The following is a 68200-nucleotide window of genomic DNA, read 5'->3' as shown; positions in this document are numbered from 1 at the left end:
TTCTGAAAAATAAATATATAAATATATGATAGTTTCACCTAAAAAAAAAAAAGAAAAAAATATTCTCTGGTAAGAAAGAAAGCAAAAAGAAATATTGAAATGCTATCTTTAAGTTATCAAAAGCTTGGTATCGGACAAATGAAACTGTTATGTGAGATTATCATTTTTAATTTTGGATAAATTGCTATAACACTAGATGTCAACCACTAATCCAAGCATGGGAAGGAGGAATGGGGAGGGAATGGGGTGGGGATGGGGTGGGGGCTGACTGGGCAATGTGTGCATGTATGTCTACAAAAGTTTTTTTGTATCCCACTATGATGTATGAATACAGTGCACCAATAAAAAATAATAATAAAGAAATAAAGAAGAAAAACAGAACAAAACAAAAAAATTTTTTCCAAATATAGAGCAAGAGATTGATACACAGGTCCAGGAAACTTATAGAACTCTCTTTAGACAGAATCAGAGAAGAGGTTCCCCATGCCACATAATTGTCAAAATGACCAATGTGGAATCCAAGCAGAGAATCTTAAAGGCAACAAAAACAAAAGGCCAAGTGACATTCAGAGGCAAACCAATTAGAATCACTCCATTCCCAAACCAAGTCATGAAAGCCAGAAGGGCTTGGAGTAACATATTCCAAACTCTGAAAGAAAACAATTTCCAGCCAAAAATTTTCTACCCAGCAAAACTAACTATCAAATTAGATGGGGAAATAAGAAGTTTCCATGACAAACAGAAACTGAAGGAATTTATATCTTTAAAACCTGCGCTAGAGAAAATACTCAAGGAGATTAACTACAAAGAAGAAATAGGTAATACACGCCAGAACCAAAGAAACAAGATTCTCTACCCAGTAGAGAACTAAGCAAAGAAGAATAAACAGTATCTCAAACAGAAATAAAATCTTAACATGTTAGGAATTAAAAATTATCTCTCAATAATCACACTGAATGTAAATGGCCTCAACTCCCCAATAAAAAGACAAAAAGTAGCAAAATGGATTAAAAACCAGAATCCATCTATCTGCTGCTTATAAGAAACATACCTTACAAGTAAAGATAGGAACAAACTCAAGGTAAAGGGCTGGAGCAAGGTAATCCATGCTAATGGAACTCGAAGACAAGCAGGAGTAGCAACTATGATATCAGACAAGTTAGACTTCAAACCCAAACTTATTAGATGAGACAAAGAAGGTCATATTTTACTGGTAAAAGGAATAATCCAGCAATAGGAAATAACAATAATCATCATCTGTGCCCCAAACATAGGTGCAGCTACTTTCATAAGTCAAACACTTTGTGACATGAAGTCACACATAAATCCCAATACAATAATACTGGGAGACTTCAACACACCTCTTACAACACTAGACCGATCTTCCAGACAAAGGGTCAGTAAAGAGGCCTCAGAACTAAAGAACACCATTAACCAAATGGACCTGTTGGACACATATAGAATATTTCACCCAACTACAGTGGACCTTCTCCAAAATAGATCACATCCTGGGACACAAAATGAGCACTAGCAAATTCAAAAAATGTTACATACTTCCCTGTGTCATTTCAGACCATAATGGAATGAAACTAGAAATCAACTATAAGAAGACCCAGAGAAACAACATAAACATGTCCCTGGCAAGGGGAGGGCCAAGGCCCCTACTGTCAAGGGAGTTTCAGGACTAGTGACCTCTCTGGGGTTCATGCCACCTGCTCCAGCTCAGCCCTGGGGACAGCAGGAGGGGCTCGGGCAGACCTGCAGGCCACTGGCTTATGGACCCAGAATGCCCCCAGTATCACCGCCAGGGCCAGAGGCCAGCTGTGTAGTGGGGGAGGACTCAGTGACAGTTGTGACATTCTATGGAACCCTCTGTTGGTACCCGTGTGTCTCAATGCTCACAAATTTCTGATGGAGAAAAGAATTTAAATTGCTTATTTATAGCTGTACACTGACTTAGACATATGTGCGCACCATACCTGTGCGCCTGCGCACACCCCTCTGAGGCTGGCAGAGCTGAGTGTTTCCTACCGAGTCTGTGTATTACAGTCCACCTTTCTTCCTCCTGAACCTGCTCCTGATCTTAGCCATTTGCATGCAATGCTTCAAGAAGAAAGAAAATTAGGATCTAAAGTGTTGTCTATGGTAAGAGGCCCTGGAAGCACATAGGGTTTTCAGGAGGCAGAGCTGACTAAAGCTGACAGTTGAGCCTTCCTGTGGAGTGCCCAGGGTGTCCCCTAATAGAAGACCCTGCAAAATCACAGTCCTCCAGTGGGCTGCTGCTTAAGGACCTTTCACTCTTCAGAGACTCATGAAATCAACAGAGAACCTTGGCTTCACACACACACACACACACACACACACACACACACACACACACACACCAGTAAGATTTCTGACATCGGATACCAGGAAGAAAAAGTGACAACTTTTTTTAATCTTGAGGAGAAAGCCTTAACCAGCCGTGTTAGAGTAAATTTCCACTGAGTACCAAGATAGAGCTGGTGAGCTTTGGCATTAATACATCAAGACTCAGACAGATGGGGAAATCCAGAAAAAGACAGTTTGGGTCTGACTTTAACAAATGCAAAACATTTATGAGATGATGATCATTTCTATAGTGAGATATAGAAGAAAGATAAAATTATAGATAGCAATAAAATACCTGAGAAAATGCACACAGATGTATGAGATTTTTGTTTGTTTTTAATAATCAGAAGGGCTTTTAGATTTTTCTGTTTCTCCTCTGTCACCTCATATGTCTGTGTGCATTTTTAAGGTATTATATTCAAGCTGTTGAATTTATTGTCATCATTTTTCATGTTTCAATAATTTCTAAAATTGGCAATTAATGTCTACTCCTTTTTTCTTGATCAACTTAACTAGACATGTGTCATTTTCTTGACCTTTTCGGGAAACAAACTTATTTCCAATAATTTTCTGTTTATTAATTTTTTTACCTTCATTATATCTTCCTTGCTTTCAGTTCATTTGAGACTTTCTTCACTTGACTCTCCAGATGGAAGCTCTGGTCACTGATTTCAAACACTTTTGTTCTAAGCACTGCTATATTATCAACATGAATTTGATATGACATTCTTTCATTATCAGTTTAAAATATTTCCCAATCGCTGGGCGTGGTGGCGCACGCTTGTAATCCCCGCGCTTGGGAGGCAGAGACAGGAGGATCGCGCAGGTTCGAAGCCAGCCGTGCGCTGGCTTAGGAGACCCTGTTTCCAAATAAAAATGTAAAAAGAGGTCTGGGAGTGTAGCCCGGAGGTAGAAGGGCTTCCAGGAACCCCAGTACCACCAAAAAAAAACCATGTTAAAATATTTCCCAATCACCTTTATGATTATTTTTTTTTTTGGCGCGGGGATTACAATCGTGAGCCACCACGCCCAGCCACCTTTATGATTTCTTCACTGAAAAAATGATTAATTAGAAATGTAAGTAATAATTATTCAGATTTCAAATATTTGGAGATTTCACAGTGTCTACTTGATGCTAATGTCTAGCTTAATTCTTTTGTGGTCAGACATCACATACTGTGAGGAAGAAGGCTGAGGTCCTGAGAAAAGGCAGAGGTCCAGAGAGAAGGTAGAGGCCCAGGGAGAAGGCAGATGTCCAGAGAAAAAGGTAAAGGTCCAGAAAGAAGGTGGAGGTTTAGAAAGAAGGGGGAGGTCCGGAAAGAAGTTAGAGGTCCAGAGAGAAGATGGAGGTCAAGAGAGAAGGCAGAGATCAGTGGAGAAGGCAGAGGTTCACAGAAAAAATGGAGGTTCAGAGAGACAGTAGAGGTCCAGAGAGAAGTTAGAAGCTCAGAGAAAAGGCAGAGGTCCAGAGAGTAGGCAGAGGTTCAGTGAGAAGGCAGAGGTCCAGGGAGAAAACAGGTCCAGAGAGAAGGGGAAGGTCTAGAGAGAAGGGGGAGGTCCAGGGAGAAGGCAGAGATCCAGGGAGAAAATAGAGGTCCAGAGAGAAGTTGGAGGTCCAGACAGAAGGCAGAGGTTCAGAGAGAAGAAGGAGGTTGAGAGAAAAGGCAGAGGTCCAATGAGAAGGCAGAGATATAGAGAGAAGGCAGAGGTCCAATGAGAAGGCAGAGATCTAGAGAGAAGGCAGAGGTCCAATGAGAAGGCAGAGATATAGAGAGAAGGCAGAGGTCCAATGAGAAGGCAGAGATCTAGAGAGAAGGCAGAGGTCCAATGAGAAGGCAGAGATCTAGAGAGAAGGCAGAGGTCCAATGAGAAGGCAGAGATCTAGAGAGAAGGCAGAGGTCCAATGAGAAGGCAGAGATCTAGAGAGAAGGCAGAGGTCCAATGAGAAGGCAGAGATATAGAGAGAAGGCAGAGGTCCAATGAGAAGGCAGAGATATAGAGAGAAGGCAGAGGTCCAGAGAAAGGGTAGCAGCTCAGAAAGAAAGCGGAGGTCTAGAGAGAAGGCAGATTTCCGAAAAGAAGGTGAGGTGCTGAGAAAACTTGGAAGTCCAGAGAAAGGAAGAGGTCCAGGGAGAAGGTGGAGGTCAAGGGAGAAAATGGAGGTCCAGGGAGAAGGTGGAGGTCAAGGGAGAAAATGGAGGTCCAAGAGAAGGCAAAGTTCCAAAGAGAAGGAGGAGGACCAGAGAGAAGGTGGAAGTCCAGAGAGGAGTAGAGGTCCAGAGAAGGCAGAGGTCAGGGGGAGAAGGCAGAGGTTCACAGAAAATGTGGAGGCCCAGTGAGAAGGTAGAGGCCCAGAGAGAAGTTAGAGGCCCAGAGAAAAGGTGGAGGTCCAGAGAGTAGGCAGAGGTTCGGAGAGAAGGCAGAGGTCCAGGGAAAAAACAGAGGTCCAGAGAGAAGGGGGAGGTCCAGAGAGAAGGTAGAGGTCCAGACAGAAGGTGGAGGTCCAAAGAGAAGGCGGAGGTCCAGGGAGAAGGCAGGGTCCAGAGAGAAGCCTATGCCCAGAGAGAAGGTGGAGGTCTAGAAAGAAGGCCTAAATCCAGAAAAAAGGTAGAGGCCCAGAGAGAAGATGGTGGTCCAAAGAGAAGGCAGATGTCCAGACAGAAGCTGGAGGTCCAGAGAGAAGGTAGAAGTCAAGGGAGAATGTGAAGGTCCAAAGATAAGGTAAAAATCTAGAGAGAAGGGAGAGGTCCAGAGAGAAGGCGGAGGTCAAGAGACTAGGAGAAGGTCCTCAACCTGTAGGGTCTGATAAGACTTCTAGGCAGAAAGTGTCAGCCTGACAGCCGGGCGTGGTGGCACACACTTGTAATCATGGACGGCTTCAGCTACTACTTAGTGAGGCCCTTTGCAACTCTGTGAGATCCTGTTTCAAAATAAAGAATAAAAAATCGAACTGGGGGTGTAGCTGGGAGGTAGAATGCCCCTGGTTCCATCCCTAATACCGAAAAAAAAAAAAAAAAAAAAAAAAGAGCAGAGGAGACCCCCAAGTCTTTTCCTCTGTGCCATCAGGGTTATGATGGGCTAGGGGCTGTGACAATCAGGACATCTTAACAACCAGTCCTCATATCTTGCAAGGTCTGCTCTGCTGGGCTCGGTGGGCTATTGGGTAATCCAGCCCATTACATCATTCCATCTGGCTGGTGTGATGTCACCAGCGACAACTTCACATTGGGTTCCATAATGTCCTGACTGCCCTGGGGTGTCACCTGATGCCACTGCCGACCTCAGCCAGCGACCTCTGGCTCTTCATCCCTGCAAAGCTTGGTCCAGGTCCCCTGTTCGGTCGGCCCGCAGTACCTGCTGTGCGGCACACGCGCCCGAATGAACTTTGGTGAGGGCAAATTCCAAGACTTCGAGGAACCTTTTCCGGAGCCACAGCGAACTGTGCCCCACGCCCACCCCGCTTCCTCTCCGCCCGAGGTGCGTCCCAGCCCCCGCCCCGGCGTCTGCGCGCCGCCAGCCCCGCACCCTCCGGCACTGCAAGGGCCCGCGGTCACTTCCCCAGGCCCGGCGGGCGGGGCGGGGCGGGGCGGGGCGGCGCGTGACTGACAGCTGGCGGGTGGGGCGGGGCGGCGCGTGACTGACAGCTGGAGGGACGGGGCGGGGCGGGGCGGGAGTGTGGGAAAGGACGTAGGGCAGGTTCGCAAGCCCTGCGGCGGCGAGGCCTTAAATAGCCGGCAGCGGGCACCGGGCGCGGGCTTGCCGCGCTGACCCGCCAGGGGGCGCCATCGCTCCGCGCCCCAGGGCGCACCAGGCCTGCGGAGCCCCGGGAAGCCCCGCAGCGCGGACGAGCACCGGGCGCGGGGGCTCGGTGGTGGGGAGGGACAGCGCGACGCGGGACTCGGCTGCTGCCCGACGCTCAGTCCTCCAAGCTGGTCAAGGAGAAGCGTCGCCGAGCGAGCATCACCGGGAGCAGCGCTCAGCTCAAGACCCTCATCTTGGACGCACTCAAGACGGGAAGGGGATCCGGGGCCCGGCCCGGAGCTGGGCTAGCGCTGGGCTGCAGCCCACCGCCCCGCCCTGCCCCAGAGCGCCCGCCACTCGAAACTAGAGGAGGCCAGCACCTGGAGACACCTGCGGGAACTGCGTCGCCTGCAGATGGCAGGAGGGGCGGCCTGCGTCCCTACCGCCCGGCAGCCGCACTCGGCGCCGACCCGCCGCCATGGCCGAGTACAGCGCCGGCTTCGGCGAATGCCTGCCTGCGCCCGCTGGGGCCGTCGCGCCGCCCAGTGTCGCTGCCCGGAGCCTCCGGGACGCCCGCGCTCACTCCGCCCCGGCGGCCGTGGCTGCGGTGAGCTACCGCGGGTCCTGCGGCGCGGCCTTGGCCGAGACTCCTCCGGGTAATATTTATTTGCAGAGGTCTGCGTCAAGTTAGTTTATTGTCTTTGCGAACAGTCCGGTCTGGACCCGCAGCGCGCTCAGGTTGGATGCGCCGGTGGCCCCGGGGACTTCGGGCCTAACCAGGGCCCACCCTCCACGAGGCGCCGCCCCAGCCAGGGCCTGCAGGTGCACAGTCTAAGTGCCCCGAGCCTTGGGTCGGCCTTGGACCTTGCTGGAGGCCCCTGCCCGCGGTGAAGTCGGGATGTGGGGCGCCCTAGGAGGCACAGGCAGAGGGTGACAGTCACCAAGCTTTCCAGAATGTATATCAGGGTTGGAAGGTGATTGCATGACATCACCGGACATGTGTCTTTTAAAGGTACCTATCCCAAATTTTCCGCGGGATCCTGGGAGATGGAGACTTTCACCCAGTTTTCCAGGCATTGGCTGTTCTAGGGTTAGGGGTGACCACTTTCTGCCTCAGTGGTAACCAGCTGGGTCCACTTCCTGTCTTACTCTCAGGGCTTAGGACAAAACCACCTGCACCCACCCAGGCTGGGCCCCACCTCCATTTGCAGGGGAGGGCCCAGAAGGGGAGGGTGTCTGGAGAGGCAGGCAGGGCACCTGGTACCTGGACTCCCAAGGTACTGTCCTGAGGGTGCTGGGGTCCTGCTGCAAGCCCAGTGGGAGAGGCCTGGGGGTCCTCCTGCCCCATGGGTCCTGAGCACATGTTGGGATGCAGCTAAGGAGGCCAGGCAGAAGCACCAGGCCTTGCTGGACACATCCCACACCCCTGAAGCCTGCTGCATCAGGCTCCCAGAGCTGCTGCCAAGGTGGTGCTCCAGGGCCTAAGGGCTGGTCCTGGGTACATAGACTGCACAGGGCCTCCCCTGAGTCCCAGGCCCAGAGCAAGGCCACACCAAGCTCCATTTTCCACTGCTGCGGAGTTCAGACCTTCGCTTGGTGCCTGCCTGGCCAGGGCCATGGGGTAGGTGAGTCACTACCACAGGCTGCTCTGCCCCTCGTCCTATAGGCTCCCCTGAGCTCCCCTGACAGGACCCTGCACATCGGGCAGGAACCCCTAGGTCTCCACAGCCTGTCAGCCCTGCTCTCTGGCTGCCACCCACCTCCCTGGACTGCCAGAGAGAGGGCAATGACTCTGAACAGTGGGCAGCAATGGGGGCCAGGTGCTGCACCCTTGGATGTACACCTAGGCGAGCCTCAGAGCAGCCCTGCCCCTCCAGAGCTGGATGGAAAAGGTGGACCAGGCTGGAGGTCCTCCTCGCCAGCAGAATGGAGGGGGCTGCTCAGCGCAGGCCCTTAGTGCAGAAGGGGAGGCCATGCCTTGGGAAGTGAGACTGGATGTGGGTGAGGACCCCTTCTATATTTCCTGCCCCTACGCACCTCAGAAGGTGCCCTGGGGGGGTGGGTGCTAGGTCACCCCTTCCCTTGCCCTCTCCCAGCTATTTGTGTCTTGGGTCTTGTCTTGCAGAACTCTGGAGCCTCTGTGAAGTTGGGTCCTCCCTCAGCCCTGGGTCCAAGCACCAGCTTGGGGACTGAACAATGACAACCTATCAGAGGTATATGAACTTTGGAGAGGAGGCAGCGAGAAGTCAGTAGCCAAACCCATTAATCTCCATGAACTAGAGCTCTGGGGTGGGCAGGGCTGCCAGGAGCCCTGGTGTGTGAGAGGCCAGGCCAGAGCCCACCCGGCCCCCCTGCTCCAGGCTTCTCTCTGTTCCCAAGACCCCCACACCTCTGCCTGGCCACTTTCTGTGTGCTCCTGGGAGCACCAGGCTATACCAAGGAGAACTGGCCCCGGGTCAGTGTCTCAAGCCCCCATCACATCTCACTGTGCCAAAGTCGGCCTTGTGCCCGGCGGGGACTGCAGGGCAGCAGGCCGCTATTCAGCACGAGGCTGCGTGTGCCCTCCAGCTCTCGCTCTTTCTGCTGGTCCTTCCTTCTCTGGGCAGCCAGCAGTCCTTTCCTGCAGAGATCAACAGAGCAGACCAGAGGCCTCCATCAGCTGCAGTAGGGTTGAGGCTCCTCCACCGAGTCAGCCTTCAGGGGAGGCCGCAGCCTGAGTCCACAGGGCCCCAGGGCCTGGGCTCCTGCCTCAGGAGCTGCGAGATCACAAGTGTTTGCTCTTTTGAGCTGCTAAGTTTTTGTTTTATAGCCACAAATAACAACAACAATAAACCCCAAATTACATATGTATGTATTTTTTATTGTGGTGCTGGAGATTAAGTCCAGGGGTTATTCTACCTCTAAACTACCCGCCAGCCCTATTTTATTTTTTATTTGGAAACAGGATATCCCTAAGTTGCTGAGGCTGGTCTTGAACTTGTAATCTTCTTGCCTTAGCCTCCCAAGTACTAGCATTATAGGCATGGGCTACCAGGGCTCAGTGTGCAATTTATTCAATAAACATAAGTAACAATGGCAGTAAGCAACCAATTATCCAGTAGAGGTGAAAGAGGAGGAGGAGCAGGGTACTGATGAGAGGGGATGCAGAGACAGCCCCTGCCGTGTGGTGACAAGTGGAAAGCCAGTGGCCCAGGCCCACTTCCCCATGCAGCTGTCCCCACCTGCCCTGCCAGTCCATGGCCTGCTGGCTAGCCTCGGCGGGGAGGGGTGTTGGCTGGAACTAAAGAGTGTCCCAGATTGGAGCATGAGGCTGGGACTCATGGGCTCCAGGTCAGGGAGACTGCCCACTTCCCAGGTACCCCGTCGGCACAGACACTTGTGTGACACCTTTGGCCCATATTGTCCTGCCTGGGTGGGGTGTAGGGCTTTCTGCAGCTGGTCTCCATGGTTACCTCAGAGGTGTTTGGGGCACCCGCCTGCAGGGCCTCTGTGTAAATGGCCTGAGGTCTTTGCACATCAACCTGGCTCAGCACCTGAACCGCAGGAGCCTCCATTTACCTCCTGTTGCCACAAGGCAGGCCAGGGGCCGTACCCGCAGCTGGGGTCCTGGACAGAGGACGACAGGAAGGAAAGCTTCCCTGGCTTCCCTGCTCTCTTGTCCGGGTCATCCCCACTACCTGAAACCCACAGACCTGGTCAGGAGAAGCCACTGTCCTCCCTGACCCACCGCCACCACCCATATTACCCACAGGGCCTGTGGTTGGCCCAGCTCCGGCCAAGACCCCCCAACTCCCAACCCCTTTCCTGCTGTCTCTCAAGGCCCCAGACCCAGTGGGGCCATGGCCTTGTGGTCCTGTCCAGCTGGGGTCGGGATGTGTCTTAGCCTGGGTCAGGGGTGGCAGCTCCAGGCGGCCAAGCGTCCTTTCCTCATGGATGTGGCCCAGGAATGCAGTGAGGGCAGCTTCCCACACGCACCGCACCGACACAACTGCTTAGCCTTCCCGGGGAGTGTGACTCCATGTGACCAAGCAGCAGAGGCAGGAGGGTGTCTGTGATCTACAGAGCTCACTGGACACGTTTCTTCCCAGATGGGCATGCAAGGGCTCCAGATGGGACGCATAAGACCTTCCTCAGATGGGCAGACCAAGGGCCTCCCCAGATGGGACATGGGACCTTCCCCAGATGGACACATGGGGCCTTCCCCAGATGGGCACATGGGGCCTTCCTCAGATGGACACATGGGGCCTTCCCCAGATGGCCATATGGGACCTTCCTCTGATGGGCACACAGGACCTTCCTCAGATGGGCACACAGGACCTTTCTCAGATGGACACACGGGACCTTCCCCAGATGGACACAGGGGACCTTTCTCAGATGGCCACATGGGACCTTCCTCTGATGGGCACATGGGACCTTCCCCAGATGGGCACATGGGACCTTCCTCTGATGGGCACACGGGGCTTCCCCAGATGGGCACATGGGACCTTCCCCAGATGGGCACTTGGGGCCTTCCTCTGATGGGCACACGGGGCCTTTCTCAGCTGGACACAGGGGACCTTTCTCAGATGGCCACATGGGACCTTCCTCTGATGGACACACGGGACCTTCCTCAGATGGGCACACAGGACCTTTCTCAGATGGACACATGGGGCCTTCCCCAGATGGACACATGGGACCTTTCTCAGATGGCCACATGGGACCTTCCTCAGATGGGCACACGGACCTTCCTTAGATGGGCACATGGGACCTTCCCCAAATGGACACATGGGACCTTCCCCAGATGGACACATGGGACCTTCCCCAGATGGGCACACGGGACCTTCCCCAAATGGACACACGGGACCTTCCCCAAATGGACACATGGGACCTTCCCCAGATGGACACACGGGACCTTCCCCAGATGGGCACATGGGACCTTCCTCTGATGGGCATATGTGGCCTTTCCCAAATGGCCACATAGGACCTTCCTCTGATGGACACACGAGGCCTTCCCCAGATGGACACATGGGACCTTCCTCAGATGGGCACATGGGACCTTCCTCTGATGGGCATATGGGGCCTTTCCCAAATGACCACATAGGACCTTCCTCTGATGGACACACGGGGCCTTCCCCAGATGGACACACGGAACCTTCCTCTGATGGGCACATGGGACTTTCCTCAGATGGACACACGGGGCCTTCCCCAGATGAGTAAATGGGACCTTCCTCTGATGGGCACATGGGACCTTTCTTGGATGGGCTCACGGGACCTTACCTAGATGGACACTCAGTGGGCCTCCCACAGGGGACCTGGGGACCTCACCCGATGGGTCTATTGCTACATGCCTTGGGTGGGCGAGGATCTTGGGCTCCAAACACCCTCTTTTTCAAATTTATCACTTGATGAATGGGTAAATAAAATGTGGTCTCTCCATACCATGGAATATTACTGTCTACAAAAGGAAATGAAGTGCTGGTCCACGTTACAATGTGGCTGGGCCTTGCAAATATGCAAGTGAGAGAAGCCAGTCACACAGGGCTACAGGATGCACGATCCCATTAACAGTGCTGACCAATAGGACGGAGGCTGGGGGGAGCGCCCGCCTATGGCCGGGGTGACAAAGAGGCTCTCAAGGTACGGTGTTAGTTCACAATCCTGGCCACACCGAAGTTGAAGTTGAATGAATTCAAGTGGGTGAACTGCATTATGTATCAATACAGCTGTTCATCTCTCCACCCTAAAAAACAACAAAGAGAAACATTTAAGGGCAGCTAGTGATGAACAAGACACATCCCAGAACACAGACAAAATGACAGATTTCTCATGGGGACATTTGTAATGTATAATGTGACATTTCTCTAAATGTAAAAGAGAAGCTTTTGTGGGTTTTTTTTGTGCTGTTTTTTTTTTTAACCCAGGGGATTTTACCTCTGAGCTACACTACCCCAGACCTATTTTATTTTTTATTTGGAAACAGGGTCTTGCTAGATTGATGTGAGCCTCACTAAGTTGCTGAAACCATCTTCAAACCTGCGATCCAAGAAGGGCTTTTTTTTTTTTTTTCTTCTTCCATACTGGGGATTGAACCCTGGGGCAGCCTACCTCTGAACTACAACCTCAGCCCTATTTTTAATTTATTTTTTATTTTTTTATTTTTTTGAGGTACTGGGGATGGAACCCAGCGGCATTCTACCTCCAAACTACATCCCAGCCCTATTTTTTATTCTTTATTTTTAAAATGGGTCTCTAGCCAGGCGTGGTGGCACACGCTTGTAATCCCTGTGCTTGGGAGGCTGAGACAGGAGGATCCCACGGGTTCGAAGCCAGCCTCAGCTACTTAGTGAGGCTTTCAGCAACTTAGTGAGACCCTGTTTCCAAATAAAATATTTTTAAAAAAGGTCTGGGAGTATATCCCGGAGATAAAAAGCCTCTGGGTTCCACCCCCAGTACCACTAAAAAAAAAATAATAATAAAATAAAATAAAATAAAATAAAATAAAATGGGTCTCTAAGTTACAAAGGTCATTACTAAGTAGGCTGTACATGAATCGCGATCCTCCTGTCTCAGCCTCCCAAATGCTGGGATTACAAGCATGCGCCACCACGCCCAACTCTTATTCTTTTTTTTTTTTTTTTTTCTTCTTTTTTGGTGGTACTGGGGTTCCTGGAAACCCTTCTACCTCCGGGCTACATTCCCAGACCTATTTTATTTTTGGAAACAGAGTCTCTTAAGCCAGTGCAGCTGGCTTCAAACCTGCGTGATCCTCCTGTCTCCACCTCCCAAGTGCGGGGATTACAAGCGTGCACCACCACGCCCGGCTCTTATTCTTTATTTTAAAACAGAGTCTCACTAAGTTTTGGAAGGCCTCACTAAGTAACTGAGGCTGGCTGCGAACCTGCGATCCTCCTGTCTCAGCCTCCCAAGTACTGGGATTACAAGAGTGCGCCACCATAGCCAGCTAGAGAGGGCCCTTTCAACAAGAGCTTTAGCAACTGTTGGATGTCTTGAGCAAATGAATGAGCTTGGATCTTTAACTCACACCAAACATGCAATTTAACCCATAGTGGGGCATAGCCCTGAGTGTAAAATGCAACTATAGGACATTTTGGAGAAAACAAAAAATCTTTGTGACCTCTGGTTAGGTGAAGATATCCTAGATACGGCATCATAAAAAGGATGCTTGGAAGCGTAGTGTGCATGGGTGGGAATCTCCCCAAAGCCTTCCCCTCCCTTACACCTTTTTCTGTCCTGGGGATTGAACTCAGGGCGCTCTAACACTGAACTATACTCAGCCCTTTTTATTTTTTATTTTGAAACAAGGTCTTGCTACATTACTGAGGCTGGCCTTGAACTTGCAATCCTCCTGTCTCAGACTCCCAAATACTTGGGATTACAGGTGCTGCTGTGCCTGGCTTCCTTTAAACTTTCCTCCTTGTGTTTTCCAGCTTTGGGGTGGGGAAGTCATTATGCCTCTTGCTATCCAGCCTGCTGAGGGCTTTGTTTGCTGCCGTGGCATGTTGCTTTGTCTTTCCTACTTAATGCATCAACCTGATTACTAGACTCCATGAGGCCAAAATGCCAGAGGAAAATTGGCTTGGCAGGACATGTGACCACCAGCCAGGGCTGGCCACCTCGGGCCCACTGCCAAAGGCTTGCCTTGGTTCGTTCACAGGAAGTGCAGGCGGCCGTTCCCAGGGGAGGAGGAGAGTCGAGGTGCCTCTCTGCAGTCCCGCCCATGGGGTGGCCTCGCTGCCCAGGACTCCTGAGGGACTGCAGGGCCCCCAGGCGACTCTGGGGGTGGCGGTCCTCCTTGGTCTGGTGCTGTACACAGCTTTCCCTTGAGATGTGCATGCTTCTATGGCCTTGATTTCGTTCATATAGCGAAGTGAAGTTATCTTGTGTCTTCTTTTCTCTATTAGACTGTCTTATACTTTTGTTTGTATGGTAATGGTTTCATATTTGTCACTGACCCCAACAAACCATCACAAAAAAAAAACAGAAGTAAAACTGGACAAATTTGGCTTCATCAAAAGTAAGAACTTCTAGCCAGGTGTAATCCTAGTACTTGGTAGGCTGAGACAGGATTACAGGTTCTAAGATAGCCTCAGCTACTTAGGGAGAACTTTGTTTTGTTTTGTTTTGTTTTGTTTTGTTTGCGGGTCTGGGGATGGAACCGAGGGGCATTTGATCTCCGAGCTACATTCCCTGCCCTATTTTTTATTCTTTATTTTGAAACCGGGTCTCACTGAGTTGCAGAGGGCCTCACTAAGTAGCTGAGGCTGTCCTTGAACCACGATCATCTGGCCTCAGCCTCCCAAATGCTGAGATTACAAGCGTGTGCCACTGTACCCGGCTAGGGAGAACTATTTCAAAATTAAAAAGTGAGCCGGGAGTGGTGGTGCACGCTTGTAATCCCAGCATTCGGGAGGCTGAGACCTGGAGGATCACAGTTCGCGGACAGCCTCAGCTACTTAGTGAGGTCCTCTGCAACTCAATGAGACCCGGTTTCAAAATAAAGAATAAAAAATAGGGCAGGGGGTGTAGTTCAGAGGTTGAATGCCCCTGGGTTCCATCCCCAGACCCACAAAAAAAAAAAAAAAAAAAAAAAAGAAAGAAAGAAAGAAGCCTGTCTCTCTATAGAACACAACAGAGCTCCTGGGTGGAGGTGGGCCTCCCAGTGGAGTCCTGGTGCCCTCTAGTGGTACCGAGGAACATGGCAGGCTGAGCTTCACCCAGACATTCAGCTAGGTCCTGGGTCTGTCCTCTATGTCCATCCACCCACTCGTGCAATTCTGTGCCAGGAATTGGGGCTTCCACTGTAGATTTGGGTTATGAAGGTGGTATGTAGTCAGGTGTAGTGTTGCACACCTATAATACCAGTACTTGGGAGTCTGAGATAGGAGGCTCATAGGTTTATTAAGGCCAGCCTCAGCTACTTTGTGAGAGCTCACAGGTAGAACATCCTGGGTTCAGTCACCACCACCACCACCATCACTACTACTATTAATAATGATAAATTGGGCATGGTGGTGCACACTTGTAATCCCAGCATTTGGGAGGCTGAGACAGGAGAATCACAGGTTCACTTCCAGCCTCAGTTACTTAGTGAGGTCCTTTGCAACTCAATGAGACCCTGTTTAAAATAAAGAATAAAAAAATAGGGCCAGGCGTGGTGGTGCACACTTGTAATCCCAGCATTTGGGAGGTGGAGACCAGAGGATAACGGTTTGCGGACAGCCTCAGCTACTTAGTGAGGCCCTTCGCAACTCAGTGAGATCCTGTTTCAAAAAATACAAAAGACTAAAAAATAGGACTGAGAGAGGTAGAATGTCCCTGGGTTCCATCCCCAGTACTGAAAAAAAAAAAAAAGGCCAGGGGTGGAGCTCGGAAGTAGGAATGCCCCTGCGTTCCATCCCCAGTCTCTCTCTCTCTCTCTCTCTCTCTCTCTCTCTCTCTCTCTCTCTCTCTCCCCTCTCCCTCTCCCTCTCCCTCTCTCCTCTCTCCTCTCTCCTCTCTCCTCTCTCTCATCATCTATCTCTATCTATCTATCTATTTATATCTATATCTATATCTATCTATCAATCTATCTACCATCTATCTATATACTGGGGATTTAGCCCAGGGGCATTCTACCTCCGAGCTATACCCAAGCCGCTTTTATTTAGTTTTTGAAACAGGGTCTTGCCATGTTGCTGAGGCTGGTTTTCAATCTGGAATTCTCCTATCTCAGCTTCCCAAGTATTGAGATTACAGGTATGTGCCACTGCACCCAACAACCTCCTATTCCTCCCCCTTCTGCTCTTCCTCCTCCTGATCCTGCTCTTCCTGCTCCTCCTGCTCCTCCTCCTCCTGCTTCTCCTGCTCCCCCTCCTCCTGCTCCTGCTTTTCCTGCTCCTGCTCCTCCTCCTCCTCCTCCTCCTGCTACACCTCCCTCTCCTCCTGCTCCCCCTCCTCCTGCTCCTCCTCCTTCTACTGGGATTAAACCCAGGGGGCATTCTACCTCTGAGCTACACCGCAGCCCTTTTTATTTTGAAATAGTGTCTCACTAAGTTCCTGAGGGTCTTGCTAAATTGCTGAGACTGGCCTCAAATCAGCAATCCTCCTGTCTCAGCTCTTAAGCACTGGGATTCCAGATGTGTGCCACCACACCTGGCTCCAGTTTCCTTATCATTAAAGAATTTGACTTTTACTATAATGTGATGCCACCGTGGATCCAGGACACCCAAGGGCAAAGGTGATCCAAGGAGGCCCCGGGACTCCGCCTCCTGCAGTGGGATGTGTGTCGATACATTGCTTGGGAAACCACTTTGCAGAAACTTCTGGAGCTCCCCTGTGGCTCCTGGGAAAACTCCAGAATGTTCACAGCGTCCCTGTCTGCAGAGCAGCCAACTGGGACAACCTGGTCCCTCCCACAGCAGCCACAGAGGAAGCCCCACGAAGCTGAAGGCCCGTTAGGCGTGGCTCTGTTTACATAATCTCCAAGCTTGGCTTCACCTGCCTCCTTGGGACTGGTGCCTTGTGGTCCTGACACCCGTTCTAGACAGTGGGTAGGGTAGGAGCAGGGCTAGGGGACCCATCTTTGCCACGCACAGGCTGTGTGTAGATTGCCCACCTTCTGAGTCCTGTGTCTTTCAGAAAGAAGGGCTCTTCCTGTGCCCTGTCAGGAGGGTTGAGTTCACAGAAAGGCCTTCGGGGTCCTGGCGACAGCCCTGCCAGAGGCTGTGTTGCCCCACACCAAGTTGCTTTGTCTTGGGCTCGCCCACCTTGGGGGGGTTCGAGGTCAGGAGTAAACAGCTTTGTGCCCCTCCTGACCCTCTGTGAGGCCCACAATCATGCCCACTTTGGTTCTCTCCACAGAAAACAATGGATGCCCGCCTGTCCGCAATCCCCATGGGCAGGTTCAGCAATGTCCCGGGGAAGCTCATGACCTCTGGAGTTGGGCCAGGGAGGCACAGGCCCTATCCGGGTCTGCAGTGCCCATCTGCAAAGCCGGGCTGGGGACATTCCAGGTGGGGTGGCAGTGCTGAGGTCTCAGCACTGGGTAGAAGCACAGGTGGTTGTGCTTAGGAAACCAAGGCCTGTGTTGTACTAATCGCTGGTCAGCGTTCCCTGCCGGGAATTGCCTGTGACCTTGGCCAATGCCTGCCTTGGGCCTGGCCTCGCTTCAGGAAGGCGTCCCTCACATAGCTGGAGGCCCCTCAAATGCCATCTATTTGTGGCCCAGGCCCTGACTTTGGCATGGGTCACATGTGAGCACAGGGACAGAGTATTTTGGGCATTGGGGGGAGGAGCTTACAGGCAGAGGAGACCGGCACCATGCCGCCAGGGACAGCCAGCTCAGACGCCCAGCTCCACTCCCCCGGCTGGTGCCGAGATCCAGGTAGGACGCAGTCAGCCCCTCACTCCTGGGCAAGGGTCCCAGTGGCAGGTGGTGCCCACAGACCCTCTCCAGTGGCCAGGGAGGGGGCGCGACTCAGTGGGTAGGAAGCCACAGTGCCCTCCTCTGGGCATCCCAGCCAGTGGCCTCCCGTCCCTCTGGGTCTGGCCGTCAGCAGCTGGGTCACCTTGGTTCACTGAGATGTGGCAGGGCAGGGCAGTGAGCAGCTGGGTGGCATGGGCCAGGGGAGCAGACCCCGGGACCTCCCAAGAAGACTGCTGGGGCCAGGGGGCTCAGCTCTGCTCACGGCACCTGGCTTCGGCCCTTCCTGCTGACTCCTGACCTCCGGCCAGCACCAGCATGCCCTGGTGAGCTGAGAGCAAGCAAGGTCATCACCTCGATGGCTGGTCACCTGCTGAACACTGCGGCCTCTGTCCTGGGGCGTGCTGGGCAGGCCAGGGCTGGCCCTCTGCGGGGGCTGGAGAAACCGAGGAAGGGAGGCTGGCCCTGCCGCGGAAGTCTGCGGGCTGAGGAGCAGCACCGCCTGGGAACTTTAGTGTACTCGGTAGCGTGGTCATACGCGACCCTGGGGCCGTGACAACGTGCCGTGGTAAAGGTACCATTTGGGCTTTATTTTGAATTAGGGAAAGTGGGAGATGGGAGTTTTCTAACTCAGAAGAAACAACTCTACTTTCTTTCAGGGTGGAGATGGTGTGCCAGGGCAGTTGGGGGCGCCCTTGGGGCAGATGGGGCGGTGGTCACATGTGCGAGTCAGCACCCAGGGCCTGGATCCCTGAAGATGTCACCCAGGCCCGAGTACCACCACTCCTGCACCTCTGCTAGCCGTGATGGACAACTTCCAGTACAGCATCCAGCTCAGCGACCAGGACTGGGCCGAGTTCTCTGCCGCCGCTGAAGAGTGTGGTCTCCTGCAGGCTGGCCTGGCCTCTGGGGACGAGCTCTTGTCCAGTGACATTGACCAAGGGGACAGCAGTGGCAGCAGCCCCCCTGGGCCCCCGCCCCTTCTCACTGGGCAGCTGGCCCCCGGGGGGAGGGGCTGGCGAGCCTGTGCTGAGGGCACCGCAGCTGCCTGGGGGCAGGTCAGCAGGCCTCCTTGTGAGCCTGTCCTGGCTCTGGTCGCTGGTCAGCAGGCAGCCGGCACGTCCGCACAGTCAGAAGCTGTGCCGAACCCCTGCTCAAGCGCCGCCTCTCCCAGCCCAAGCTCATCTGTCTTGGGGCCGGCAGCTTCCAGAGAGGAGATGCAGAGGCTGCTGCAGGGCCCTGCCCCCAGCACCCCTGGGGAGCCCCCTCGGAGCCCCGAGTCTGCTGGCCGTGGTGCTACCCCACAAAAGCCCCCTGACAGCCCTGGAGTTCCACCACGGAGTCCCAGCCGCAAGAAGAGACGTGCTGTGGGCGCCAAGAAGGGCGGGCGCTCAGGAGCCCTAGGCCCTGACGCTCGGCCTGGCTCTCCTCTGCTCTCCGCGGACACAACTGAGGGAGGCCCAGGCCTAGCTGGGCCCACAAAGCTGGAGGCCGGATTCCAGCAGGACGAGTTGAAGCCGGACTCTGCAGGTGTCCCCAAGCAGGTTGCCAGAGGAGGGCTGGGCTTAGACTTGCCCACACTGGGACCCATAACTGAGCAAGGTGCAGACCAGATCAGAATGACCCCCAGAGCTGAGCCACACATGCTGTCTGTGTCTGCCCAGGATGCTCCTCCGGGTGTCTCCATGGCGGAGCCAGATATGGCTCTGTCTACATCTGCCTCCAAGCCTCCACCCAACATGGGTCTGTCCACACCTGCCTCTGAGCCTGACATAGCTTTGTCTACACCTGCCTCCAAGCCTCAACTCCACATGGATCTGTCCACACCTGCCTCCAAGCCCCAGCCTGACATGGCTTCGTCTACACCTGCTCTCAAGCCCCAGCCTGACATGGCTTCGTCTACACCTGCTCTCAAGCCCCAGCCTGACATGGCTTCGTCTACACCTGCTCTCAAGCCCCAGCCTGACATGGCTTCGTCTATACCTGCCTCCAAGCCCCAGCCTGACATGGCTTCGTCTACACCTGCTCTGAAGCCCCAGCCTGACATGGCTTCGTCTATACCTGCCTCCAAGCCTCAGCCTGACATGGCTTCGTCTATACCTGCTCTGAAGCCCCAGCCTGACATGGCTTTGTCTACACCTGCCTCCAAGCCCCAGTCTGACATGGCTTCATCTACATCTGCCTCCAAGCTCCAGCCTGACATAGGCCTATCTACACCTGTCTCTGAGCCTCCCGCGGCCTTGGCTGCACCTGCCCTCAGGCCCCTGCACAGGGCCGGGTTTGTCCCAGCCTCCCGGGCAGAGGTGGAGATGTGCGCCCCTGCTTTGGGGACGGAGCCAGGCCAGGCCCCACCCCTTCCCGGTGCTTCTGAGTCTGATGCAGGGGTGGCAACACCTGCCTGCCGGGATGAGGCTGCCGAGCCCTCCCGGTCTCCTGCTCCCCAGGCTGAGTGTGAGGTGGAGACAGAGGTGGTTGTCCCTTCAGGGGGACACCAGGAGAGGCCTAGAGACGCCTCTGCAGGGGCCCCAGGACTTCCCTCAGGGGGGCTCCCACTGGGTTCCATGCCAGCCCCCAAGAGGAAGAAAGTACGATTCTCCATGGTCATGGCCAGCCCTGAGGAGCCAGGGCCGGGAGAGGCCCAGGGCCCAACCTCGCCAGCCATAGCCCGTCCCTCAGCCCCGAGGACAACGACAGGGGGCCGTGGGGGCTCCGCAGCCTGGGATGCTGTGGCAGTTGGGCCCCGGTCCCCCCAGCCTCGGATCCTCAAGCGCCTGCAGCCCCCCGCCCCCTCTGCTTCCGCAGGGCCAGGGCCTGGGAGCTGCTTCGCAGTGACCCTCCCAGAGGCCTATGAGTTCTTTTTCTGCGACACCATCAAAGAGGAAGATGAAGATGCCGAGGAGGAGGAGGCAGCAGCCGGCCAGCTGGGTGAATTCCAGTGGCCGGACACGTGCGAGTTCTTCTTCCGGGACTTCAGGACCCAAAGGTTGAGGCACAGGGGTGGCTGCTCCCCGGCCCCACCCCTGAGAGCTGATCCTGGGCCGTGCGCACCCCCAGGGGACCCCGTGCCCATCTCCATCCCTGAGGCCTATGAACACTTCTTTGGGGAGGACAGGCTTGGTGACATGCTGGCACCAGATGCCCTCCTCCAGCTGCAGGCTTTGGAGCCCCTTCCAGAAGTGGGGCCTGGACCCCAGACCATGCCTGGCTCAGCCACGGCGGAGCAGCTCAGCCTGGCACTCACACAGGCAGGTGCGTGTCGCTCAGACCCACGGCAGGCCAGGCCCCGGGGAACACACTGTCCAGGGAGCCTGGCCAGGAGGGCAAGGGGGAGGGGGAGGATCCTGGTCAGTCCATGGGGGACCTTGGGGACCTGTCGGGAAGAAAGAGCAAGCTCCCAGGCATCCCAGGGCACAGTCCACATGGGGCAGCCCAGGCCAGAAACCACAGCCATTTAGGGGTTGGCTGGGCCCTGACCACCAGAGGCCAGCAGCACAGTTCCCAGCCTCTCATGGTGGGTGCTGGGGGCCACTCCTGCGTAGGCCTGGCAGCCTCTAGGGTCAGGCACTGTGAGCTGCTCACTCTCTCCGGAAGCTGCTTACAGACCAGGAAACAGAGGACCCCAGAGACAACTGATCAAGCTGTTCTGATTCAACCATGACACATGCCACTCGGGGTCTTGGGGCAGAGATGTCACAGGGAAGATGTGACTCACACAGCCATGTCCAGGAGGATGATCCCCAGGGTACATGTGTTCAGGGCAGACATGAGAGGACAGATGACTCTCAGGGCAGATTGTATGCAAGGATGTGTTTGTCTCAGGAGAGACGTGTCTCTTGGCAGATGTGGCCAGGACGGACATGTTCAGGCACTGTATGCAAGGACACCTTTGTCCAGGAGAGACACGGCCAGGGCACACTGGTCCTGGGGAGATGACTTGTAGGACAGACTGCATCCGGGCAGGTGTGTCCAAGGCAGAGTGGAGCTGAGGTGCCCTTCTCTTGCCCAGGGGAGCCCCGCAGTCTCTTCACCTCCTCTGCCTTGAGCCAAAAAGACATGTGCCTGGTGTTTGTGGCCTTTGCAACTTGGGCTGTGAGAACCTCAGATCTACATGCCCCGGATGCTTGGAAAACAGGTGCGGGGTCTTGGGCAGAGGGAGCTGGGGCCTGGAGGTCAGAGGGAGGGGCCTTGCCGGGTCGAAGGGAGGAGGGGCACACAGGAGGCCTGGCCTTCTGCCCTGACCTTGCTTCTCTCTGTGGCAGACCTGGCTTTCCCCTCCCCCTGCCTTAACCCCTCCCTCAGTACTATGCCATGTGGCCAAGGTGGTGACTGGCCAGAGCTGGCACCTAGGGACCTTGTGCTTTTCTTGCAGTCTTGCTTGCCAACTTAGGCACCATCTCAGCTATCCGCTACTTCCGCCGGCGGGTGGAGCGAGGGCAGAGCCCCAGGCGCAGCCGCAGCCCCAGCCCCAGCTCCTAGGAGCCAGGCCTGGCCCAGGAAGACACCAGACAAGGAGGAGCCAAGCACAGGTGCCAGGACGCCCTCTTCCCTGCCCTCTGACCCATCCTCCACGGCGTCCAGGAGGGAGCCTGCATCCTTGCTCCCTAGGCCTACATCTGAGGACCCCAGCAGGAGGGAGGGGATTTGCAAGTCTGGGTGGGTAGGGGCTGAGCAGGGAGCTGGTTAGTAAGTTATTAGTAAATAAAAAACACAGAGCACCCAGTTAAATTTGCATTTCAGGTATGCAATATTTGGGACATGCTTAAATATTAAGAAATTAGTGTTCTTTATCTAGAATTTAACTTAACCGAGCATTCTGATCATGCAAGTGAGATAAGTGGCTGGAGAGGACTGTGGAATGATGTGTGTCAGAGCACAGCAGGCCGGGGCCAGGGGGCCAGAGCCAGGACAGCCAGGGCCTGCAAAGCTGGGGTGCGTTCCAGGGGGCCAGAGCCAGGATGGCCAGGGCCTGCAAAGCTGGGGTGCGTTCCAGGGACACTGCCCTGCTCACAAGTAGGCTGGGCTGGGCTCCTCAGGTCCCTGAGTCTGAGGGACTATGGACAAGGTCTGCCTAGGATCTGGTCTGAGTCAGTGAGCAGGTACCAGAGGGCTGCCTCTGTGGGGTAGGAGTGTGTGTGGAGGAAATCAGCCCCTCTTTTAGGAAGCACCAGGTGAGGGTGCAAATGGAACTCGGTGCCCTTGTGTGGAAGGACTGGCTCCTGGGATGGTCCCAGGAGTTACCACGAGAGTTCACGTAGGGGCTGAGGCCGAGAGGTTGGAGATGGGATGGGAAGTTGAGCAAGGAGCAGAGCACTGGTGGGTGCAGGGACCCAGGAAGTGGGAGACCCTGGATGATCAGTGGAGGACATGGGTTTATAGCACCAATAAAATCTCCTTTCCCTCTCCCTCCTCTATGGTGTCCTGTCTCAGATGTGGCCCCTCCCTCCCTCCTGGCTAGGCACCTCACACCTTGCTGGGCCTCGAACCTCTGCCCCTGCCGGCTGGACTGGCTTCACTATACTTCACATCCGTGTTGTGTTGCCCATTGTGTTCCCTCCCAACTCCCTCCCTCAGGGTCGAGCTTCACAGTGGCGTGGTGGACACCCAGGACCTCCCTGAGGCTCCTCTCTGGACTGTGGCCAGCCACGCTGGCCAGGGTCCCTAGGAACCACGTGCTTTCTCTGGCCACTGCAGCTGCCTGCAGAGATGAAGAACCAGAGCTGGGGGTGCGCCTTCTGCCTCGGGTCCTAGAGCCACCCTTGACCTGCTGGGGTCAGCCCGATGTGGGCCTTGATGTGGGTCAAGGGGGCAGGGCACACTGACAGCCCGTGGTTCTGAGTAGCAACCCTGGCTGGGCGTCAGATCCACTGGATGAGCCCCCCTTCGGCCTCAGGCCTCCGGAGACGAGGCCACTTCTGGTGGGAGGGAGATGAAGTCTTGTCCCAGCTAGGGGGGTCGCCATCTGGTGGGGAGGGCAGAGACACACATTTGGCATGCGGGAGGCAAGACCCTGTTTCTTACCAGGGAAGGAGGCAGGACCCTCACGCACCTGGGGGAGGCGGCACGGGGCTGGGAGAAGCGTCCCTGGCAGGGGAGACCTGGGAAACAATCACAAGTCAGACGAGACAGGCACAGCGCCCGGGGGTGGGGGGTGGGGGGCTGGGAGTGTCCCCTGGAATCTGCCAGACCCCAGCTGCCTCCACCCCCTGTCCTGCCCGCCTCCTATCTCTGTCCCTGCTCTCTACCTCCTCTTCCTCTCTCTGTCCTCTTGCAGTCCTAGGAAGTCCCCAACAGCACCCCTGAGCCCAGAGACTGAAGCCTTGTCACACTGGTTGGGGCTGCTACTCACAAGTTGAGGGGAGTCTGGGGGCCGCGGTCCTCGGCCCTTGACGGAGCCTCGGTGCCTGTGAGAAGCTCGGTGCTGCAGGGCTCCTTTCTTGGAGAACAAGTGGGGACCTGGGGGGCCAGGGGGGCTGGAGCATCCAGAGCCAGGGTCCAAGACAGGCACAGACACGGGAACCAGAGGGAACGGGCTCAAGGGCTCAGATCCAGGTGCGTTCTGCGTTGCACTGAGGAACTGCCGGGAATGTGTGGGTGACCAGAGGCCCTGGGCTGGGGCCACTGTGGGGCCCAAGGACCTCTAGCCCAGAGCCCTCAGGCTCCATCACAGCAAGCCAACCTTGGGCTTGCATCCTACCCCCTGCCTTCCACCCCTGCCACCACCAGGGACTAACCTCATCCAGACCCCGCACATCTGTGATCTTGCGGTGGGAAGTGGCGGGGGGTGTGTAGGGATCGGCATAGAGTGGGGAGTGTGGTGCCTCCAAAGGGTGGTCTGGGGCCTCTGGGCTGCCCTCCAGGCCCGACCCGCTCACCTGCAGGGAAGACGTGGGAGAGACATGTTTCTCCAGCTAAGAGCAGCCAGAGCCTTTCATCCTCCTTGAAAGAGGTGTTGGGGTTAATGACAGAGGCAAGCCGTCCTGGAGCCGGAGCCGGCACAAACTGGGCACCTTGGTCAGATCCAGGCGCATGTGCACTGGTGCGGCCGAGCTGGGCAGCTCCCCTCCAGCCTGACCCCTGGGGGACCGGCTGCTGCGTCTCAGTTCTGCTCTCCGTCGACCAATGCTGGCGCAGTCAGGGTTGGACTGGGCCTGTGGGAGACCAAGAACCTTCTAGAAAGCTCCCTGGGCTCCTCGCTTATATAATCCTCTGAGGAGCACCCTCCAGTCTAAGACCCCTCCCTGAGGAACCAGGGTCCAGGCTGAGGTTAAGAGTAATGGGACCCAAGACTCCCCAGCATGCAAGTCTCCTGGCTTCTGCCACCCTTCCTCTGCCAACCTCAGGTACTCACAGGTGCAGGCTGGGCCAGGCAACCTGCAATGGATGGCCCTGAGGACTCAGGAAGGGAGTGGCTGGTGTGGGTGGAGCGGGCTGCTGGGCACCCCGAGTCCCAGCTGGTCCGTCCATCTGAAGAGAGTGAGCCTCGGATGCCCCCCATAACCTGGGCAGCCAGGGGGTGAGTGGACAGCTTATCCCTGCTCCTGTCCACCATGCCTGGACCACCTCTCCACCCAGGGTGTGAGCTGCGGGGTCCCAGCTGGCCCCTCACCTGTGCAGGCCCCTGTAGCCCTGGAACGCTCTCAGGGCTGGGCAGTAGGGGGATCCCGTCCCTGCGGGAGACGGTGCGGAGACAGAGCAGCCAATGGCTGTAGTCCTCGTAACTAGCACACACCACGCGGATGGTGTTGATGAGGCGGCCTGGCACACAGACACTGTGAGGCAGGGGCCCAGCAGGACGTGCTGTGCCACACACAACCCCCAGTAAGGATAAAGGGCATCCACAGGCCCACACCCGCTCCCAGTTGCCCTATCGGGCTGGGCAAAGGACCCACCTTCAATCAGGAAGGAGCGGATCTGCTTTTCCCGCTCTTCCAGGTTGATGTGGATAGCACTGAGCGGCAGCTCCCCCTGCGAGCGACGGAACAGTAAGGACTGGGCCTCCCTGGGCAGCCCCCAACCCTGCCTGGCCCCATTCCATGCTGGGCTGGGCACAGCACTCTGACAGCTTGGCACTGAGGCTGGCAGACGGAGGGAGACTGAGCAGTTTGCCCGCTGCCCCAGGGACATGCACACCCTGGCCTCCTGCCACTAGCCTCTGGCAAACACAGACAGGGACTCAGCAGGACTGACAGGGAAGCCCTCGTGTGTTTTTCTATGTGTGTTCCAGAGTGACATGCTCCAGCATGGAATGGAGACCATGCAGACTCATGTGCACAGGTGCAGGTGCCCGCCCGCCTGCCCAGCAAGGTGCTGGAAGATGCTGCACAGGGCATGACTGCCAGAGGGCAGCCCCACCCCACCCCACCTGCCCTGGGCGATGGCCTGGCAGGTGGCTGGGGACCTACCTCAGGAGGAGGTAGGTGTTCCAGGCAGGGATTCTTCTTCCATTCCATTATGGAGCTGAGACCAGACTGACCAGTCAGGGGGCCGGATGGGCAGGCCCTGCACTCTGTCCCAACAGGCCCTGACATACAGGTTCTTCCCGAGTCACAACCCCCACCCTGCACAGTGTGCCTCCTGGGCGGACCTACTGTGGGGAGGACCCACCTTGAAGCCAAGCCCATCTGGCTCCTCAGAGAAGATGGCCAGGGACGTTGGGTACAGGACCAGGAGCCGGTCCCACTGCTCCTGTTGGGGGAGGAGGATGGAGTTGGGGCTGGACACCCAGGGCACACCCCATCTGCCCCTGCACCCTCCCCATGCCCCTCACCCCCCACCTGTGCCGGCAGGTGCTGCAGCTTGACCCTCGAGGCACAGATGGCGGTGCCCACAGATTCGCGCCCCGATGCTCTCCGCAGCCGGGTGAGGCGGCGCTGCAGGGTCCAGAGGAGCTCATCCACGAGGGGACCCTAGGAAAGGACAGGAGGAGGTCAGGGTGGCTGGGGGTGGGTGGGGAGGGACGTGCAGGCGCGCTTGACACTGACCTGTGGGGGCACCGAGTGGCGGCGCCTGGGTTCCCCCAGGAGGGCCATCTGCTTCTCCAGGTGGTAGAGCCAGCAGCTGAGCTCAGCCTCGCTGGGGCAGAGGACGAGGAGGGGGGCGGGCAGTGGGCCTGGGGGAGGAGCAGAGTGGACTTGGCAGGTCCTGGATTAGGGTGCCCAGAGCCCAAGGAAAGGCCCTTGGGTCAACCCTGGAGCCCTAGCGAGAGGCACCCTCCTGGGGGCCCGAACAGCACCCCACACACACCTGTAATCCGGAAGCTGTGCTCTCTGGACCCTTCGAGCCGACAGATGCTCAACTCCGTCAGTGGCAAGAGCCCCTGCCAGGGCACAGGGTAGGAGGGGCTGTGGTAACTCCCAGGGGACTAGGCCTCCCTCCCCTCAGCCCACACCCCTCACCTGGAAAGTGAGTCCCTCAGAGCCGTGGGCCTGGAAGTAGAGATGGGAGGGGAACAGCTCCAGGTAGCAGTCACTGATGTCCTAGGGAAGAGCAGGCCCGTCTGAACCACTGGGCAGGCCCCAGTCAGCAGCACATTGGCCCCCCAGCCTGCTCCGACCTGGCCCCACCTGGCTGTGCTGGAACCGCAGCTGGACCTTGGCATAGTGCACAAGTTGGCCTAGGTTCCTCACGGGCACCTTCCGCCGCCCTTTCTTAAACACACTCAGGAACGGCTGCTCCAAGTTCTCTGACTGGCTTTCCAGGCCCGGGAAGTCCTGGGGGAGCAGGGCTTAGGGAGGGGCCAGATAAGACCATTGCCCAGCCTATCACGCAGCCACCATACCAGGTCACAGGATACATGTATCACAAGTATGTGCAGGCCTTCCACACACGCACAGCCTCCTCACATAGAAATGGTGTGGCAGAATACACACACACACACACACACACACACACACACACACAGCTGTCTCACAGTCAGAGTTGCCTGGTCCAAGGCAGGACAGTGAGGTTGGGACTTAGTGGCTTCAAGCCTTATCTTTATGTCTCCTATATCAGGCACACGTATTTTTTTTTTTCCAACTTTCCCCAGATTTGTCAAAGAAGCTTTGGCAGGCAGGCGTGCAGTACTCAGGAGGCTGAGACAGGAGGATCACAGGTTTGGGGCCTGTGATCAGCTACTTAGTGAGGCCTTCCACAACTCAGTGAGATCCTATTTCAAAATAAGGAATAAAATATTGGGCTAGGGGTATAGCTCAGAGGTAGAATGCCCCTGGGTTCAATCCCCAGTAACCCCCCCCACACACACACACAAAAGCTTTGGTGTATCTGGATAAGGTGATCCTTAAAACCCTCCTGGTGTCCCCAGTGTCAACTGGTAATTCTTTAATTCCTGGTTCTACAAAAAACAAAAACAAACAGAAACCCAGCCCCATTTTGCAACATCCAATTTCCTTGGTGTAAATACTCCTGCCACAACCCAGTTTGAGCAACCGTGATGTCAGGGCGAGCGGGTTGGTTGGTCTCCTGAGCTTGTGCTGCCTACAGTCACACCATGCATCGCACTTAGAGCCCGAGCCGAGGTCTGGCAGCAGCAGGGCCTCTGTGCCTGCCCAGCTCCTCTCCCTCACTCTCTGGGCATCGGGCACATCCCTGTCTCTCAACCTTCACTCTGGCTGTTCCCTCTGCTGGGACTGCTCAGCCCTAAGTCCCCACCTTCAGACTTTGCTCAGGCCTCACCTGCTCCCTGGCTGGACAACCCAAAATCACAGCCTTTGCTCTTCTCCCCAGCTGGCTGACCACAGCCTGACTCACTGTATCTTACTTATTCATTTTGTGTCACTGCCATGGAATTGGAACAGGGTCTTTGTTGGTTCACTGCTGTACCCCTGTAGCCTGCAGCCTGCTTGGGGGAGTCATGCACATCTGCTGGGGGTACTTCACCAGTCAGGGCAGAGAGTCCTCCACAATGGGGTCAGACAGGGCTAAATGGCAAGAGAGGGTTGTGGCTGACAGGTCTGGGATAAGTTGTATAGGGCCACGCTTCCTTTGGAAGCTGCCATCTGCAGGCTGATGCATCCTGGCCAAGCTGAGCTGCCCCTTGGGCAAGCCTAGGAATGTGAAAAGACAGACACACAGCTCCTCCGTCTCCCTGCTTCTGGGTGGGGCTTCCTGCACCCACACCCAGTGTGGGAACTGATCCGGGATGACACCCTCAAAAACTAGGCCATGAATCAGTGCGGGCTATGCAGCTGGTACTGTGACCCAGGCTCTGTCTTGGGGCCCAGCAGGACTCACAGCACAGGTGTGGATTCTATGTTCCACCAGGGCTTCTCTGGGTAGCCCCACCTCCCAAGGCTCAGCAAGTCCTGCCCCCTCTTTAGTTATTGTGTCCTGGCAAGCAAAGACCATGCGGGGCCACTGTGCTTCTTGGGACTTCCCCAGGGGCCACAGGGCAGGTCCTGGGCTGGACAGAAGGAGTCGAGGTCTGAGATGAGGCCACACGGAGGGGCCCCACTAGGTAGGGCCAGGCTCCTCTTCCCGAGGTAGCATGGTTTCTGAAGTAGGCACCTGCCTACAGGAGCCTTGGGACCTCAGAGCCTGGTGGGGCAGGGGAAAGTGGGCTCTGGGTGTCCATGCCATCTGCCCCAGCCCTGGACTGTCACAGATGTCCTCCCTGGGGATCCTCCTGATGCCTCCACTAACAGCAGAGCCTGATCCACCCTGGCAGGCCCAATCCCCCAGGATGGAGTTGCAGAGGGGGCTCCTACCAGACCTGCAGCCCAGGTACTCCCAGCCAAGGCCAGTGTGTGGGAAAGGGGCTGGGGTCCCTCCCTCTGCTAACCCCAATTTGTAAGAGGTGGAGGGTGGGCAGGAGTCAAGTTGCTCCCTTCCTGAGAGCCTGGCAAGTGCTGTGGGGGAAGGGGGCCAGCCGGGACAGGGTGCTGTGTGGGCTGTGGATTGTGGTTACCTGTCAGACACACCCAGGGAAAAACTGAGGTCTGGGGTAGGTGATCAGCTGGAGGGCGCAACACAGACGCATGCGCTAGGACCCACGCTACCTAGTCCCCGCGGGGGCGGAGTGGGCGCGGCCCCTTACAGTGTACTGCAGGCTGGGGAGGCCCCGCCCGACCGGCGGCCTGGCACTGGGCTCACCACTGACTCAGTACTGGCTTGGTTTCGCTCTCGACCTAGACAGACTTTCGACAGATGAGCTCCCCAGGGTGGGGCAGCGTCCAGTGCCCCTCACTTTGGATCTGAATCCCCCAGGCTGATGGGGAAGACCTGGGCTGGGCGAAGCCGCAAGTCGCGAGCACAGGGTCACACACGCTAGCGCTCCCAGGCACCCACCGCGCCAGCGCCGAGGCATCACGCTGCTCCGGCCCGACACACCCCCTCACCGTTCCGGGGATGTAGTAGAAGATCTTGTCTGCCGCGGTGTCCCCGTCGGCGCCATTCTCAGCACCAAACAGGCCGGCCAGCTTCCTCGCGCTGTCTTCTCTGGGCACGAGGGAAAGGGGGCTCAGGGAGGGCCCGGCTCTGGAGCCAGGTAAAGGGAGAGCCCGCGCCTGGGCGGCTGAGCCCCTCCCCTCACCTGTGTCCCTTCAGAGAAGGCTTTCTGGAGAAGGAGGCCCGCAGCCTCCTGGGCGCCTGAGGGATGCAGTGGCTGTTCCCCATGGGTGGCAGTGGCTGCCTGAGCCGGCAGGTAGACTGTCTGGGTCCCGGTGTCATGAGCCTCCAGTCCCCGCCTCTCACTGGGGCGGGACTGGGGAGGCCCTGCCCCTACCCATGAGGTGGGGAGGAGCGCTGGGGGCGTGGCTCAGCCTCCCAGTGCAGGTGTGGGCTCAGGCCACCTTTGGGCCAGAGGACATCTCTGATGAGGCAAGGGCCCAAGCCCTAGCCTCCATTCTGCCATTCTGGACAGGAAGGGCCGCTAGGACTGTACACTGAGCGCCCTGCACCCCCCAAGTGAGTACACATCCTGTTTCTATGCCAACCCCAGTGGGTCTGAGTCACCAGTGACCTAGGGGGTGAGCACTCACCCTCTGCCACAAATGCAGGAATCTTCAATACCAGGAAAGGGAAGCGGAACCTTCCCCACCTCCCATCATGCCTGGGGTCAGCCTTCAATCCAGGCCAGCCAAGGGCCTCAAGGCTTAACCACACAGCCTCTCGCTGCCCAGAACAGTAATGCTCAGGTGGGGGGGGCCTGTCTTCCACATGAGACTCCCAGCCTCTCGGGACCAGCTGGCAGCTTGCTGTTGGTCCACTGTGACCCCACTAGTGGGGTCTGGACACTACTACAGCATCTGCCCACAGACTTCCGCCCCAGGGCCCAGACAGGACCCAAGGCTGCGTGGCACATCCACGAAGCATAGGGGACAAAAGGGGTCAGAGACAGACACTCAGCCCACAGCCCATGGAGCCCAAGAAACACATTTATTGTTCAAGTTGGCTCATATTGCTGAGTAGGGTAAGGGCACGTGTGCCCAACCCCACAAGACCCAAAAGACATCACGCTGCAGACACAGGACACAGGACGGAGGCCATCCCCCTGCCCTACCGGGGCAGCTGTGGGCCAGGCAGGGGTGGCATGCGAGGCGCAGGCTGGGCTCTGCTCCTGCCCACAGCTGTTACCCTCTGTGCACCTGCTGTCTGCACAGCCAGCTTGGGCTGCTGGTCCCCACACTGTGGCCCTGTCACTCACTGCTGCCCCAGGCAGGACGACTCTGGAGCGCAGCTTGGTCCCCCATCGCAGGAGAGCCAGTGCTCTGAGAGTAAACAGAAATGCAGCTGCAGCGCTGCTCTTCCACCAATAAATAGCAAATCAATAAATAAGTGAGGAAATAAATTAACAGCACAACATATACAACACTGGAAAATGAACGCAGAGACGAGGACGCACGGTGCAGGATGTCCCTGGTGGGAGCCGTGGACAAGCCCCTGACACGGGGCGAGGGAAGGAGGCAGGGTGGTGCCGGGGCCACCCCGAGGGGCTTAAGGCATGTGGGAGGCCGCAGGCCTCTGTGCAGTCGCACTGCGAGTCAGAGGCTGGTGGAGGACACGGACAGCGTGGGTGACGACGGCGGCGGGAAGTTGAGCAGCTCCAGGACCGCCACGCCCACACTGCTGCGCCGCGTGAACATGCAGGATGCGGCCACCCACTTATTGGTCCTCGGGTTGTACTTCTCGATAGAGTTGAGGCTGGAGCTGCCGTCGTTGCCCCCCACCGCGTACAGCCACCCATCCATGGCCACCAAGTCGTGAGTGCTCCTGGGGACAGGCAGAAAGGCCTGTAGGGGCGGGGCCGCGGGACTGGGCGGGCACAGGAGGCACGCCCAGGGCGGGGCCACAGGAATGCTGGGGCGGAACCAGGGGACTGGGCGGGCACAGGAGAAACTTCAGGGGCGGGGCCTGCACAGGAGGCACATCAGGGGCGGGGCCGTGGAAGGGGAGGGCAGTCAAGGGGCCAGGAGGGCAGGACGAGCGAGCAGGGCCTGTGCTGCGCTGGTGGGGGCCAGGCTGCTGTGGTGGCTAGAACCTCCATTGTCCCCCTTGGCCTGCTGACCTGCGGATATTCATGGGTGCCACACTCTCCCAGGCTCCAGCTTTGGGGCTGTATCGCTCCACAGAGTTGAGGCAGCTAGTGCCATCGTTGCCCCCAGCCACATACAGGGCGCCCTCCAGCACTGCTACACCCGCGGAGCTGCGCCGGCTCAGCATGGAAGCCACTGGTGTCCACGCATTCACCTGTGGCAACCAGGGCATGGGCTGGAGGCAGACCTGAAAAGGCCACCCCACTCCTCCCATGAGGCAGACCCTCCTCCAAGATGGGGCATGTGACCAGAGGGTGGGACGCCCCAGGCAGCACTTGGGGGTGGCTGTGAAGGGGTGCCCTATGCACCTGGGGCTCATACTTCTCCACGGTGGCCAGGTGTGAGGCACTGTCGTAACCACCCACGGCATACAGACTCCCATCTGTGGGAAGACAATATACCTTGGTGGCCTGCTAGATGGAGGACCAAGAGGGTGGGAACCCCAGGAACAGGCCTACCCACCGAGCGTGGCCACGCGCACGTATCGCCTCCTGGTGCTCATGGCAGTGATGGATGTCCATGTTCCCGTCAGGGGGTCATAGCGTTCTGCACTGTGGGCACCAAACTGCTGTTGACCCACAGCCACGACAGAAATGTCCTGCTCCAGGACCTGACCTGCCCTTCCCCACAGGACAGCTGAAATCCTGTGCTGGACACCATGAAGACTCTGGGCCCCAATTCCCACTGGAGTGGATAGTGGGCCCTGCTGGGCGGGCACAGGCTACTGGTGGCCAGAGCAGTCCCAGGCAAGCATCTCCTTGGACCTGGCCCTGGACTGTAGAGGGACTCGGGGAGGAAAAGGGACAGGAGAGCACAGGCTCTGGTGCTGCTTAACTAATCATAAGGCGGCCTCGGGGACGCCAGTGGTCTGGCCCAGTAGGGTCCCTCATCCCCCCTTTGGACACGGCTCTGTTGTTGTGACAGCCTCACCTCCTGCTGCGAGCCACCCCAGCTACTACCTGTTGAGGCAGGAGGCCCCGTCGTAGCCACCAGCAGCGTACAAAAGTCCATGCAGGGCAGCTACACCCAGGCAGCTTCGCCTCGTGCCCATAGACACCTCCGGCTGCCACGTGTTGGACACGGGGTCATACGACTCCACCGTAGCCAGGTCTGAGGTGCCATCATAGCTAGGAGAGGGTCCTCCAGGTTAACCATGGCCCAGCTGGCACGCGCCCAGCCTGCCAGGCCCGGCCTCTGCTTACCCGCCCACAGCATACAAGCGGTTCCCAACAGCAGCCACTCCCACGCGGGCCCGGCGTGTGGACATGGAGGCTACCACGTGCCAGCGGTCGGTTCGCGTGTCATATGCTTCACAGTCCCCATGGATAGCAAACAGGCTCCCACCACCTGGGAAGGAGGGAACAAGAGTGGGGCCCTGGCCCAGCTTGGCAGGGAGTGCAGTGAGTACAGGGCTGCGGGGGCAAAAGGAGGTGGCACTGGGTTGTTGGAGGGTCACACCCCTGGGTCTCTCTGAGAGGCCCTGGATGGGGGAGGGGACAGATCAGGACCTGAATGGTGTGGTGGGCTGGGCTAGCGCTGGGTAGGGGGTTGAAAGGCCCAGGGCAGGGACATGAACGGCAGAGGTCGGGCGGGCGTACCCACGGCAAAGAGCACAGGTCCAGCACCCTCGCAGCGCCGGGGCCGCGTGCGGCTGGTGCCCAGGACGCCCCTCTGCTCGGGCAGCAGATGGAACTTGAGGGCCTCGATGAGCAGGTCCTTGCAGTCCGGGTGATGCCTCACCAGGCTCTCGGCGTCCACGTGGCCCAGCAGGAAGTCACGGCTCAGCAGGGGCAGCCGCACACACTTCATCAGCTGGGGCGGGGCACCAAGGTCAGGGAGACAGATCATGTGGCACGCTTGTCTCAGGTTGAGACTCCCAATCAAGTGCCTGCACCCCACCACGGAGTCCGTGAATGGAGGAAGCCAGAGACTTAGCGAGGCACACCAGGCCTCAGCTGCCACTGTCCTTCCCTGGTCCTATGGGAGGCCGGGGCCTGGCCTCACCCTCGGGACATGCTGCCTCCGAGCGTCCACGTCATGCTTGACCCAGCTCAGGACCGCACGGTAGACGTCTTCCTCTGAAGGCACATTCAGGCTGTCGCTAGAGACCAATTCCAGCACCTGGGGACGGGGGTCCTCAGACCTGGGATGTGGGGAGGGTCCTTGGGCCCAGGGAGCCCTGAAGGTGCCTGGGAGAGAGAGTCCGGCCCGGGGGGTGGGGGGGCCTCAGTGTTCCTATAGGGAGGGCCAAGCAGGGTTAGGAACCACAGGTTTGGTCCTTGGGAGGCCTAGGTCCAGAGTGGTCTTGGGAACGTGGAACCTGGGTCTAGGAATCGTGGGCATGGTGTGGTAAGGCCAGGATGGGGTAAGGAGGCAGAGGCAGAGGCCTGGGTGGAGCTGGAGGGGACAGAAGCTGGGAACAAGGGTTAAGGGGCAAAGAACAGGGGTCGCAGGACTGGGTGCTGGGGTCTAAGGCCTGCTGTCTGGGCTGGGGGACAGGGCGGGGCAGGGCAGGATCTGGATAGGTCCCCAGCCGGCACGTTACCTGCTTCAGCGGCAACAGCATGAACTCCTCAGTCTTGGCCACGTCCACGAAGTGCTGCAGCACGTACCTGTGTGCTGCCTTGAGCAGGTCGCTGCAGGAGTGCGTGTCGGCAAAGCCCCGGATGCCCAGGCAGTTAGAGGGGTCAAGCTGACTCAGCAGGAACTTGCAGCAAGCATCTCGGACTCCGTTCAGCTGCAGCAGGCTGGCGGCCGGGAGCAGAGTCTGTGGGGCATGGATAAGTTGGTGCAGCTCGGTCACCTGGGATGGGTGAGGCCCAGAAGAGGCCCTCCAGCAGGACCAGGCAGCCTCACCTGCACGTTGCCCTCGCCCACCACGATCTCTGCTGTGTATGCAAACTGCACCAGCTGGTCCAGGGCCTGGGGGTCGATGTCATGCAGCGTCACATGTGTCTGGCGGCTCTCACTCATCTCATCTGTGGGGACAGCGGTCAGGCTGTGCCTGCCCTGGGGGAGCCACAGAGCCCAGAAGGCCGCCCACCGCGTGGTACTTGCTTGTGAACATGGCGTGGAAGTAGGGGCTGCAGGAGGCCAGCACCACCTTGTGCGCACGGATCTCCTTGGCGGCCACGTGCAGGACGATATCACACAGGAGGCCACGCTGCCGCATGCGGCTCATGGCTACGAAGGCATCGTGGTAGTGCCGCTTGGAGTTGTGGGCCACGCTGTGGCCCTCTCGGCTCAGCAACTGCAGGGCGCCTTCCATGGAGGCTGCTGGCCGGGCCTGCCGGGGCCGCGCCCGCTCTGCCTCTGGGCTGCGGGTGGGCGGGGCCAGGTTAGGTCTATCCCGCAGGGCGCTCCTCAGCCCTTCTGGACGTGGCCTGTCAGCTGGGTCAGCCTAGCAGCCCTCGCCAAGGCCACTATTACCTATTATTATTCCCATCAAGGGCCATCTTGCCCCTCTCCCAGGCCCTCAGGGGGCAGGCCCTCTCCCCCTATCCAGGGAGCCTTCCCGGAGCCAGCAAGGCTCCTTCCTAACCTGCTCCAGCTTCCTCTCCACCACCCCTCCTCGGCCACCATGCCCCGCCCAGGGCCACCCCTTGAGCCTCGGGCTGCCTAGGCCCAGCTAAGGTCCCGGCTCCTGCCTCCCTGGCCAGCTCCCCATCCCTCAGCAGCACCGGGCACGCCGCCTCAGCCCTGGGGCGGTCCCCTCGTTCTCAGGCGAGAGGACCTTCCGCGACCCTCGGGGCTGCGGAGGGATCCAGGGATGGTGGGCCGGGTGGGGCGGTCGGCCTCCAGGCCCCAGGCCTCGACCCTCGGGCGCCCGGCCTGTCGCCGCCCGCCCGCCTGCCTGTCTTTCCTCTGTCCCCGTCCCCGGTCCGTCCCGGCGCCGCCCGCTCTCGGCCCACTCACGCCGGCGGCTGCGGCGGCGGCGGTGGGGCCTCGGGCCCCGGCCCCGGGCTGCCGTGCTCCGGGCTCTGCGTCCTGCCGGCTGGGCGCTCGCCCCGCGGCTGCATGAGCTCTCCCGCCGAACCGCCGCCGGCCCGCGGAGCGCGCAGGTCGAGCGAGCGGGAGGGCTGGAGGGCTGCTCGGCGGCGGCGGCCTCCGCGTCGCGCGCCAGCCCGGCCGCAGCCGCTGTTTGTCGGCGCCGCCCGCCCTCCCCGCCGCTCCCGGAGGCCGGGGGGTCCCGCGTGGGGCCGGTCCTCGGCGTCGCGGCCCCGGCCGCCGGCTCCGGCTGTCCAGGCCCGCGGCCCCGCGTGCCCGTGCAGCCGCGCGGAAGGCGGCTGGCGCCGGCTGCGGCCCGTCCGGAAGGCGGGCGCTACATCCCAGCTCCACGCGCCCAGTCAGGCGGGGCCGACCTGGCCTCCGGCACCGGGACTGTGACGAGCTCTGCGGTCCTGTGTTCTCTGCTGTGCGCACTAGGCCCTCCGTTTGTTGTTACTGGTTCGCGAGGGCCCTTGGTACGGAGGTGCCCGCGGTCGCGAGCTTAGCCCGGTGTCAGTGCACCGCATCTGCACAGCTGCGCCGTGGCGGGAGCCGCTATCCCTGCGTTTTACCGAGAGGGGCGCAGACTGGGCCGGCCGCGGATTCGCACCCGGGAAGGCGTGCGGGAACGGGGCCGCGCGGCCGGCCGCACTGGGGTGTAAACGCACCCTCCCGCCCTGCGGCCGCCTTCACCGCACTCCGAGAACCGCAGAGCCACCGGCGGGGCGGGGCGGGGCGGGGCGGGGCCGCCGGGAGGAAGTGCGGCGGGCGCGCGGCATTCTGGGGCCGGAAGTGTGGCGCACGCCGCGACGCGGCGGCATGGCGGCGGCACGGGGCCGCAAGAGGTGAGTCTTGAGCGAAGGCTACGAGCGCCCCGCGGGCGCTGTGCGGGGGCTCCCGCGCCCCTCTCGGTGGGCGGGGCTGGCGGCAGCGTGACCCCGGTGTGACCTGCAGGCGCCTGGCGGAGCTGACCGTGGACGAGTTCCTGGCCTCAGGCTTCGATTCCGAGTCTGAGTCTGAGCCCGAAAATGCCCCGGAGGCGGCGACGCGGCAGGCGCGCGGACGCGGAGCTGCGAGGAGCTCGGCTGGGCCCGGCAGGGGCCCCTCGGCCAGGTGAGCGCCTGCTTCCTCCGCCCCCCTGGCTGTCCGGCCCAGTGGCGTGGTCCTCTCTTCTGATGCCTGCAGCACCTCCACTGCGTGCCGCGGCAAGTTAGCGACACCATGTTTCAATATAAGAAATTCGAAGGAGCTGGGGGTGAAGAGCGCTTCTGGGTTCATCCTCCATACCAAAAATAAAATAGAAGTAAATGAATCAAAAGGGCCGCAGATATATTTAGGGTCCCCGAGTTCAATCAGAGGTGGGGGAAGAAGGGGAAGGGAGCTGAGGAGGCTGTTTGGGATAGGGTTATTTGAATGGCGACCTGCGGGAGAGAACTTTATGGGCTGTAGAGCAGGAGGGCCGGCAAAGACATTGAGTCGGGAGCCTTTGAGGAAGCAAGCAGAGGCAAGTCTGGCTGTGACGGGATGTGTAGAAGGAGATGAGTCTGGAGTAGGCGTTAGTAGATCAGTATAAGGTCTCCCAGTGAAATGGAAGCCTTCTCAGGGCCCAAGCAGTGAAGAACTGGTACTCTGGTTTCTCGGTTTCTCTGTTGAGAAGAATGGTAGGTAGGTGCCAAGCATCAAAGCTGAGAGGCGATTGTAACTAAGAGTTGAGAGTCGTGGTTGGAGAGAAGCATTAGTTTTGCTGATGAGATCTAGTGATGGGTCCCAACCACCAGGGCAGAGCACGGAGGTCAAACAGCAAGTCTGGGGAGGGCGCAGGTTGGGTGTCTGAGCAGGGCTTGAGAGGCACAAGTTGGATCAGCGTTGAGAGGCTGCTGGGCACTGAAGGCTGGAAGGGAGATGAGCCTGCGGAAAACCTACTCCTAAACCCTCCTGGTTGGTAACTGGTGTGGAGGGAGCATAACCTCATGGTCTCCTTAAGGAGGCTGGCCGTGCAGAGGGAAAGGAAGCATCTTCTGCCATTGGTTTTCTACTGGGCTTACCAATCCCCACCTTCTCAGCCTGCGTAAAGGCCGTGCCTCTGAGCACAAGGACCAGCTCTCTCGGCTGAAGGACAGAGATCCTGAGTTCTACAAGTTCCTGCAGGACAATGACCAGAGTCTGCTGAACTTCAGTGACTCAGACAGCTCCGAGGAGGGAGAGGAGCAGTTCCACTCTCTGCCAGATGCACTGGAGGTGAGGCCTGGGCAGACCTGAGCAGCAGGGTACGTGTGGCTTCTACACCCTGCCCCAGCTGGGTCCTTCTGTGTGTGGTGTAGGAAGCAAGTGAGGAGGAGGACGCAGGGGAAGATGGTGACAGAACCCCCAGAGGACTGCAGGGGAAGAAGAATGAGCCTGCTCCTGTGACCCTCACCATGGTGGAGAGATGGAAGCAGGCGGCGAAGGTAAGAAGTCGCATGGGCTCGGCGCCGGCCCCCACTGCCTCTACGCTTGCCTCACCTGAGGCTCCAAGGCAGTGCAGGGGAAGGGCCCTTCTCTGAGCAGCAGATGTGTTTATGTGTGCTCTTCCCGAATGCTAGCGTGCCCAGGGCATCTAGTCAGAGTTCATGGGTTCTGCCTGCTCCTTTCCTCTTTCTCTCCCTGAGTCCCTACTCCCCGAAGTCAGGCCATTGTGGGAGGAGTGGAATGTCTGTGTTTGTGTCTTAGTGCTCTTCTTTTGCTATAATGGAATATCACAGACCAGGCAATTTTATAAAGAAAAGACTTTTTTTGGCTCACAGTTCTGGAGGCTGGAACTCTAAAAACCTGGTGCTGGCATCTGTTGAGGCTTTGTGCTAGGGATGGAACTCAGGACTTGGTACTTGGTAGGCAAGCACTCTGCCACTGAGCTACATCCCCAGCCACATCTCTTTTACAAAACCTCTGATGCTGTCACCGCAGCCTCACGCTCGTGGCCTCATGGAGCCCAGTGAGCTCCCCGAGGCTCCACCTCCACACACTACCCAACGTGAAGGGCCATCAAGTGTCTAACATAGGACCTTCTGGGGACATGTTCAAGCTTCAGCTGTCTCCTTTAATTGGCAAAGCCAGGGTTCTTCTCCATTTCTGCAGGGTAACGGGTGGGATGAGAGAATTCCAGATACCACCTGGAGCTGAGCAGAGCACAGCCCATGATTGAGGACCCGCGGTCCGTTCCCTGGGGTTCCTGAGCCAGGCTCCCTGCCCTTCCACAAGCATTGGAGACTCATCTCCCTTTTCATTGCTGGAAAGTGACTCAGTGGCCCTGCTTCTCTTCTGTTTTGTTTCTGAGATCGAGGGGGCGGAGACTTCTTTTTCTCGGTCTCTTGTTCCTTCAGCACCTCACTCCCAGACTGTTCCACGAAGTGGTGCAGGCTTTTCGAGCAGCTGTGGCCACCACCCAAGGAGACCAGGAAGGAACTGAGGCCTGCAAGTTCCAGGTCACAGATGGTGCTGGTGAGCTGAGGCCAGGGGCATGGATCAGGCTTGGTTGTGTTCTCTCCTGTGAGTAATGTTTGTGTCCTTCCTCGTAGTGTTCAATGCTCTGGTCACTTTCTGCATCAGAGACCTCTTTGGTTGCCTCCAAAAGTTGCTGTTTGGAGACATGCCCCGGGATAGCAGCAGGTGAGAGGGCTAGTCCAGGCCTGGCCAGGGCCGAGGCCTGGTGGGGACGGTTGGGTCTGTGGGAGAGTAGGGGCTTGAGGGCTACCTTCCTTTTTTTTTTTTTAATTATTCCTCAAAAAAGTACTCTTTTCAGGATGTTTCGGGAGCATGGCCATGCTCTCTCCCCTTGTTCTGTGAACGTAGGAGTCCTGTCTCTTCTTGACCTCTGGTTGATCTATCTTCAAAGGCGTGTGTGTCTGTGGGAAGGGGCCTTGTCAATGCTGGAGCAGAGGAGGATGTGGGGTCACAGCAGGGCTTGGGAGTGTTCACAGCCCAGTGAACAGCAGGGGTCTGGAGGGTCCAGCTCCCCTCAGAAGCAGGGCAGGTCCTTCTGTCAGCATCTGAGCCGGGGCATGGCAGGCTGCATCCACCAGGAGGCAGCGCTGACCAAGGGGGGGTGCAGCTGGTGGGTGAGGAGGATGGAGCCCAAGCAGCAGATGAGTGGTCAAAGAGCTGGTGGCCTGCCCTTTAGGGAGCAGTCACTATGACGGTGCGGTGGGGCGGGGGGCAGATCCTGGCCCCACAGCTGGTTCAGACCAAGTTCCAGGAAAGCTGGCTGGCTGGGAGACTTTCGAGGATCCCTGCCTTGGCCTTTGGTGTGTTTCAGCAGGTTTTAGCAAACACCTATTATGAGTGTGCTTGGCTTGAGACACCAGCTGCAGCCCTGGGTGCTGGCTGTACAGTTTGGGTGTGGTGGGGCCAAGGGAGTCTGGAAGAGGGTGGGGTGAAGGAGGTGTTTGGCCTGGGAATCCTTTTGGGGAGGGTGGGAGCAGGTGGGGGGCAGCTGCGAGTTCACAGTGCCATCAGTCTGGGCCACCTTGAGGAGGTCTGGTCCTGGTAAGCATCTGTGCCTGCCAGCAGTGTGGAGCCCTTTGGCTTTTTGTGGAGAGAGGTGGGGAGTGTGTCTACCAGGTTCTGTGTCCTGGTGCTGTGAACACTATTAGGGTGGGGTGGCCTTGGATCCACTGAGGTAGCAGTGACAGAGCCTCACAGATGGAGTGGGTGCTTTTTTCAGGGTGCTGCAGCCGTCCAGCAGCCCACTCTGGGTGAAGCTGCGCATGGATGTCAAGGGGTACCTAAGCGCGCTCATACAGGTGCTCTTACTGTGGGAGTGGGGTGCAGGGCGGACCTGGGTCATGTCTGGTGGTCCAGTGCTTTTCTGGGCCCCGAACTCAAATGAGTCTAAGCTTCACTGTTCCTTTCTGTGTCCCCAGCTGGTGACCTGTCTGGCAGAAGCCACAGTGTTGACAGCTGTCCTGCAGCACATCAGCAGCTTAGTGCCCTATTACCTAACCTTCCCCAAGCAGTGTCGCATGCTGCTCAAGGTGGGCAGACTACCTCTGTGTGTGTAGCGAGCTCGGCTTTGTTTGGGGCTCTCTAGCTGCCGTGACACTCTTGGCCTCCCCTGACACGTTGGGGCGGGCGTGCTGGTCCTGGGTGTGCCCTAGGCAAGGAGGCTGTCAGGCAGTGACAATGACGTCCCCTTCAGAGGCTGGTGGTTCTGTGGAGCACAGCTGAGGAGTCCGTACGGGTGTTGGCCTTCCTGGTCCTTGTCAGAATCTGCCGTCACAAAATGGATGTCTTCCTGAGCCCTGTCCTGAAGGTATTGGGGGGGCCCATATCTGTCCACTGGGGGCTGCTTTGGGGGTCTGAGTCTGAGGTCCTTTGTGGTTGGTGTCTCTTGCTGGACCCTTACCCCATGGCTCTGGGAATCCTGGGGCTCTAGGATCACACCCAGGCAGGGACAGGAACCTGCAGACTCCTGGGCTCCACTTGGTCTCTGCTCCCCACAGGTCTCCCCTGAGGGGCCTCTTCTCTTAGTGGACGAGGGTATCCTGCATGGAGATTAGGAATAGGGCTGAGGCCATGGCCGGGATCCAAGCCTTGCTGTCCAGTTCCAAGCCTGGGGTGGCCCGCCTGCACACAGGGCCCCTCGAGGACCTCTTACTGGCCCAGCACACAGCAGGGCTTCTCTCCGTCCCAGGCCTCCCATGGTCTCCTTGTCCATTCTGCAGGCGCCTTCCCTTGTAAGATCCCCTCTCTGTGCCTAAGGCCGGTGGGCATATGCATTGGCACATACGTGGGGGGCCTAAGAAGCTGCAGGGTACAGGGGGGACTGCAGCTGGCATGGCCTGGCTGTGGGCCTGCTTGAGGTGGCAGTTCCTGTGTGTGAGAGAGAGAGATTGAGGATTGAACCTCATGGCACTCCACTTCTAAGCTGACACCTCCAGCCCTATCTTGTTTCCATTTTGAAACAAGAGTCTCATTCAGTTGATGAGAGGCTCACTACTTGCTGAGTCTCAAGTCTACTACTTGCCATCAAATCTGTGATATGCCTGTCTCAGCCTCCCAAGTTCTGGGATTACAGGCGTGCAACCACCACGCCTGGCTTGGGGTCCAGTTCTGAGGGAAAGGCCCAGATGGCTTAGTGCCAGGTGTGAGAGTTAGTGTTCTCTGACGGAGTCTCTCTGGCAGCAAATGTACATCACGTATGTGAGGAACTGCAAGTTCACCTCCCCCAGCACCCTGCCCCTCATCAGCTTCATGCAGCGGACACTGGCGGAGCTGCTCGCCCTGGACCCCAGCCTGTCCTACCAGCATGCCTTCCTCTACATCCGCCAGCTCGCCATTCACCTGCGTAGCGCCATGACCACAGGCAAAAAGGTGCACAGCAGCCCTCCAAACCTGAGCTTGAGGGCAGGGGTCAGGAGCCACTGCGGTGGGTGGAGGAGGCGGCAGTACTTGGTGGCCACTGCCCAGCAGGGAGGGGCTGGGCCTTAGACGAGAACCCCACTCTACCCAGGAGACCTACCAGTCCGTGTACAACTGGCAGTACGTGCACTGTCTCTGCCTGTGGTCCCGCGTCCTGAGCTCCCTGGGTTCCAGCGAGGCCCTCCGGCCCCTGCTCTATCCGCTCTCGCAGGTCATCATAGGCTGCATCAAGTGAGTTGGTCTTGGGCAGGCTCCCTGCGCATCGCCTGGACAGACAGGTGCATGCCACAGGATTTTCTGGGCAGTGCTGTAGATGTTCAGGGTCTGGGTCTGCTCTGTTTTGGCAGTCCTGGGAGAAGGGCCAGGGCATGGTGTCTGGCCTGGCAGCAGCAGAGCCTGCAATCAGCTCCTTTGGAGTAAGCGGGGCATGGGCTCTGAGGGCCAGGGTCCATTGGCCTGGTGTTCTTGACCCAGTGTCCAGTACTGGGTAAAGTGCTGTGTGCCTCTCTGGCCTGGCGGGGGCAACTGTCTGGAGGTATTGCTCCAGAGGTCTGGGGACTCTTCCACACGGAAGGAGATCTAAGAGAAGAAGCCCCAAGCAGCAAATGCAGAAGAAAGGGAGGTAGGAATGAGCAGCCCCCCCTCCGTTAAAATAAAGTTAAGAGGTGGCAGGGTATTCCATAGCTAAGTAAAGAGACAGAGACTTAGATCAGGACCTGAGTCTGGGCATCTGGGCATGCCCTGTTCTATTTGGAGAAATGTGGGGCTTGTGGCTGATGGTCCGGCAGGAGTAACGGACCCTCTGGCAATTGCAGGCAGGTGAGAGGGGGTAAAGGTAGTGGAGCTGCTGAGGCCAGTATTGGGTGAGCCTGCTTGAACTTGGCATCTGCCCCTCTCTCCTGCCAGGCTGGTTCCCACCGCCCGCTTCTACCCGCTGCGCATGCACTGCGTGCGTGCCCTAACACTGCTTTCAGAGAGCACCGGTACCTTTGTCCCCGTGCTGCCCTTCATCTTGGAGGTATGTGCACCACGCGGCCTGGGTAGGCACCTCTACTCTCTGGGCATGTGCCCACATCTGCAGCCAGGTGTCCATGGCACTTCTCTGAGCTCTGCTTGGCATTGGTGTGTCAGAGCAACCACAGGCCTGGGTGCCAAGCACATGTGCACTCTGAGGCCTGGGCCTGACACTGGGCTTGCCAAAGTCAGGGAACGGACTAGTCACACATGTGCTTGCCCAGGACTGGAGGGCCCTGCTTGGACAGCTGTGCACGTGAGTGCAGCTCAGGCAGAGAAAGGGGGGCGTGCTAGCTCAGGCTCCAGTCCAGCAGCCAGGATCTCCCAGACATACCCCTGCCACGGGTGCACTCTGGGTCTGCTTCCACCGAGGCAGAGTGCTGGGATTTTGTGCTTTGTGAAGAAGTCACACTCTCCCGGGTGGCCTGCAGTGCTTTCCAGTCACCTCACCTGGGCCGCTCTGCCTTGGCCTCCCACAGAGGGCCTCCACCCATGGCTCCCGCTTCTCCCACCCTTTCTCACTCCACCCCGATGGCCTCACACTGAACCGTCTTGGATCACAGCAGCTGTGCCCTGTGGAACTCCCACACCCAGGCACAGGCCGCTCAGAGACAGTGGTCAGGAGGAGTATCGAGAGTAGGCCTGTGTGAGAGTCAGGTCCCCACCGGGAACCACTTTATTGTTGCTCACAGTGAGGGCCAACCTCCGCTCAGAGTCCAGCTCAGCTGCCCAGCACCTGCCCTGTGGCAGGGGGTCCCTGCCAGGGGCTCCCCTCTTCAAGCCTCTTTATGAAACTTGGGCCTCCCTGGCTCACCTACACTGTGTGTGCATCTCCTAGGGTCAGGAGGGATCACAGGCCAAGGCTAGATGGCCCTTCCTTCCCCCTCAGGAAGGCCAGATCTGCCTTTGGTGTCTGGATGGTGCAGACCCTATCTTCCCGTGCTCTCCTGTCACCGTGTTGGCCTTACAGCACCTGGAGTACAGTTGTGTTAGGCCCAGGCTGTGGTGCAATGTTGCTGAGGAAGGAGGCTGAGTGGAGGGCTCTGTACAGAGGGGCCCTCCTGGGCCTCCTGACACAAGTCCTTATGTCCTCGTCTTCAGGGTAGGGCCAGAGCTCTCGAAGGGGGTGTGGGCTTCGGAGTGTGCTGTACCTGGCCATTCTCCCCTTGTGTTGAGGGTCTTGGCTTGCAGGCCTCAGCCCTGGGCTGGGCTGACACACGCTGGGGGTAGGTCTTCCAGCAGGTGGACTTCAACAAGCGTCCGGGCCGCATGAGCTCGAGACCCATCAACTTCTCTGTGATTCTGAAGCTATCCAATGTCAACTTGCAAGAGAAAGCATACCGGGTAAGATTGGCCACTTGGCCTCCTGGGGATGAGACTAGACTGTTCTGGATGGGGTCAGGGCAGGATGTTAGAGGGCATGAGTGGCCTGCATCCTGCAGCCTTCTGGTGTGGACCTTTATGGAACCAGGCTCCTTGATCCCAGCCCTTGTGGCCCTGGGTGTGGATTCTGGGGAGGCCGTGGGCACTTCCCTAACACTAACCTGCAGACTGAGCAGGCCCATCAGCCTCAGGTGGAAGACCCTGAGTGGTCTGCCCCATCCCAATGAGCTCGGCCCTGTCCTGTTGCTTCAGGATGGCCTCGTGGAGCAGCTCTATGACCTCACCCTGGAGTATTTGCACAGCCAGGCCCACAGCATTGCCTTCCCCGAGCTGGCCCTGCCCGCGGTCCTGCAGGTATGTATGTGCCAATGTCCAGCTGTCCTCCGCTGCCCAGACCCTTCAGATCCTGACCTTGAGTGGGCTCAGCTCTCCTGTACACAGAGATCGAAGGGAGAGAGGTGCCATTGACCCAGCCATACAGGCCAGTTGCCCTACCTGGTCTGACATGCTTAGGGCTGCATGCTGGCAATGGGACCTCCTGGGCCATGCTGTAGGGTGGTGATCATAGCAGGTCGTAGTCTAGGGATCTTCCTCCTCTGCCACCACAGAGTTGCTCTGTGTGGGGGACTCGGCTACTCAGGTGGTGGGGACGGGTCTTGCTGGCTCACCAAGGACTCCAGGAACGCACCAGCCCTGCCCCAGGCTGTCTGGCCCACCATGGCCACCTGTGGAAGTAACCCCTTGCTGGTCCCTGCCTGAGGCCAGCTTGTGATTCTCCTGGGAGGGGCTCTGCTGCCCCCATCTGCCCCCCCCCTTGGGTGGAAGGGCTCCGCTGCCACAGTCTACCAGGAGGGTCATTGCTGAAGGGCAAGCTGCCCTGGGACAGCCCCATCTGGGAGGGGTGTGTGTGCAAGGCTGCAGCTAAACACACCTGGATGCCACAGCCAAGCTGCACCAAATACAGGCCCATCCAGATGGGTGTGTGTGCAAGGCCAGCTCAAGTACACCTGGCTGTTCACACATGCTCAGACACTCCGTCGTCCTTGGCATGTGGCAGTGGCCTCTCTCCTGAGTCGTCTTGGTGGCGAGGCCTGGCAGTCACCCTTCTAATTCTGGCCTCCACGGCCCACAGGTGGGGTCTAGAGTAGGGATGAGCAGGGTGTTTTGGTAGAGTGGAATAGTGCTTTTGCCAGGTGTGTGGCTCCTCACAGCTTTAAGCCGCTTGCTTCTGTGCAGAGGGAAAGAAGCCATGGAGGCACTGGACTGCGGCTACTGCCAGTGGAATTGTGTTGATGGAGACGGGCAGTGGGCAGTTTGCCTGTGGCTCTGCTATCCCTGACTTTTATGGGCTCTGGAACTGGTTCCTGTCTTCCTGTGTGGTTTCACACAGGCGTGGGCTGCTCGTGGGGTGTGGGGCAGCCTCGCACCAGCTGTCTGAGCCTCCTTCCCTCCCACAGCTGAAGACCTTCCTCCGGGAATGCAAGGTAGCCAACTATTGCCGGCAGGTGCGCCAGCTGCTGGAGAAGGTGCAAGAGAACGCAGAGTACATTTGCCGCCGCCGCCAGAGGGCCTCCTTCGGCGTGTCTGACCGGCCTGCAGTGGTCAGCTGGCATGGGGCTGGGGGTGGTGCTGCCTGAGGACGCATTTAATCCCATTTAAGGTGTGGCTGGGGCTTGGGGGCTTGCCTGTGGTGGGACATGACCCTGAATGGCCCCAACTCCCAGGATGCGTGGGAGAAACAAACCCGGGAAGAGGGGACTCCGCTCACCAGATACTACAGCCACTGGCGGAAGCTGAGGGACCGCGAGATCCAGCTGGAGATCAGTGGCAAAGAGCGGGTATGGTGTGGGGCAGAGGCAGCCAGGCTCAGGGAGGATTTGCTTCTCCCCGTGGCTGGGAGCGAGGGTGACTTCTGTGGAGTGGTCGGCTGCAGCCGGGTGCTTACAGAGCTGGGGCTCCCTGGAGGTTGCGATGAACTAGGCCTTGGGGCAAGGAGGGCTGGATGTGTGGAGTCCATGGCCCAAGAGGGCAGGTGGGAAGGTGGAGGGGCTTTTGCTTTAGATCCTAGGCCATGAAGTGGGGTGATTGGGGAAACAACTGGCTGAGTGGCATGCCACCAGTGTGCTCTCTGTTCTGGCGGCAAGAGGTGGCCAGGGAGGGGCCGCAGGAGGGCGGCTAGACAGGAGATAAGGTTTGAAGACCACTGGTGGAAGGAAGGGTGGGACATTGGCTTGGCCACTGTCACCTCCCAGCCATACTGCTGCTGGGCCCTGGCCCTGTGTGGCTCTGGTGGCCCTGAGGTAGGAAGTGGGGGCAGGTGGGCTGGGCTGACCCCACCTGCTCTCTGGCTCTGGTCCTCCAGCTTGAAGACCTGAACTTCCCAGAGATCAAACGGCGGAAGGTAGAAGACAGGAAGGATGAGGACAGGAAAGAGTTTAAAGACCTCTTTGACCTGGACAGTGATGAGGACGAGGAGACCACAGACTTCTCAGAGAGAGGTGGGACTTGCTGATTCAGCCCGCGCTGGGGTTGCAGGCGTCACTGTTCCCTTCTTCCCTTTCACTGTAGGGCCTCCCTGGGATGGGTGCCTGCTGCCAAGGGGAGGGGCTCCTGGCTCAATATCCGGCCTAGGCACCCCCACTAGGCCTTGCTGTTGAGCCCTGAGGGGAGGTCACACACTTGGCTCTTGGTCCCCAGGATCGCCTGGGCCCCTGAGTAGTCAGGCAGGAGAAGACGAGGACGGCGGCCAGGAGGACAGCAGCAGTTCGGAGGGTGAGTGGCTCCTGGCCCTTAAACCCATCTGGCGGCGGGGCCACGGGAGGGCTGCCCTCAGCCAGGCCCATGCTCCCCCTGGGGTGCCAAGCCAGCTGCTCAGCTCTCAAGGGCTCAGGCAGCCAATTACAGCACACCGATAAATTAATTAGTGCAGTGATTAATTAGTGATGAGTAACCTCCAGACTGGCTTCCTCCTGATAAGCAGAATTTATGTAGCCTGGTCTTTCTCTGCAGATGGAGGCTCAGACGCAGAGGCGGGGCTGGGCCCCAGTGAGCTGTGGCAGCTGGCCCAGGGACCGCAGGACGAGTTGGAGGATCTGCAGCTCTCAGAGGAGGACTGAGGGCCTCCTGCAAGTGACCAGAGGTCCTGCAGCCAGTATCTGCACAGCAGGAGGGCAGTAGACAGTGGACAGGGCTTTATTGTTACGGCACAACAGACCAGACATAACAGCCATAACAGCTGTGCTGGCCTGGCGGCGGAGACCGCCCTGGAGCCCATGAGCAGCCTGCCCCAGGCCTCTTCCACCTCCGTCTTTGGTTTTGTCTGCAGACCTCTGCAGTCACCCCCCAAAAGTCTGGACAATTGTTCCTTTCTTCTTAAGTCACATGTTTTCCTTTAAAAAAAATTATCTTATTTTTTGCATCCAAAACTGAAAAGAGAAGGCTATGGAGGGGAGGACCGTTGTTGGGTGCTGGGCTTGGGGGTGACTTGCCTGGCAGCTTAGCACAGAGGCTGAGAAGGGTCTGGGGGCCCCGGGAGCAGAGCCACAGGCCCGGTCCCATTCTCCTGCTTGGGTGAGGCTCTGCCAGCAGTAGGGTGGCTCCCCCCATAGGGAGAGGTGGCTGTTGCTGGGGACAGGCCATGCTCCCCTGGAGTGAGCTCTTGCTCAGGGGCCCGCAGGGTTGGTGGCTGCAGCGGCAGAGCCACAGGAAAACTGGCCATGTAGAAAACTCGGCCCAGGCGCTTGGCCACCTGCAAAGAGACAAGCCTAGGATTGGACCTGCCGGTTGTCCAGTTGTCCAGTGAGCCTCGGTGCCCTCCACCTGTGCTCACCTGGGCCCGGATCTTGAGGGCAGGCCCCAGCTTCAGCCCCATAGTGGTCAGTAAATGCTCCTCAGTCAGCAGAGGCAAAGTCTCCCCATCAATCCCTTGTTCTCTGAACACCTAGGGGCAGGGGCAGGAGCAGGGTTGGGCCTGCTGCTCCTGCCCAGCAAGCAGACCTGAGTGGTCTGTGGAACTGGCTACAAGATGGTTGAGGGTTGGGTGTGGGCCATCATTGGGGGAAGGTGGCCGTGGGGAGTGGAGAAAAGGGCTAGTGACCTAGGATAGCCCTACCTAGTCCCAGGGACCTGCAGTTCCCCTCACCCGAGCATACTCTCCACAGCCAGACAGGCCCCCCACAAAGCTGCAGACGTCCTCCACTGTCCACTTGCTGACGTCTTCAGGGGCTGCGGCCTCCTCTCCATCGGCGAAGAGTCCCCCCATGGCGCCTAGATGTGGGGGATTGTCACTAGAGCTCCCTCCCTCCCCCACCCCCCTCCCTATTTGCTGATCTCTGCTTAGACATTGGATTTTTGACTAAAAAGGAATGTTCTGTCTGTGGATGACCCCCCACAGGTGCCAGAGTGGGTCTCTGCACCTGGATGGCGGGAAGTGAAGCCCAGGGTGCCCACCTGCGTGGAAGTAGGGGCTGACTGAGTAGGGGAAGCCGAGGGGCAGTGGAGGGGGCAGCGTGGATCCCGAGAGAAGCCCCTTTCCCTCCACGCTGGTCACTCTGGCTGGGGCTTGGCTGGCCGAGGAGCCGCCGCCTCCTGTAGCTGCCAAGTCGGGGTCCTCTCCATCCGAGTCTTTGAGGGCCTCCTCTTCAGAGCCCTCCTGAGACCAAAGCCCCGCCCCTGTAGTCTCCTTGGGCTCGCTGGATGACCGGGCTGAGGCAGAGCCAGCAGCACCTTTCCTGGTTGCTCGGCGAGCGGGCTCCCGGGGCGGGGAGGAGGGCCCGGGTGCCGGGGCGCCGTGGGGGGGCAGGGCCAGCAGTGGAGCCGAGCTGTGCTTCAGCACCAGCATGGCCCCGCGCCGCTGCAGCTCATCTGCGCCATCCGGGGCTCGCAGGGCCGCCTCTGGGCCCAGCAGCTGCGGCCGGTGCACACTCTCCAGCTCCTTCTGCCGAAGCAGCTCCGCGGACATCTCCAGCCTGGGCGCAGAGAGCAGAGGGCGGAGGTCAGCTTGGGGCGCGGCCCGCAGCCCCCCCCCACCCCCGCCTCGCGGCGCACCTACCGGGCCAGGCTCTGCTTGCGCAGTAGGTCCTGCTGCCGGGCCAGCATCTCAGCCTGTGCCGGAGGCAAGAAACCGTAGCCTGGGGAGGAAGACAGGCCAGGCCCAGTGGTCGAGTGGCGCGGACCATTTAGGCTGACCCTTCCGTCTAGCGTCTGTCTTCAGCACCAAGAGGAGCCCGCGCAAGACAAAAGGATCGGCACGTCCCATCTACTCACCTGGGGTCTGGCACAGAGCTGAGGGCACCCCCAGGAAGGGGGGCCTGAGGTGGGGGCCCAGGGCGATGTGGGGGGCATTCTGGGGTGACAGCAGGGGGGGCGGCTGCGACAGCTCCCTGTGGGACACGGGGCTGTGAACGCGGGCCGGCCCTCCTCCCGGTTCCCGTAACCGCCCGCCCCGCCCCGCCCCGCGCGCTAATTGCCAGCCCGGCGGGCGGTCGATGCGCGCTCGTTCCGCTCTGGGTCGCGGCCGCCCCCGCCCCCGCCGACGGCGCCAATTAATCTCGTTGGCGGCGCGGAGGCACTGACCCGGCGGGCGGCGGCGACTGCAGCGGTAATTACCGCGCGGCCTCCCTCCCTCCCCGCCCCCCGCGGCCCGGGTGAGCGTAATTAGCCGCAATCCGGAGGCGGCGGCGGCGGCGGCAGCTGCAGACGCCGCGTTCAGAGGCCAGGCGCGGGGGAGGGAGGTGGCCCGGCGGGAGGCCGGCAATCCCGGGCCCCGCGCGGGAGGCCTTTTGTGCCGCCGCCGGCCCCACTGGACTGGTGGCCCGGCTGGGCTCCGGTCCTCTGGCCACCCTCTCCCGGCCCCCTTCGAGCGGGGCTTCCAGCTGCTCCTATTTTCTTTCTACCCTCGACCCCACAACTGCTACCTAATGGGGGGATCTCAGGGCCACCTGGGTCCCGAAGGTCCCCAGTTATTCAACAAGGAAGTCAGAGGGCCCCTTGCATTCTTGCTGCACGTTCTGCTCCAGATGTTTCTTTGGACCTCTTCCCAAGTCAGCAGGCATCAGGAGCCTTCTGCCCAACAGACCCTGAGTCTAGAATAAAGTGTGGGAGGAGGCAGCAAGGCTGCCAAGGGCAGGAAGCATGGACTGCAGGAATCAGGAACCAGTGCTGAGAACACAGGGGCCACCCCAGTACCTGTCTGAGAAGGATGGGGCAGCAGCTGGGGCAGTTCCCTCCCGGTGCTGGGCCAGGCCCTGCTTCCGGCGCTGACCTGCTGTGGATGAGGGCAGGTGGACTTCCAGGCCACTGGGGCTCCTGAGAGCTGCAGCTGCCACCTCCTGCCGGACTCTCAGGAGATCTGGGGGGAGGGACAGCAGTGACCCAGAGGCCCAGTGCCTCCTGGACTTTATCCCATTCCGATGTGCACCGGACCCTTGGCCCCTGGGGAAAGTCAAGGACATTTCGAGCCAGGGCCCATCCATTGCTGGTGGTCACTGGGGTGGAAGAAAAAGCAGCCCCAGCAGACACAGAGGCTGCCGGAAATGTCATCTAGCTACTATAAGGAAGGAGAGAAGGGGCCCAGGGCCAGAGCACTTGAGTGCTGGTGTGGAGGCCACCAGGCTGGGGCAAGGCTGCTGGGCATGAGAACTTGAGGGTAGAGGACTGTGCAAGGGTCCAAGAGCCCAGGCACAGGCCAGCTTCTGGGGCTCAGTGTGCAAGAGTCCAGAATCTGGAGGTTCTTTGAACCGGGAAATGCCCAGGTCACCCTCTCCTGGATGTGAGACTGAGATACTGACTCCCAGGCACAGCTGGAAAAACGTCTTTCCATGATGTAGCAGAGCACACATGGCCACGTCGGCAGAGCCGCCGCCATCTTCCAGCGGTAGTTGCACGCGGCCACCGTCCAGTGAAGTCACACTGGCCGATGCACATCCAGCCGTGTGGACACAGCGGTGCACAGGCGCTGGGCGCGGGCACTGGTAGCAAACTGATGCCCTCCACTCCCCACCCTGCGACGGCCCGGCCTCCAATTCCCCCAGCCCCCTCGAGCAGGCTCTGCCTCCGCCTCTGTTTATAAATTAATTACCCGAAAAGCGGAGGTGGGTCTGCCCCGGGCCGCATGCCAGCCCGCAGAGCCCAGCCGGCGCGGCCGCCCGCGTCGATCCCAGCGGGCCGGCGCGCCCCCGCCCGCCCGCGGCCGCGGCTATTTGCAGCCGGCTCCGAGGCGGGGCGGCGCGCGCCATGATTGACAGCAGCTCCCCAGCGGCCGCATCGCCTCCCCCGCACAGGCCAGCAGAGCCGGCCCCAGGCAGGGCAGGGAAAGCAATTAAAAAGGAAGATTTTTAAATTATTAACATTTGGTGAATTATTCAGGCTCTTGGTGCCTGAGCTGCCCTGGGGGACGGTGCCTTGTGCTAGGAAAGGAAATCCTGCCCCTTCCTGGTGCCCCCCCCCACACACACACACACAAGAAAAGCCAGGCTTCCCTAGAGGAGTGCAGCTGGACACGGTGCCCACCGCGCCTCTGGGGTGTGGCCACAAGGGAAAGAGCGGCCCACGGGTGGGATGGAGCACCGGTCCCAGCCCTCCTGGCTGCTGCCATCCAGAATGAGGATCCACACAGTCCTCCTGGGACTCCAGGAGGCCCCACACAAGCCACAGGGTCTCCTGGGGGGGCAGGCCTGCTTGAGCCCCCACCTGCCCCCTGCCTGAGTTCACCCGTGTGCTAGTTATGTGTGGCCTGGGGGGTGCCCCCCCCAGGGAGCAGCCAGGGACTCGGAAAAGGACCTAGGGCAGTCAATCCTCTCCTGGTCTCCGTGCCAACAACCAGACACAACCAGACACACCCAGGGCCTCTTCCGAGGTGGGCCTAGTGCACAGGATGGAGAGGTGCAGGGTTGGGTTTCTGTGGGGGCACATACCATGGCTGGGGAGGCCCAGGTGGTAGAGACGCTGAGGGTCCTCAAAAGTGCCCGCCTCACTGAGGGCCGACACCAGCCGGCGGTAGTGGTCCTCAGGAGCCATGGTGGGCCCCAGTTCTGGCAGCAGCAGAGTCTCTGTGTTTTTTGGGGGGGAGGGGGGACATGGTGAAGGGCCTCCTCCTTCAGCCGCTGCGGAGGGGGAGTGGCAGGCCTCACCCCCAGCCTTCCTGCCCTGGGGCACCCTCTACTCCTGACCCCTCCCCCCAGCCGTGCAGGAAGGCAGAGTCCCCTCCTCCCTGTGCAGGTGGGTGTGGCTGTCATATGCCTGCCTGCCTTACAACCAGTTCCAGGGCCTAAGGGACCCCATAGCACTCTGGGACTGGGTTACCCCTCCCCCCTGTGACCTGCAGCCACCCCCCTCTGTGTTCCCACCTTGGGGGGATGTGCTTCGGGCCTTCTTCTCCGAAGAGCACTCACTGGAGATGTGGGGGGAGCGGCCCAGTCTCTTGCCCAGCAAGTCACCTGCAGAAGTTGGGGTGAGTTTCAGGGCTGGGGGGTGCAGGGAAGGCTGGGTGGGCAGTGGTGGGGAGGGGCCTGCCTTTGCTCCACCCACCAGTGCTCAGGGGCACCTCTGTCCCAGTGGTCAAGGCCTCACCAGTCTGTGGTCCCAGGCCTTCACCTGGTGAGCCCAGATGATCAGAGGGCATGGATATAGGGCTGGGGAAGGGAAGGGACACAGCGCAGCCCAGGCCCCTGGGGTGTGTGTGCCTCCCCACCGACCCCCTGCTGCCCAAGCAGCCAGCCAGTTCCATTCCCATGCACACTTAGTGAGCCCTCCTCAGTCTCTCCTGGAAAACAGAATCCCCCTGCCCCTCCTGGAACTGGGCTGTGCAGGTGGGGGACCAACCTCACACCCAGCTTACCTGCCCAGCCCCTGAGCAGTTCACATGCACAGCACAGGTCCTATGGAGACCAAGGCCCCTCTAGAGCCCCACAGGTCACACCCTCACACCCCAAACCACACATACTGGCAGACCATCTCCAACCCAGCACCCCAATGCCCAGCTGCCCCTAGTTCTCCCCCAGTATTGACGCCAGGCCCTGCTGCCCTGGCCCCTCCTCATCCTCAAGAGGCCCAGGCTGGGTGGGTGAGGGCTGCTCCCCATGTAACCCCAGGCCTCCGAAACACCCTGGCCAGCGGGGCTCCCAGAAGCCCTGCCGTCAGCCGGCAGCCTAATGCCTTTTTCTTATTCCCTTAATCTGTCATTTTTATCAGGCTGGGGAAGTGCGGCAGCGAGAGCACCGATCAATCTCCACATTACAGCTGACAGAATGGTGCTAATAACTTATTGATCTCAGCCACCTCACTGCCACTGGTCTGGCTGGCCAGCCCCAGGCCCTGCCCCAAAGAGAGGGATGATCCCCACTGCCTGGGCCAGGGGCCCTGAGTCATCTCAGGACCCAGCAGAACAGATGGAGGAGGGCACCTGGCTACACTCAGGTCAGCAGTGACCCCTGAGAGCCCGGAGTAGGGGGCAGGGCAGCCTGTGGGGTTGTGTGGCCTGGCCCCCTCCGCCCCTGTATCCCAGGCCCTAGCCTGTGTATGCCCTCAGGGTTGGCAAGGGCAGCCTTCTCTGTAATCTCTCCCCCATTTCAACAGTGGAAAAGCTCCCCTCTGCTCCCATAGAACTTGAGAGTGACTGCCTACGACGAGCAGTACTGGGGTCGGGGTGCATGTGAGACCCAGACCCATGGCTGCCCATGACAGGAGTCAAGAAGTCTTGAGACCTGCTCAAAGCCCTCTGTTCCTCTGGGACCTTTCCCACCCAGGGCCCAGGGAAAGCAGCCCAGCGGGAAATGTGAGGAGAGGGGGTGACAGGTGGAGCCCCTCAAGAGCTGAGAGGCAGCCCCTAGGGAGAGTAGGGCCCTGAGGGAATGCAGAGCATGTGAGGTAACAAGGGGACACCTGGCCAAGTGAGTGAGCAGCAGCGTCACTCAGAGCCAGCCGTGTCCCCTGGCTGGGAGCAGGTGCACACAAGCCTGTGTACCTGAAGTCTGGTGTAGCAGCAGGGGAGGGCCTGCCGGCTCGAACATCTCAATCACTGCAGGGCTCCCTTGGGCTCCGATCGATGGGGCAATTAGATTTTATCAGCCGCCTGCTCAGCCACCACCTACGGCTGGCTCCAGAAGCAGCTCCCCACACACACAGCCTTCCAGTCATACGCTGCAGTGGACCAGCCCACCCAGCCTTCTGAGAGCCAGAAACATCTACGCCCAGGGGCCACACGACAGCCAGGTCCCCAAAGCTAGTTGTGCTCCACTTTCTGAGTGGTGTCTGTCAACCCCTGGCAGCCTGCTCCTCTGGGGAGGCCCCTGGTCTCCAAGCCGCCCCTCCCTCTGAGCTCCTCTCACATCCAGAAAGCACCTCTCCTGGGTGGCCCTGGGAGCTCTTGGGCCAGCGTCCTCCTGCCTGTCTGGTGGAGGGCCAGCCTGCAGAGACAGTGCCTTCCCTCCCAGGACCTTGCAGAGGCAAGGCCAGGCCCAATACACTCTGCGAGATCAGTGGGTAGAATAGGCATGATCATGTAGCCCATTCTGGGTTGGGCATTTCTGAGCTCTGAGGCTGGCGCCTGCATCTGGCCCTGTGAGAGGAGGGTGGTGGGGCCTCGCTCCTCCAAGCCAACCCCAGGCAGCCTCGCTGGAGCCCCCCTCTGCCGCCTGTCTGCCCGGCTGGCTGGGATTAACACAATTACCATCACATGGAGCCCCAGGGGACAGCCGGCCTCACACCTCCCGCCTCCTGTGCTGGCCTCCCTGGCTGCCTGCCAAGCCCCAGAGCTACCAAGCACACTCAGGAGGGTGGGCTGTCCTCCTTCTCCAGGGGCTGAGCTGCTGTGGCCCTGGCCAACCCACCCTCCCTCCGGGGACCCCTGGGCTCCTCACCTGCAGGTCCCAGGCCCACCTCTACACCACCTCTCTGGAATTCACAGCGGCTCTGGTGTTCGGGCATAACGAGGTGGCGGCTTCGGTGCACACTGGATATGAGTGTGGGGAGGCTGCCGTCCTGGCTGTGGCAGAGCAAGACAGAGGACGGCCATGAGTGGCCCCTGGGACTGAGTGGCCACTGAGCATGAGCACGGGGTGGTGGTAGGGAAGACAGCGTGCACAGCTCCCCAAGGCTCGAGACCCCACACCCACACACTCACCCAGCATGCCAAAGTGAAGAGGGACTGGGTGCTTGGACCCAGTGCAGCTTCTAGCCAGTTTCTGCAGAGCTGGAGCAGCCACAACAGGGCTCCCTGCTCTCTGACTCAGAGGGTGGCCAGGTGTCCCAGAGAAGCAAACTGCCACATGCCGGCCCCCAGCTCCCACAGCAAGAATGTGGCATGTGCCGCTTAATTAAAACTTGCAAACTTCCCATTTCTTCAAATAAGGAAATCAAGTCTTTGACCCAAGTCCCAACCAGATGCCTGCGGTGGTGAGTGAAAGCATGGTCAGGACACCCTGGTCTCCCCACCCCGCGCTTGGAATCAGCATGCAGCTAGCTCTTGGTTCCTTCTCCTTTCCTGCTTGCGAAGTCAGTTCAGAGCCCCAGAGAGGAGAGAGGGGAAAGTGGGGTACCCCTGGGTTCTGTGAGCACCCCTACTATCAGCAGAAAAGGGGACAACAGTAAGCCAAAGCCAGGGCAGAGCGGGGCAGCAATGCCCTCTTGGCCCACCTGCAGCAGAGCGGCCTCCCTGGTGCTAGCTCCAGCAGTGCCTCCGTGCAGTGACCCGGGCACCGACCCTGAACCTCATTAAATAGCCCCCAGCCTGGGCTGGCTGGGCCTAGGCTAATCCAGGCCAGCCCCTAAGCAGATCAGTTTCAGCACTAGATACTCCAGGGCGGCCCTTGAGCCCCTAAGAGACCCAGATGAGGTTCCCTCCCCACCCCCACAGGAGCTGGAAGGCAGGTGGGGAGTAAGTGCTTTATGGAATTAACTGCACGCGGCTCATCCCTGTCATCCTCACCACTGCGGGGGTGTCTGAAAGAACTGCTATCCTCAGCAAGGGGGTGGCACCAGGGCTGCCAGGCACAAGGCCACAGGTGCCAGGGTGCTCCTCACCATGGAACCCCTCTGGTGTCCCCAATACCAGTAAGATGGGGGACAGAGACAGCTTCCAGAGACAGGAGAGGGGAGACAGTAACTCTGTTCTTGTGAGCCCCAACCTGGGCTTGCAGCAGGAAGATGAGGGCCACCTGCCCAGAACTGCACCTGGGTTCAGCCGCTGAGACAACCATCGGCTTTCTCAGGCACTCGGGTCCTGAGACCTGGGGTGCGCCCATGGAGGTGACACCCTGTGGGGCAGGACTTGTGCTTGCTGCTACATCCCTGGTCTCTGCCTTAGAAGTCTGTTCCTTGGGTCTCAAGACAGCCTGTTCCTAAAAGCCTCCTCTGGTCACCAGGTTACTCACGGAACAAATTATGCAGGATTTAAATAAAGAGCCACAAAAAACTCCATGCACGCAGCCTCCCAGAGTGGGGCTCTCAGCCACGAACACTCTCTGTACCCACTACACGCAAAGGATGACGCCCACTCAGGCCTCAGGAGGTTGCCTGGCTGTGGCGCAGCAGGGGGCAGGGAGGAAAAGAGGTGGCAGAAACCAGAAGGGAAGGACCCTTGCTCCCCGGGCGCCTCCCCACCCTGCTCTCTGGCACCACAGCCCTTGCCACCTCCTTGCCAGCTTGGGACCCAGGAGGACAGGGACCCCATCTCTGGCCTGCAAACTAATGAGGGGGTTTCACAGAGCAAAAGGGGAGCCCCTGGGCTCTGTTCACCCCAAGGGCAGGCATCCACTGCAGGGCTGGTCAGAGGCACACAGGGTCACAGACAGATGGGGATGGACGGGCAGAAAGGAGAGTGGAAACAGAAGGATGGAGAGACGGACAAGGGCCGAGCCGAGCAGCAAGAGCATGAAGCAGCCTGTGGCCTTCCCTGGGAGATGTGGGGCAGGTGGGCTGTTGGTCCTCACAGGTGGGCTCTGGCCTCCCCCTAACCTAACCTCCCCTTGGTAAAATCTAGGAAATCACCCTTTCATCCTTGTCCCTCTGTGTCCCCAGCATGACCAGGGCCATACTTGCACAGGCCTGGCTGCAAAGCCAGGTTGCCCTGGAGGGGCCAGGCAGGAGGAGCCCGTGTGCTCCTGGACGGGAGGCCTGCTGCTGGGCTTCCCTACAGGCCCCAACCGCCGGCAAATTCATCCTGTGGCCTCCTGAGTAAAAGGCTCATAAAATGTCATCAATGTGCATGACGCTTCATAAAAATGATCAGTTGAGCTGGCAACTTCAAAATGAGGTGGAAATAAGTTTAAAGATGTTTTTATTGTAATTCGGCTCCAGGATCCAGACATTCTCAAAGACATAAATAATAACACGCCTGGCAAAAAACCAGGATGAAGACCTTCTTCCTGAGGGAGGGCACAGCCTAGCCCCTCCTGGCTTGGGCCTGTGCCTGGGTGCCCACTGCCTCCACATGGGGCCCTTCCTACAGTGCTTGCCTAAAAACCAGGGGTAAGACCTGACCCCAAGAACCACAACCACAGTGGGGCTCTGCTCACGGACTGACTACCCTGTCCTGCAGAAGCCAGGAAACTGGGTCCCCCAACACCCCAAACTCCGTATCAAGTGCTTTCATTTTAATCTCCTGGCTACATCTTGGAGTCATAGCCCCCCAGCCTGCTTCCAAACTCCAAATCCATGTGGTCCCCAGGGAACCCCTGACCTGCCAGGGGCCCCCAGAGGGTCTTTTCAAAATACACACTAGCTCACTCTGCCTGCAGGACAAAAGCCTGATAGGCCCAGCATCCAAGGCCCAGACCATTAGCATCCAACTGAGCCAGACCTGCCAAGTCCACCTCCTCCTCCTCGCATGTCCCTCCCCAGATTTGTTGGCCCTCTTTCCCTAGTGTACTCCTAGGCAGCTTTTAAGACCCTGTCTATCGTCACCATTCTCACCTCCTGGTGTGTCTCTGCGAAGTGGGAGGGGAAGTCAAGGCCTCATCTTAGAGCAGACAGACTCAGCGGACAGTGCTGTGGAGCATCCATGCTGAGGGAGGCCTAGCCCTCTTCTGCGCATGGCTGAGACAGTCCTGGCCTCAGGTGGGCACCTCGCCCCCTGCCTCCTAGGCTGGGTAGGAAGCGCACACACACCAAAACAAGCGTGGCAAAAGCCCAGCCACTCTGATCACACCAGCTGGGATAGCAGACAAGACGGATGGCCACAGGCCTACAGGGAGGAAGGGCCAGAAGCCAGAGTGCCTCGGAAGCAGAATGGTCCTACCTGCAGGACGTCTCTCGGAAGGAGATATTCACGTCCCAGTGGGTGTGGACTCTGCAGGAGAAAGGTGGAGGGTCAGTGTGGCACCAGCACCCTGCTGGCCAGCACCTGGGTAGGGACTGAGGGCAGTACCCTTTGCCCCATCTCTCCTCAGGGAGATGGCCCAGGTTTGCAGCACAGAGCACCCTGTGCAGCCCACTCAGAGCAGCCATGCAGGGACACAAAAGGTTCCCCATACCATCAGCATTCCATGCAAGCCAAATAGTTGCTGGAGCTGAGACAGTGCAGGGAGTCAACCCACAGCCACCACCCATGGGAGGGTGGAAGGGTGAGCCCAGGGGGTACAGGCCCCCAGCGCCCGCCACTGCCAGCCCACCACCTGAAGAGCACTGTACAGCTGAGAAAGAGGCCAGCAGGGTAGGATGCCAGCAGGGTAAGCAGGGCCTGCCTCCCGTGCCCACATTTGGGGGACCCCTGGGCTTAGTGCCTCCACCCTACAGGAGCCCTGAGCTGCCTGGCCTGGAGACTGACTTCCTCTTCTCTTTTTCTTCCCCAACCCCGCCCTCGTGGTGTGTGTGTGTGTGTGTGTGTGTGTGTGTGTGTGTGTGTGACAGGGGGAGGAGGGAGGATTGACGCCCTGGGGGTTCTACGTTGAGTTCTACATTCCTAGCCCTATTTTATTTTTTATTTTGAGATCACTAAGTTGCCAAGACTGGCCTAGAACCTGCAATTCTCCTTTATCGGCCCCTCAAGTAATGGGATTACAGGTGTGCAGCGCTGCCCCCAGCAAGGTACCTTCTCTTCATGATACGGATGTGTGGGTCATCCTCCTGCTTCAGGCCTGGCCGCCGCCCAGAGGCTGGGCCACCCCCGTCACTGTCACCATCACTGGCAGAGAAGCTGGGGGTGCGCTCTTTCTTCAGGGCACGCGCGGGGGGCAGGGCAACCGTCCTCTTATCTGCCAGCCGGCCCCGGTTCTGACAGGGAGGGAAGGTTTAGGTTGTGCGAAAGCGAAGACTCCAGGGCCCCATTGCTGCAGGCCCAAGGCATGAGGATGGAGGCACACAGACCCTGGGCTGGCTCGCTGATGGGCTTGGTCTGGGTGTGGAGGCCCGCTGTCTTGGCTGCAGGGAGCTGCTGGGCTCACATCAGGCCCTGTGTGTGCTGCCACTCCCGACTTGCTCATGGGTCCCTGGAGTCTGCTGGGATTAGTGTGTGTCTGGGGCAGGGCTCTTATCCTGCAGGGGCCTCTGCATGTGTGTCTGCCCAAAATCCCATCATATTCTCTATCGACTGGTTCCCCAAACCAAGAGTAACATCAACCAGCAAAGTCCCTTCTGTTGTTCTTTTGGGGACCTGGGATGGAATCCCGGGCATGCCTGGAGTCGGCTATTCATGTGCTCTGCCCTGAGCTTCCACCACAAGCTGAAGCTGGTGGAACTGGCTGCAGCCTGAGCCTGCTGGGCTCTTGCAAACTGCAGGCATGGCGTTCACGGGCCACTGAAGAGCCCTGACCAGCCCAGCCCCTTTGACCTGCAGGCCCTGATGAGCAGCTTTCCATGTTTCTCTCCCTCTCGTGATGGGGTAAACGCGTGCAGCTGTGGGTGCACATGGGTACAGCAGCAGACATAGGCCCAGCATGGCCCAGAGCGAGCGGCCCCAGCCCTGGCATTTCCCAGCACTTCCTGTCTTCAGGACCCCCCACTGGCCCAGGGAAAGAGGAAAAATTATTGATTATTTTCCAGTGGAGAGAAAGCTTTTTCACTTGAGAACAGGCTGCTGGCTGAGAGGCAACACAGGCCCTGAAAGAATCTACTTTCCTCACCTCTGTATAGTTTTGGGGGCCTCCTGGAAGCCCCATTGCCAGAAGGAGGGGTCATTACCCAGGAGCTTGGGGAAGAAGTGGTCAAGGGTGCTCTACCTACCCCCAGGTCGTCTAGGACCCAAAGGGAGCCGCTGCGTGGAGTCCAGGGCAAAGGTCCTTCTTTTCAGACTCGGCACCACATCACCTCCAGCCCCGTGGCTCTGCCCAGCTTGGTCTGGAACCCTAATATCCCCCACACCTACCCTTATGAACCCGTGGGGTCCTGCCCAGCATACTGTTTCCATCAGGGTGAGGTGGGTGGGGTGACGGGTCTGAGGACAGCCCTGCAGGATGAGAGGCTTCATTCCATGGCCCTTTCTACGGACTGCCCTGGCCTTGACCCAGCCCTGGACCAAGGGTAGTGGAGCACACTGTGAGCAGGTGCTCATCTGCCCCTGGGGTTCGGGATCACTCTCAACAGCCCGGGACTGCCTGTCTCTAGGGTGCTCCGCTGTCCTGCAGCCTACCACAGCCCTGACACCTTTCTCTCCTGCCTTTCTGCTTGATCTAGAATATTCTCTTGAGAAGAAGGAAATACATTTCCCTGTGGGAAAAAGAGGACATGAGGGCCACAAGACTGCTGCTTGGAAGGGACCAGAACTGACAGGCGAGCATGGAGCTGGGGTAGCATGCGAGCCTCAGCCCCACGGTGCGGTGCAGAGCTGGCCCCGGACCCGCCAGCCTCGGCCAGGCCCTGAGGGGACCTAGGAGGACAGGTCTGGGGTGGCTTCTGGGCAATTCTTGTGCGAAGCATACCGGCCAAGGACAGACAGCACACACACACACACACACACACACACACACACACACACACACACACACACTGGATACCTCAGCCAGTTCAGCCCTGCTCTGAGATCTGAGAACTGGGGCCCTCACCAAGAGCTGGCCCTGCTTGGATAGCAAGAGTGGGTGCCTGGAAGGCATGGGCTAAGTCCCATGCATACCCACATCCTGCCCCTGGGGTATCTGGGGCCTAAGAGGTACACACCTGTGGACCCAACAACGGGGAGGGAGGGAGCCAGCCTCAGTGTGAGAGAGGTGTGGGCTGGAAAGGAGGAGACCCTCGGAGCTCTTTCCAAAGGCAGGACTGTGCACAAGAGAGGCACACATGTGAGGGACACTCAGCGCAGAACGGGTACCAGGGAGCCTGAGATGAGCAGCAGCCCCATTCCTCTCTGAGCTGAGCACTGCCAGTTGAGGTGAGGCGGCAGGTGCCCAGCTTAGGCTACCTGCTCTTCTCTCCGTGGCGGGCTTCAGGGGCTGCAGGATGGGAGGGGTGGGGTCCTGCTCTCCAAACAGACTAGCCTGGGGGGCACCCGGAGGACCCTGATGGGGTGTGGCCATGGGAGGGTCCTTGGTCTTGCCCAGCAGATATGGCAGAGGGTAGGAAGCTGCCATCTGTGTGCCCTGTGCTCCACTAGACCTCACCAGGTGGCTGAGCCTGTGGCCCTGGGCTGACTGTGGGAACAGGCACGCAGCTCCTTTTCTTCCACCCAGCAGGTGTGTGTCTGAGGCTTCCTACTGTTCAGGCTATATGTCCCTCCAGGCCTGCCCAGGCCTGCCCACTGCCAGTCTAAAGGGAGCAAGCCCCAGGTGGCAGGGTGGGTCCTCTCAGGACCACTTGACACTCCCATCTCTCTTGCCCCTTCCTGCAAAAGAGGACTTTGGGGTGGTGCTGCAGTGGCAGTCCTCAGCCCCACACCTTGGCCCTAAGGCCTCTTCCCCAGGGGCTCCAACCCTGTCCCTCTCCTGAGGCAATTTCCTTTTCAGATCAATCCTCAAACCTTCACTTCTTGGGGGTGTGCATGCCTGCTCCCTAATCTCTCCTGTCTGCCCCAGGTGTGGCCTTGAACCAGCGGCCAACTCTAGCCCTCTGAATACCCACAGGCAAAGCCCTGCTCTTCCCTGCCCAGGCTCTGTGTCACCACTTGCACAGCACGGCCCTTGCTGGGCAGGACTGCTGCCTTCAGAAAACTCAGACACACGCTACTCACAACCAAGCCTGGGACCACCCAGCATGCACACCCCGGCCAGCCTCAGAACCAGCACCTCTCTCAGCTGTTCTGGGCAACTTGGTGACCTCCAGACCTGGGCAGGGGAGTGCCTAGGCCTGAGTTGAATGACACTATCCAGGGGAAGACCCTGGAACCCTGGGCTATTCCCAGGACTTAAGGAGAAGCAGCTCCAAGACACCCAAGTGGGGAGAGTGCTACAGACCCTGCCCTGCATCAGAGCTAGGAGGGACTCCTGCACCCTGGATTCCCCCCTTCCCAGGAACTGGGGGAGAGGGCAAAGCAAACTTCCATTTGCCCTTTGGGGGCTCTCTCCAGCCCACCTGCAAGACTGAGGTTGGGACCCTGGCCTAGAGCAGATGGCACCAGACCCTGGGGAACGTCCAGACCCCCAGAGCCCAGCTTGTCTTCCATGACTCCATGACTTACCACGGGGGAGGATATTCGACAGCCCGGGCAGTCACAGATGGGAGGGTGCACCTGCAGAATCCCCTTGGACATAAGCGTCTTCAGACTTTTCCCTGGGAAGGAGATCCAAGCAGAATGGGTAAGGGGGTGGGTGGGGAGGCAGATGGAGCCGGGGGCACCTCTAGGGCGCAGTCAAGCAGCAAGGCTTTTTCTCGTGTATGAAATTCACACCGACTTCCCACACCCACCCGTTCTCAATTTCCGAGCCTGCGGCCCAATCCCACCCTCCCGGACACACAGGGATCTCCTGGGCTCTGAAACTAGAGTCTCTGGCCAGCGCCCTCCGCTGACGAAAGGCGGCCTCCTCCGCCCGCAGCGCCCCTCCTCCCACGCTCCACCCTCTCAAAGCGGCCCGGAGGAGCCCTTGCCTAGGCAGAGGAAGGTCCACCCAGGAGCAGGTAAACGCCGTGGTTCCGACCAGGGCCTGCGTCAGCTCCATCACAGACGAAAGCAGCCACGGTGAAGCAAGACCCCTAAACCGCACACTACCCGGTCCCTAACTTTCTAACTTCCCCACTGAGCCTGGTGCTCAATGTGCCTAGCTGGTACCCCGACTCTGGCCCCCCAAAAGTAGATCGTCGCACCACTGGAGCTAAGATCCTGTCTTCACGGGGTCCGGTCGCCGCCCACCTGGGCTCAGCACACCCCGCCCCGCCCCTGCCCGACCCCACCACCGCGCACCCTCCGCCCGCGCGCTCTCGCACCCCCGCAGCAAGTGCGCCTCTCCAATCGCACGGGAACTGGAGGCAGGGAGCGTGGGGAGGGGAGGCGTCCCTCCCAGCCCGCCTCTCCCGAGTTCCCGTAAACTTCCTCGGCCTGAAGGCCCCGGAGTCTGGATAGGAGCTACTGAGCCGAGGGAGCAGCCCGCTCCTGCTTAGCTCGCGACCCCAGGGCGCGGTGGCGCAGACTGGGAGCTGGCCGGGTCCGCCCAGGCGCCGTGCGGGGGTGGGCTGGGAGGGGTGGGGATGCGGCAGCCTGGAGCTGCAGCGCCCCCTCTGGGCCGAGCCGGGGTCTCCCCGGTGGCCGGCCGAAGGGGCCAGGACCCGCGGGTCCCCGGGTCTAAGGAGAGGGCGGCGGCGGCCGCGCCCCCGTGGCGGCCGCACCTTTGTGGCGGATGCTGCGCTTCCAGTCCTTGGCCGTCTCGCGGCCGCTGACGAACTGGAACTCGTTGGGTGTGAGCCACTCGCCGCGGTGGCGGATGGACGGGCCCTTGCTGCCCTGGCAGAGTTTGCGCACGTAGAGCAGCGCGCGGTTGGCGCCGCACTCCACCTCGATGCACGGCTCGCCGTGGTCCAGCAGCGGCTGGAAGTCGGGGGCCGCGGCGGCGGCGCGCTCCAGGGCGCGCGGGTCCCGGGGCAGGTGGAGGTGCGGCGCGGCCTCGCGCAGGCTCAGGTAGGCGCGCGGGGGGCGGAGCGGCGGCGCCAGCAGCGCCTCGTAGCCGGCGGCCGCGGCGGGCAGCGAGGCGGCCGGGGGCAGGGCGGCCGCGGCGGGCAGTGGCGTCAGGTAGCCGGGCAGCGGCGGCAGCGGCAGTGCGGCCAGAGTCGGGTGGAAGGTGGCCAGGGCCAGGGCCAGGTCCTCCCGGCCCGGGAGCTCCTTCTTAACGGCCGGCATGGCGTGGCGCCGGCCGGGGAGCGGCTTTCCGCCGCGGCGCAACTTGTTCTGGCCGGGCCGGAGTTGTCTGGAGCGGGGGAGGGGGGCTGGCCGCTCCTGGCGCGCGCCCACCCGCTACTGCGCTCCGGAGCCCGCTGTCGCCCGGCCGCCCCGGACTGCGGCCCGGGGGGCTGGCGGGGCCTCGGCGGCCCCGGGCATGGTGCTGTCGGAGCGGTTACCGACCCCCGACCCACTCGCCCGTCGTAGGAGCCCGGGGCCCCGGGGCCGCGCGGGGCGCCCGGAGTCCACCTGTGCCCGCGCCCGCGGGCAGTCCTGCGGCCCGCTCGCCAGCCCGCCCGGCGGGTCGCGCCCGGCAGTGGAGTCGCCGAGGCGCCAGCCCTGCTCTCCGCCCTTCCTAGGGGTCCTAAGCCCCTGCCCCGCCCCGCCCCGCCGGCCACTGGCGCGTGCCCGCCCGGCGGGGACTTGGGAGACTCCCGCCGCCGCCGCCGCCGCCGCCGCCGCCGCCGCCGCCGCCGCCGCCGCCGCCGCCGCCGCCGCCGCCGCCACAACTTGGCCCATTTAAATGGCCCCGGCGCGGCGGGCGGGCGCGGGCTCTGGCGGGGGGTGCGTGACGGCCGACTGGGCCCAGTGCCGGACAGAACTGCGCCCCCGGCCCTCCTTGGAGTGGGAAACCCTAGAGGAAGGGAGGTTGAGGCGGGGGGGGGGGGGGGGGTTGGGCGCGAAGCACAGGGGGCACTCGTGTTGCTGTCTGGGTGCAAGCTTGAGTCCTGGATCCCAATTGTCAGCGGAAGGGGTGCGGGGTAGCGCAGCCCTGCTGAGTGGCCTTTTTAGGAGTGGGAGCCAGGGCGCCCGCCCTCAGTGTGTGAGCCTATGGGTCTGGATAGGGGTACTTTTTTTTGTGGTGCTGGGGATGAAACCCAGGGGCATTTTACCTCCGAGTTACACCCCCAGCCCTATTTTTTATTCTTTAGTTTGAAACAGGGTCTCACTGAGTTGCAAAGGGCCTAAGTAGCTGAGGCTGACTGCAAACCCTGATCCTCCCATCCTCTGGTCTCAGCCTCCCAAATGCTGGGATTACAAGACTGGGCCACCACGCCTGGCTTGGGTAAGGGAACTTGCAGGGTGCCTCTGCATCTGCAGGGTGTGAGCTTATGCAGGGTTTGTGTCCTGTGCATGACACAGGGACAGTAATTCCTGGTCAGCTGTTGCCTCTTTCCACCCACTGCCAGTGCATGGGCTCACTGTGAGGCTTATTGCCCCATTTTACAGATGAGGAGCCTGAGAAAGAGGAGGGCAGGCAGAGCTCCTAATGACACACAGCTGCTTTAACCCTAGGACCTCTGCCTCAGGACAGTCACTGCTGTGGACAGGGGGGTCGACTGCACAGGGTGGGGTGGGTAGCTGGCAGTCTGAATGTGTGCACCAGCACATTGCAGCCCCACTCTGAGCCCAGTCTGGGGAGGGGACCTGCCACAGCCATGTCTATCTGGAGCCCAAAGCAGGTCAGCTGGGTGACCAGTCCACTGGTTAGCCTCCCGTGCCCCTCTGGCTGTCCCATTCTGTATGGAACTGGAGCGGCTGGAAGAAATACCCAGAAGCCAGGGAGGCTTTGGGAAGAGCTTGAGAGACGGCATGTTTGCGCAGCAGCCCTGGCCCGTTTGCAGGCCCTCTGGCAGGGTACCCTGTGTGCTGCCCCTGACTGCCTGGCACCCAATTGGGGAGGGGTGGAAGTGGGAGAGAGCTCTCCTGAGCAGGCACCAGCACTGGCTGGGACCCTGTCACCCTATACCAACTCCACAGCAAGGCCCTGGGAGTGAGGTCTGGGGTGAGCTCTGCTCAGACCAGGAACATGGTTGGGAACTCACACCTCAATTCCCTTCTGCCCCTTGGACTGCCGCTACTCCTTGGACATCTTCTGCTGGGGTCGCAGAGGCCAGGTGGGAATGTGAGTGACCCCTCCTTTCTTCACCTCCCTGGTAGCACCTGCCTGCAGCCTGGACACCAGCCAGGCTCTGGCCCTGCCTCTGTGTCTAAAGGATGGAGGACCTCGTCCCGGAACCTTGCCCTTGGAGAGGCCAGCTTGTTAAGAGTGGGCGTGGCTCAGGGAGCCACTCGGCCTGTACCTACGCCACAGGCAACCCCCTCCAGGACTTCTGTGTCTGCCTGACCTGGTCCTGGGAGCTTCAGGCCTCCTGGCCCTCTTTTCCACCTGAGAAGCCCCCAACATTGGGGTCACCCTTCTCAGGCTCAGCCTGAGAGAGGTCCTGCTCTGCCTGTGAGCCTTGAGGCAGCAGGAGGGCCTCTGCGGAGGCCCTGCCAGGCCAGGGTCCTATACTGAGGAGCCCTTAACTGGGCCCAACTGACCAGCCCAGGGGCTGGCAGGGACACCCCCCTCCCCCGAAGTAAACTACCTTGCCGGTCTTGGCGGGGGGTGGGGGTGGGGGTGGTGGTGGTTTAGACTTCCTAATCTCTGACATTCCCTCAGGTACTGGTCTGGGGCACTTGCGCTCCACCTTCCTCGGTGCTTCCCAGACCCAAGCAGAGGTCTAGGGACAGTTTGGGCTCTAGACTCCTCCCAGCCAGGCCACGGGCGGGGAGCCACAGCCCCTCCTCTTTCCAGAGAGGCTCCGCCCGCCCGCACTATCGCGCGGCGCCTCGCTGTCGCTGCTCCTGGTCCCCCCACTCTGGGCCCTCCGCCGGCGGGCTGAGGCCAGAGCCGCCGCTGCCGCCGCTGCCGCCGCGGGAGGGGAAGGAGGGTCATAAATAACCCGCGGGCAGCGGTGCAGACTGTGACCCGAGACGTCCTAGGGGAGTGCAGGGGCTGCCACAGGCCCTCTGCCCCCAACTGGCCGTCAGCCTTGACCCGTCCCGGAGTGCCTGCCTCTTGGAGCCCCTTTTATCCATTCTGTCATCAATCAGTCAACCATTTATTGAGCGCCAGATGTGGTATAACCCCAGGTGGGGTGGTAAGAAGAGTTGCAGAGGAAAGAGGTGTCTCTGAGAGTCCAGGTGCAGTGGGAGGAGGTGCAGGTGAACAGTCCTGTCCCCCCTTTTCCTGAGCTCACCAGCCACAGGTCATGAGCTGGGTGCCTAGGACCCAGACCAGCCCCGAGCAGGGGCACCTGCAGGGACAGAGCTTATGGGCCTTAGGTTTGTACAGCTGACCCTGAGCTGTGAGGAAGCACACCT

General features: G+C 59.4%; 5 protein-coding genes across 5 annotated transcripts; 2 read left to right on the top strand and 3 right to left on the bottom strand.

The window, feature by feature from the left end:
- Nucleotides 1–18318: 18318 nt before the first annotated feature.
- On the top strand, nucleotides 18319–21988 carry PERM1 (PPARGC1 and ESRR induced regulator, muscle 1; the record flags this gene model as incomplete). Its single annotated transcript, XM_080692699.1, has 3 exons — nucleotides 18319–20761; nucleotides 21519–21644; nucleotides 21882–21988. The coding sequence occupies 3 exons, from the start codon at nucleotides 18319–18321 to the stop codon at nucleotides 21986–21988; spliced, it is 2676 nt and encodes an 891-aa protein (XP_080548825.1).
- A 1379-nt stretch (nucleotides 21989–23367) lies between these two features.
- Nucleotides 23368–30124, bottom strand: PLEKHN1 (pleckstrin homology domain containing N1; the record flags this gene model as incomplete). The annotated part of the gene is given in 17 exon segments (XM_080692388.1): nucleotides 23368–23526; nucleotides 23530–23550; nucleotides 23554–23607; nucleotides 23859–24086; nucleotides 24244–24384; nucleotides 24520–24660; nucleotides 24861–25010; nucleotides 25119–25267; nucleotides 25402–25477; nucleotides 26117–26197; nucleotides 26287–26418; nucleotides 26494–26621; nucleotides 26756–26828; nucleotides 26908–26988; nucleotides 27076–27222; nucleotides 29848–29947; nucleotides 30042–30124. Coding segments are annotated over 17 exon segments (1944 nt in total).
- Nucleotides 30125–31491: 1367 nt separating this feature from the next.
- On the bottom strand, nucleotides 31492–36062 carry KLHL17 (kelch like family member 17; the record flags this gene model as incomplete). Its single annotated transcript, XM_080693455.1, has 12 exons — nucleotides 31492–31720; nucleotides 32016–32197; nucleotides 32352–32425; nucleotides 32506–32594; nucleotides 33003–33170; nucleotides 33246–33390; nucleotides 33642–33855; nucleotides 34048–34164; nucleotides 34589–34810; nucleotides 34900–35041; nucleotides 35097–35360; nucleotides 35959–36062. The coding sequence occupies 12 exons, from the start codon at nucleotides 36060–36062 to the stop codon at nucleotides 31492–31494; spliced, it is 1950 nt and encodes a 649-aa protein (XP_080549581.1).
- A 772-nt stretch (nucleotides 36063–36834) lies between these two features.
- On the top strand, nucleotides 36835–47939 carry NOC2L (NOC2 like nucleolar associated transcriptional repressor; the record flags this gene model as incomplete). Its single annotated transcript, XM_080692698.1, has 19 exons — nucleotides 36835–36875; nucleotides 36985–37143; nucleotides 38094–38268; nucleotides 38352–38477; nucleotides 39390–39507; nucleotides 39585–39675; nucleotides 40730–40808; nucleotides 40929–41039; nucleotides 41204–41317; nucleotides 42190–42378; nucleotides 42518–42657; nucleotides 43333–43444; nucleotides 44671–44784; nucleotides 45076–45177; nucleotides 46281–46424; nucleotides 46548–46661; nucleotides 47186–47321; nucleotides 47521–47595; nucleotides 47833–47939. The coding sequence occupies exons 1-19, from the start codon at nucleotides 36850–36852 to the stop codon at nucleotides 47937–47939; spliced, it is 2232 nt and encodes a 743-aa protein (XP_080548824.1). The 5' UTR covers nucleotides 36835–36849.
- A 380-nt stretch (nucleotides 47940–48319) lies between these two features.
- On the bottom strand, nucleotides 48320–65011 carry SAMD11 (sterile alpha motif domain containing 11; the record flags this gene model as incomplete). The annotated part of the gene is made up of 14 exons (XM_080690533.1): nucleotides 48320–48571; nucleotides 48653–48763; nucleotides 48965–49089; nucleotides 49273–49790; nucleotides 49874–49952; nucleotides 50089–50204; nucleotides 51010–51172; nucleotides 52737–52871; nucleotides 53169–53258; nucleotides 55680–55804; nucleotides 59057–59107; nucleotides 59849–60030; nucleotides 63362–63453; nucleotides 64504–65011. The coding sequence occupies 14 exons, from the start codon at nucleotides 65009–65011 to the stop codon at nucleotides 48320–48322; spliced, it is 2547 nt and encodes an 848-aa protein (XP_080546659.1).
- Nucleotides 65012–68200: the final 3189 nt, after the last annotated feature.

This window comes from Muscardinus avellanarius (genome assembly GCF_963383645.1).
Source record: "Muscardinus avellanarius genome assembly, chromosome: 3".
Lineage (NCBI taxonomy): Eukaryota > Metazoa > Chordata > Mammalia > Rodentia > Gliridae > Muscardinus > Muscardinus avellanarius.
The sequence above is the reverse complement of the archived record's forward strand: the minus strand, read 5'-3'. Positions and strand labels throughout refer to the sequence as shown.